Source organism: Loxodonta africana, chromosome 18, assembly GCF_030014295.1.
Source record: "Loxodonta africana isolate mLoxAfr1 chromosome 18, mLoxAfr1.hap2, whole genome shotgun sequence".
NCBI lineage: Eukaryota > Metazoa > Chordata > Mammalia > Proboscidea > Elephantidae > Loxodonta > Loxodonta africana.
The window spans coordinates 3063499-3135587 of NC_087359.1; the positions used below are offsets into that span (position 1 = coordinate 3063499).

Genomic DNA, 72089 nt, shown 5'->3' on the forward strand with positions numbered 1-72089 from the left:
CATCAACGGATGAATGGATAAATAAATTATGGTATAGTCACACAATGGAATACTACGCATCGATAAAGAACAGTGAGGAATCTGTGAAACATTTCGTAACATGGAGGAACCTGGAAGGCATTATGCTGAGTGAAATTAGTTGCAAAAGGACAAATATTGTATAAGACCACTATTATAAGAACTTGAGAAATAGTTTAAACTGAGAAGAAAACATTCTTTTGTGGTTAGCAGGTGGGGAGGGAAGGAGAGTGGGAGATGGGTATTCACTAATTAGATAGTAGATAAGAACTACTTTAGGTGAAGAGAAAGACAGTACACAATACAGGGGAGGTCAGCACAATTGGACTAAAGCAAAAGCAAAGAAGTTTCCTGAATAAACTGAGTGCTTCGAAGGCCAGCGTAGCAGGGGCAGGGGTCTGGGGACCATGGTTTCAGGGACATCTAAGTCAATTGGCATAATAAAATCTATTAACAAAACATTCTGCATCCCACTTTGAAGAGTGGTGTCTGGGGTCTTAAACGCTAGCAAGCAGCCATCTAAGATGCATCAATTGGTCCCAACCCACCTGGGTCAAAGGAGAATGAAGAACACCAAGGATACAAGGCGAATACAAGCCCAAGAGACAGAAAGGGCCACATAAACCAGAGACTACATCATCCTGAGACCAGAAGAACTAGATGGTGCCTGGCCACAACCGATGACTTCCCTGACAGGGAACACAACAGAGAACCCCTGAGGGAGCAGGAGAGCAGTGGGATGCAGACCCCAAATTCTCATATGACCAGTCTAATGGTCTGACTGAGACTGGAAGGACCCCAGTGGTCATGGCCCCCAGACCTTCTGTTGGCCCAGGACAGGAACCATTCCCAAAGGCAACTCTTCAGACATGGATTGGACTAGACAATGGGTTGGAGAGGGATGCTGGTGAGGAGTGAGCTTCTTGGATCAGGTGGACACTTGAGACTATGTTGGCATCTCCTGCCTGGAGGGGAGATGAGAGGGTGGAGGGCGTTTGAAGCTGGCGAAAAGGACACGAGAAGAGAGAGTGGAGGGAGAGAGCAGGCTGTCTCATTAGGGGGAGAGTAATTGGGAGTGTGTAGCAAAGTGTATATGGGTTTTTGTGTGAGAGACTGACACTTAAAGCACAATAAAAATTAAAAAAAAACAAACTGAGAATTAGAAGAAATAAAAAATTCCTAGAATGAAAACACAACATACCAAAACCTTGGGACACAGCAAAAGCAGTGCTCAGAAGATAGTGAATAATATCTTAAGCACTGAGGGGAAATAACTCTCCAACTAGAATTCCAAAACCATCTATTCATCTCAGCTAGGGATATAATTAAGACATTATCAAACTAGCAAAGACTGAGAGTTAACTATTTACAGTTTTTCACTCTGAAAACTACAAAGGACGTATTTCAGGAAAAAGGAAATTCGGCCCTGAGCAATGAGTGAGGTGCAAGGAGTTAAGGAAACCAAACATAATGATCATTTTGCAGAAAATATAAACATGCACTGACTGAATAAAGCAAATACAATCCTAAGGACTGATTTGGGAATATAAAAACTGAAACACACATACTAAACAACTACAGGTACACGTGAAAAAAGTGATTGGAATTAAAGTGTTCTGATATCCTAGTATCATTCAAAAAAGAAGTAGCAATATTGGTTAATATTATATACGTTTAAGTCAGGTGTTTATGACCAGCAAGTGTGGGGTTTTTCTCTTCTGTTAAGTCCCCAATAACTTTGCTCTCAGCTAAATTTGTACAGGTCACTAAGACTGACAGGGAAAGAAAATATCTGATGGCCTGGGTTGTCTGCGTCCTCAACCGGTATATTAGTGGGAAGAGGTAGCCTAGAGGCTTAATATACTCCCTGATTCCTATTTCCCTGGTTGTAGTCAGAATTTAAATAACCCAGCATTGATGGTCATTAATTTCTTTCAGAGCAGTCAACACAAGATACAAACAAGACAAAGTATTTTCACAAAACATTTGAGGGGTAAAGAAGAGTACATACTTGCATGGGTCCATGCGCGCTCACACACACACACACACACACACACACACACAATTGCTGGCTCAGCCACTTTGTGAACAATTATGAACATAAGCTTCAATTTCATTGCTCACATATCATTGCTTAGTTGGAGGAGGTAGTGAAAACCATTGCATGTTGTACTGTAAATCTTCTACTTGCCCCTCCATGGCCTCTGTCCCAGGAGTTTGGTTTGTACGATCTCATCAGCAGCTCATGCCATCTGGCTTCTGCTTGGGTTCAGACAAGGATCCAGCAGGAGATGAGAGGCAGGGAGGATAGTGAGGTCAGTTTACTTATTCCTTCAGTTTCCTCCATGCTCACAGTGTCCCTTTGCCAAAGGTGACTGACTCCTTCCCTCTGGGTTCTAGTAACTGCTCTCCTCATTTTTTCAGGCTAGGGGTGATTATAGTTCAAGAGCTACTGAATTCTGTACTATTACTTGTGGTTCTTTTACAACTTAACCAAAAACAACAACAAAAAAGGCAAACCCATTGCTGTTGAGTCTATTCCAACTTAAAGTAACCCTGTAGCACAGAGTAGAGCTATCCCATAAGGTTTCCAAGGCTATAAATCTTTATGGAAGCAGACTGCCACGTCTTTCTCCTGCAAAGCAACTGTTGGTTTCAAACCACTGATCTTCTGGTCAGTAGCTGAGTGCTTAACCACTGCACCACTAGGCTCCTTGCTTGTACAACTACACTTTTGTAAATAGCCCCTTTGTAAACAAACTCCTTCAAAAGTTTCCTGTTCTTAGCCTGTCTTAGATTTCCTGTTGGCATCCTGCTTAATACAGTAACTGGCACTGGAAGCTGCACTCCACTTTCAGTATTAAAATCTGTATTAGTTTCCCCTTGCTGCTATAACACAGTACCATTACTTTAGTGGCTTACACAATGCAAATTTATTCTCTTACAGTTCTGAAGGTCAGAAGTCTATAAAGTCAATGTGACAACAGGTTGTGTTCCTTTCTGAAGACTCTAGAGGAAATTACATTTCCTTGCCTTTTTTAGCTTCTAGAGGCTGCCTGCATTTCTTGGCTCATGGCCCCTCCTTTACATCATTCCAATTTTTGCTTCCTTGTCCCAACTCCTGCTACTGACTCTGGCCCTTCTGCCTCATAAGGATTTTGTGATTACATCGAGCCCACCTAGGTAATATTCCCATCTCGAGATCTTTAGTTTATCTCTAATTCACTCACATCTACAAACTATCTTCAGGAAACATCTGGATTTATATTTGATTGAATAACTGGGGATGATAATTTACATGTAAAACTGACCATCATATAGCCCAAGGAAACAGACCCTAAAAACTAGAAACTGGAATTGAGTGGGACTTGGTCGTATATTTGAGGAGTACGGGAAAAAAGTTTCTTACCAGGCAGAAATGCTACACAGGTAATCCACAATGTACTGCAGCATCACAATTACTCACATTGTCCCTCTAGGTAGCATTATGAGATATGCAGGTAGAGGGAAGGGTACCAGGATGCCAAGTCTCTGTGGCATTCAGGGATTGTGGAAAAGACAGTAATAATAAGAATCGTGAGCCATATGGCTTCTCCTGGCAGCCACCGAGAGCATAGCAGGGAAAAAGAGAAATCAAAAAACACAAACAAAAATGCAAATTTAAACATGAAGAGCAATATAAGCATAATATTAAGAGCGTGCACGAAGAATGAAAAAGCGCTCCATGGTAGTAGCTTTGAATGGGTTCCCTCGATACCTCGTCACAGAGTAGCTAGGACTAAGGCCCAAGCCCAGGATTTGACTGCAATGTTAGCAGGTACAGCACAAGCAAATCTGTGACCCCTCCAGGTCTCTTATGCAGAAATAAAGATTCTGTTTTGGAAGAATCGGGACCCTGAGTCATAGGATGGTGACATTTGGGCAGAAATGGATGAAACTGAAGAATTGATCTTCCAAATTCTCTGAAACTCACTCTCCCTCCTCCCCTACCTCATTCTGAAGACATATAAGCCTTTCAATGGCTACACCTGTAAAAGTTACTTTACAAACTAGTGCTGGTTCTTCTCAGAACACATTCCACTAATTCTCATTGCTACCAGGCCCTCAAATATTCTAGATGGAGAGGAATAAGGCCTGCTCCAGAAACAGATAGTTTATGTGCCAATGGAGTTAAAAGATTGCCAAACTTATTGACAGAGACATGGGAGCAAATGTGAAAGTGGATTCTGAGGATGTTAGACCAAAGAGGATGGAATATAAGACTCACTCTGTCTGAATGCATTGACATGCATTGACATGGGTATGATCATCTTGTGAGTGGTGATGGCCTGTATAATAAAAAAAAAGGAGGTCAAAATGTCAGAACATCACTGGAAAGCTGAATAGAAAGAGATCTGAAGTCTTTGTTAAATGTCTATTTTATATTATCCCACTGGGGCAACCTGTAGCCTCCACTGAATAGGGCCTCAAAGAAACTCTGTTCACCAAGGCAGTGTGAAATGCATCACTGAAGGCTGCACTAGCATCGTTAAAGAGTTCTCTGGTGGCTCACGACTGAAGGCAGAGACAATGGTGGGGATGCTGCAATGGGATTAAGTTCTTGGTCTCGATGGGAATAATGAGATTCTACCATGCTTTGTCATTAGAGAAAAGTTTGGGAAAATTACCTGGTCTATGAATGAGTCAACATGTTATATGGGCTTAACCTTGAAGTGGTTGGGCTCAGTCAATGGCGAGCAGGTTTATACCACCTTGAGCGCCAATCTTTGGGGACATTCTAGGTATCTAAAATCATATACTCATCAGTCAACAGCTTAGAACTTCTCACTCCATACACATTTAACCCACTTTACCTCTTCTTACTTTAGACAACACACTTACAACCATTTTGTGTGTATTTCTTGGCCCCAGCCAGAGTCCTTGGAATGAAAGATCCCATCGTCCAAGGACCCCTGAAAATCCTTGCCCATGCCTGATCCAATAAAATATCTGAGGTCAAGAGACATGTATCCACGACACTCCACATGACTTCATAGATGCTTCCAGATACAACATAGCCTTCCACCAGAAAGCCCCAAAGGAAACCTGGTTCTATGCAGCTTAAAAGGAGGCAGCCAGCTCCACGTACCGCCTTTAAGCAATGAATCCCGCTCAGTGTCGCTCCTTCACACCTCAGCATGCCTGATCTAACCCGTTGCCATCTCCTATACATAAAAAGAAAAAAAAAATCCCATTGCCATCGAGTCGACTCTAACTATAGCAACCCTATAGGACAGAGTAGAACTGCCCCATAATGTTTCCACAGAGCAGTTGCAGGAGTTGAACTGCCGACCTTTTGGTTAGCAGCTATAGCACTTAGCCACTACACCACCAGGGTTTCCTATAAAACCCTGTGGCCATGGAGTCGATTCCGACTCATAGCGACATTATAGAGACCCTATGGGACAGCATAGAACTGCCCCACAGAGTTTCCAAGAAGCGCCTGGTGAATTCAAACTGCCGACCTTTTGGTCAGTAGCAGCAGCACTTAACCACAAAGCCACCAGGGTTTTTGGGTTTCCTATACATAAAAAAAAATCTTATTAAACATCTTAACAAAACCTCTTCACATCACCTCCGTTCTCTCTTTACTTTCCCAACTATAATACCAAGCTTATACTTCCATTACATACTAGACCCATGCCTACGATTTGCTGTATGCTTTTGCTTTTTTGCTTTTTCTGGTTATGATTTTGACTTTTCTTTTTTTTTTTTTTCTCTAACTCATCTTCTCTGGGCAGATTCATGAGCTTTTCTTCCATTTGGACCTGCCCTACAGACACCAGCACCCACGCCCCATTCAGTGAATGGTGCACACCCACAGGGCTCATTTAGATCCCATTGGAAGGGTCCAGACTACTTGAGACAATCAAATGTAGTCCAAAGAATGTCAGACTTAGAAAACCTGGGATCTCAACTCTGTTGTTATATTTGTAAATTGAGGAATTTATTAAAAATCTCTTAGCATTAGTCTCTTTGTCTTTAAAGACGGACTGAACACTGATAATATCTAGCTCATAGAGTTCTTAGGAAATTAAATAAAATAACATGAGAAAGTGTTTAGTCTAATATTTTGCACATGTAATACATTAAAAAATGAATTGCTATTGTCTGTGCTTTAAGGGGGGCCCTGGTGGCAAGCAGAAACAGCTTGGCTGTTAACCAAAAAGTTGGCAGTTTAAATCCACCAGCTGCTCCTTGGAAACCCTATGAGGCAGTACTACTCTGTCCCGTAGGGTTACTATGAGTTGGGATTGACTCAATGGCAACTTTTTTTTTTTTTAATGCTTCGAGGAGCCCTGCGGGTGCAATGCTGAAGAGCTCGGCTGCTAACTGAAAGGTTGGTGGTTTGAACCCACCAAACACTCTGCAGGAGAAAGACCTGGCCATCTACACCCATACATAGTACAGCCTAGGAAATCCCATGGGGCAGTTCTACTCTGTCACACAGAGTTGCTGTGAGTCAGAATCGACTCGGCGGCACATAACATGCTTTAGTAAACATACAAAATCATTTTCATTAGAATATAGGTCAGAAATTTTTTTAATTGATTTTTTCCTATTTTGAGTCATTTCACAAATGCTTTGAAGCTGCTGAATTAAAATTCTAACTTTTGAAACTGCTACATTAATAATAATGAGAGAACTCTGAGTGATAACAGAGGAAAGGTTTAATTTTTTACGGCAAACCAGGTACATTCCATGAATCACTTCAGACCCTTTTGCACACTGATGATAAATGGAGATGCAATGGAGTTAATAAAATAAGCAGAACACAGTTTCTACCTTCTTGCCCCTCTTACAGCTTCTCTCCTTGGTACTTAAGTCAAGCAAATGGATTAAAGAGACTTTCAATATTTCACAGAAGAGAGAAGTTTTGACAGAGGGAGAGGAAATGACAGGGGGCTAGAAATGTACAACCTCTAGAATGCAAAACAGAGAAAGCTGGAAGCTAAAAAATATTATTTTCCTGTCTGGCTACCTTGGGGAAAAAATAGATACCTATCAGGAAGTTGGAAACCCTGGTGGCGTAGTGATTAAGAGCTATGGCTGCTAACCAAAAGGTCAGCAGTTCGAATCCACCAGGTGCTCCTTGGAAACCCTATGGGGCAGTTCTACTCTGTCCTATAGGTTCGAACCTCCCACCTTTTCTTTAGCAGCCTAGTGCTTAACCATTGTGCTACCAGGGCCGCTCTGAGTAGGAATCCACTCAGTGGAAGTGAGTGTGTTTTCAGGAAGTCTGTGAAAAAGAGTCATTTTACATAACAGCCTTTCCCCAGACTTGTCAACTCAACAAAATAATTGGTTTTCCGTAAATTTAACTTCAACTTGTTTAAATAGTTTAGGAATGTCTAGTTTCCCAGATTCTTCTTTATTATCCATTACATTGACACAAATTAGTGTGACTCAATTACAATTTACTACCAAAAGTCAGGTTGAAAACAAATGAGGAATTTTGAAAGAATAAAGGAAAATTTTTGCAGACTGAAAGAATATTCTAGAGACATGATTAGCATTGAAAGCACCAGCATCTATTTGATTATTCAACAAATGTGTATTGTATTATAGGCCAGGTAATATTCTAGGATTTCCTATTCATAGTGACCCTGTAGGACAGAATAGAACTGCCTCACAGGGTTTGCTAGAGTGAAATCTTTGTGGAAGCCAGCGTCCAGGTCTTTTCTCCTGCGGAATGGCTGTTGGGTTCGAACTGCCCACTTTATGGTTAGCTGCTTAACAATGGGTGCCACCAGGTTTGGAATTAATTCAACAGCACACAACAGCAATAGTTCTAGGATTTGGGACACAGCAGTGAACAAGCTGTAGAAATGCCTGCACTAATCAATCTTAACCTTGTGGCAGACTCCCTGAGGGATCCCTCGACACCATTTCTCACAAAAAAAGCATGGCAGACACTTTCAGTAGTACCAGTTTCTCATTAGTACCAGTTTCATCATCTAGGGTCATGCCCCAAGACCATAACAGCAATTCATGTTTTCAAACTTTTCCTTCAAAAAACTGATCATGTGAATGGAGGAGGAACAATTCAGAAAAGGAGGGTGGAAATGGTTATAAAACTTGAAGAAGGCAATCAATGTCACTGAAATGTACATGTAGAGATTGAATTGGTGTATGTTCTGCTGTGTGTGTATTCTCAACAATAACAACAAAAAATAATAAAATAAATTATTTTAAGAAATAAAAAAGTGAATGCAGCTCTTGGGTGGTTTCTTCAGCCCTCTTTTCTGGAATTCTTTGCCAGTCCATTGGATGGGCTGATTGGAGGTTGCTTCCCAGGAATACCTCACTCTTTGGTGTCAGCATGTGCTCCAACCTGGGCCAATCAGATTCTCCAAGAATTTCAGCTTTTGAGCGGAAAAACATAGAAAACGGCCATTTTAAGAGCTGCGTCATATTAATAGCAGAGCTCTGAAGGACAGTTTCACAAATTTTTACTTTTAAGGTCCCAGGAACTAAAGTCAAAAGTTGAACCCACGATAAATTAGCTTTTTCTTTCTTAGTCTAAATCAAGCTGTTTCTGTTCTTTGGAACCTAGGCAATTTTTACAGCCTCTGTAAATTTTTTTTTATATTTGCAGAATATTGTTATAAAATAAGAAAAATTAAACATTTACTTGTGTGAAATATTTCCTGTGAAAACTATCAATTGTTTTATTTGTTTGCCCATTAAAATCCACTAAAAAAAAAAAATCACTAGTAGGCAGAAAAGTTTTCAGCTGAATTTTCTTCCATCTATGAAAACTTATGCTTAATTTTAAATGGAGAACTAATCCTATTTCAATCGAACAGAATATTCATTATTGTATATTTGTAGAAGTAAGGGACATAAACTTAATACTGAAGAGTTTGAGCCTTATTTAGCTTCCTTTTAAAATAGAAAAATCTAAGGCTTTGTAATGAGAGGCTCTACATACCCAATACTGTGTAAAGTGGTTTGCATGCCTTATGAATTAAGATTATTATTCCACTCACAGATGGGAAAGCTGATGTCTAGAGAGAACAATTAGGCTGTTCACTATTATCTACCTGGGAAGTTGCAGAACATTACCTTTATTAGCCAATGCTCTTAACCACTGCCACACACTGCCTCCTTACAGCTACTCAAATGTGCTTATACACCAATCATTTACCTGAAAAATCCTGACACATCCCTAAAGTGGCTAGAAAGACCACATTATAATGAAATATAATGTTGTTGGTATCATATTGATTAAACTAAAACAGGATAAAATAATGAAAAATGCAGAAAAAATCAAATCAATACTCAGAATGATTGTGTTGGGCAAGGGAATAACACATAATTTTCCTTGGCTTTCCATTTTTCAGATGATTCTGAAATTTATTTAAATTATTTTAATAATGAAGACTTAAAACTAAGTTTTAAAACAAACAAATCTATAGAAATGTCCCTAGATTTTAGGAATGGACAAAAAATATGTATATGTTGATCTGTAATAGATATTAAGAGAAAATACTTTAAAGTATTCAAATTAATTTTCAAGGTTTTGTAGTCTTTTTGCTATTAGTTCTTTATTCTCATTTTTTTTTCTTATTTTGTTGACGAGTACTTAATATATTGACAGAAAACTTATGGAGTCCAAGAAATAAGAGGAGCTGGAAGAAGTCTTCCCAGAAGAGGGGGAAACCTACCCTACTACAGGTATGATGAAATCCTCGGGTTGTGCAAACAACTAACACTGACACACTCAGCTGCTAACCAAAATGTTGGAGGTTCAAGTCCACTCAGAGGCACCGCCGAAGAAAGGCTTGGCAGTCTACTTCCGAAAAATCATCCATTGAAAATCCTACGGAGCACAGTTCTACTCTGACACACATGGGGTCGCCACAAGTCAGAATCAACTGCTTGGCAACTGGTTTATAGGAAAGATAAGCCAAGGACAGGAAAAGGGGCAGAGTGCCCACCACACTCTAAATTCATGAAGAAAAATCAAGAAAAGTTCATTATGATTAAATTAATTTTTAAAGGTAAGCCTCTAATGAGTTCTAAAGGAAATTTGTCCTTTTAGTGTGCTTTAGGTGAAAGTTCAGAGCTCAAGTTAATTTCTCATACAAAAATTTATACACACGTTGTTATGTGACATTATGTGCAATCTGTACAATGTGACAGCACACTGCCCCTTTTCATGTGGGTTTCTTGTGTTCATTCAATCAGTCCTGTCCCTTTCTGCCTTCTCATCCTGCCTCCAAACAGGATCTGCCAATTTGGTCTTGCGTATCTGATTGAACTAAGAAACACATTCCTTACGAGTATTATTTTTTGTTTTATAGTCCTGTCTAATCTTTGTCTGAAGGCTGAGCTTCGGGAACGGTTTCAGTTCTGGGTTAACAGAGCATCTGGGACCATAGTTTTGGAGGTTCCTCCAGCCTCTGTCAGACCATTAAGTCTGATCTTTTTATGTTAATTTGAGTTCTGCTCCACACTTTTCTCCCTCTCCATCAGGGGCTCTCTGTTGCATTCCTTTTCAGGGTGGTCATTGGTGGTAGCCGGGCACCATCTAGTGCTTCTGGTCTCAGGCTGATGGAGTCTCTGGTGTATGTGGACCGTTGTATCTCTTGTGCTAACATTTTCCTTGTGTCTTTGGTGTTCTTCATTCTCCTTTGCTCCAAGTGGGTTGGGACAAATTGGTGCATCTTAGGTGGCCCCTAGAAAGCTTTCAAGACTCTAGACACCACTCCAAAGAGGGATGCAGAACATTTTCTTAATAAACTTTGTTATGCCAGTTGACCTAGATGTCCCCCAAATCTATGGTCCCCAGGCCCCAGCACCAGCTACCATGTCCTTCAAATGTTTGGATGTGTTCAGGAAACTTCTTAGCTTTTGCTTTGGTCCACTTGTGCCAACTTCCCCCATATTGTGTGTTGTCCTTCCCGTCACTGAAGATGATCCTTGTCTACTATCTAGTGAATTCCCTTCCCTCTCCCTCCCCACCCTCTCCCTCCCTGCCCACCCTTGTAACCATCAATAGTAATTTCTTCTGTGTTTAAACCTTTTCTTGAGTTCTTATAATAGTGGTCTCATACACTATTTGTCCTTTTGCAACTGATGAATTTCACTCAGCATAATGCCCTCCAGATTCATCCATGTTTTAAGGATTCATCATTGTTCTTTATCGTTGTGCAGTACTCCATTGTGTGAATATATCATAATTTGTTTATCAGTTCATCTGTTGATGGGCACCAAGGTTGTTTCCATCTCTTTGCTATTGTGCACAGTGCTGCAATGAACATGGGTGTGCATATATCTCTTATTCATGTGATGGCTCTTGTTTCTCTAGGATATATTCCAAGGAGTGGGATTGTTGGGTCATATAGTACTTCTTTTTCTAGAGTTTTAAGGAAATGGAAAATCATTTTCCAAAGTGATTGTACCATTATACATTCCCACCAGCAGTGCATAAGTGTTCCAGTCTGTCTACAACATCTCCAGAATTTATTATTTTGTGTTTTTTTTAATTAATGCCAGCCTTCTTGGGATGAGATGGTATCTCCTTGTAGATTTAATTTGCATTTCTCTAATGGCTAATGATTGTGAGCGTTTCCTCACGTATCTGTTAGCTTCCTGAATGTCTTCTTTGGTGAAGTGTCTGCTCATATAGTTTGCCCATTTTTAAATTGGGTTATTTGCCTTTTTGTTGTTGAAGTGTTGCAGTACCTTGTAGGTACTGCATGTCTCTAAGTACGTCTCTAAGTACTTTATCTTCTTGGGAGCTATTGTAAATGGTATTGATTTGGTGATTTCCTCTTTGAAGTTTTCTTTATTGGTGTAGAGGAATCCAACTGATTTTTGTATGTTTATCTTGTATCCTGATACTTTGCTGAAATCTTCTACTAGTTCCAGTAGTTTTCTGGTGGATTCTTTAGGGTTTTCTGTGTATAAGATCGTATTATCCATGAATAGGGATACTTTTAGTTCTTCCTTATCAATTTTGGATGCCATTTATTTCTTTTTCTTGACTTATTTCTCTGGCTAGGACCTCCAGCACAATATTGAGCAAGAGTGGTTATAAAAGTCATCCTTGTCTTGTTCCTGTTCTCAAGGGGATCCTTTCAGTCTTTCTCCATTTAGGATGATGTTGGCTGTTGGCTTTGTATAAATGTCATTTATTACGTCAAGGAATTTCCCTTCTGTTTCTACTTTGCTGAGAGTTTTTATCAGGAATAGGTGTTAGGCTTTGTCACATACCTTTTCTGCATCAGTTAATAAGATCACTGTAGTTCTGATCTTTTGTTTTATTTATGTGATGGATTGCATTGATTGTTTTTCTAATTTTGAACTATCCCTGCATACCTGGTATGAATCACACTTGGTCTTGATGAATTTTTTTATATGTTGTTGAATTCTATTGGCTGGAATTTTGTTGAGGATTTTCGCATCTGTGTTCATGAGGAATATAAGTCTGTAATTTTCCTTTTTTTTTTTTTTTTTTTGGTGTCTTTACTTGGCTTTGGTATCAGGGTTGTGCAGAACTATTCCATCCTTTTCTATGCCCTGAAATATCTTTAGTAATACTTGTGTTAACTCTTCTCTGAAAATTTGGTAGAATTCTCCAATGAAGCTGTCAGGGCCAGGGCTTTTTGCTATTGTTGTTAGGAGTGTTTTTTATTACCTCTTTAATGTCTTTTGTTATAGGTTTATTTTGTTTTTATACCTCAGTTTGTGTTTGTCTAAGTAGGTAGTGTGTTTCTAGAAATTTGTCCATTTCTTCTAGGTTTTCAAATTTGTTGGAGTACAGTTTTTCATAGTATTCTGTTACGATCCTTTTAATTTCAGTTGGGCCTGTTGTGCTATCGCCCATCTTATTTCTTATTTGGGTTATTTGCTTCCTCTCCTGTTTTCTTTTGTCAGTTTGTCCAGTGGTTTCTCAATTTTGTTGATCTTTTCCAAGAACAAACTTTTGGTATTGTTGGCTCTTTCAATTGTTTTTCTATTCTCTATTTCATTTATTTCTGCTCTGATATTTATTATCTCCTTTCCTCTGGTGCTCGAGGACTTCTTTTGCTGCTCTCTATTTGTTTGAGTTTTAGGGTTAATGTTTTGATTTTTGCCCTTTCTTCTTTTTGGATGTGTGCATTTATTGCTATAAACTGACCTTTGAGCACTGCTTTTGCTGTGTCTCAAAAGTTCTAGTCAGATGTGCTTTCATTCTCCTTTGATTCTATGAATTTCTTTATTCTTTCCTTGATTTCTTCTATAACCCAGTAGTTTTTGAGCCAGGTGTAGTTCAATTTCCATGTATTTGATTTTTTTTTTTCTTGCTGTTTCTGTTATTGATTTCTACTTTTATGGAAATATTTATGGAAATATTACAAAGCATCAGAAAATACGCTTTGTAATATTTTGAAGTTTTGAATTCTGTTAAGGCTTGCTTTGTGGCCTAATATGTGGCCTATTCTGGAGAATGTTCCATGGGTGTTGGCAAAGAAAGTATACTTGGCTGCTGTTGGGTGGAGTGTTCTATATATGTCTATAAGATCAAGTTGGGTGATTGTGGCATTTAGATCTTCCATGTCATTACTGATCTTCTTTCTAGACGTTCTGTTCTATTTCTCTTTTCAATACTGTTAAAGTATGTTTTATGTATTTGGAGCCCTGTCATTGGGTGTGTATATGTTTATTATGGTTATGTCCTCCTGGTGTATTGACCCTTTAATCATTATATGGTGTCCTTCCTTCTCCTTTGTGGTGGATTTTTCTTTAAAGTCTATTTTGTCAGAGATTAATATTACCACTCCTGCTCTTTTTGATTGTTGTTTGCTTGATATATTTCTTTCCATCCTTTGAGTTTTAGTTTGTTTATGTCTTTGAGTCTAAGATGTGTCTCTTATAGGCAGCATATAGATGGATCTTTTTTTTTTTTTAAATCCGTTCTGTCACTCTCTGTCCCTTTATTGGTGCATTTACTCCATTTACATTCAGTGTAATTATTGATAGGTATGAGTTTAAAAAAAAATGAGTTTAGTGCTGTCATTTTGATGTATTTTTTTTTATGACATTGACTGTTCCTTTGTTCCATCTAATTTTCTTTAGGTGTTTTCTTTTCATCTTTTTCATTATTGTTGATTTTGTGTTTGCTGAGTCTTTAAGTTTTTCTTCTTTTTTTTTGTTTTAATGGGTAGATTTGTTAGTTTCCTTTGTGGTTACCTTAAAATTTACCTCTGTTTTTCTAAGTTTAAACCAGCCTTTTATTTCTTGATATCCCCTTAACTTCCTCTCCATATGGAAGTTCTATGACTACGCTATTCGATCCCTCTTTTTGCTTCAATGTTGTCATCATTTACATATTGACATCTCTATTTCCCTATTTTCAGTCTTTTAGCTTTGACTTATTTTTGCGACTTCACTATCTGGGTTGATTGTCTGCTTGTCCTGTCCTGCATGCTAGCCTTGGGTTGTTGTCTGATATTGTTGGTTCCCTAATCGGCAGGACTCCCTTTAATATTTCTTGTAATTTTAGTTTGTGTTTTACAAATTCCCTTAACTTCTGTTTATCTGAAAATGCCCTTATTTCGCCAGCATATTTGAGAGGCTGTTCTGCTGGATATATAATTCTTAGCTGGTAATTTTTTTCCTTCAAGGCTTTATATATGTCATCCCATTGCCTTCTTGCCTGCATGATTTCTGCTGAGTAGTCAGACCTTAGTCTTATTGATTCTCCTTTGTAGGTGACTTTCCGTTTATCCCTAGCTGCCCTTAAGGTTCTATCTGTATCTTTGGTTTTGATAAGTTTTATTATAATATGGTGACTTTCTTTTGGGATCTTTCCTGTGTTGGGTTCAATGAGCTTCTTGGATAGATATCTTCTTGTCCTTCATGATATCAGGGAAGTTTTCTGCCTACAAATCTTCAGCAATTCTTTCTGTATTTTCTGTTATCCCCCCAGTATGGTACTCCAATCACTAATAGGTTTTCCCTCCTGGTAGTGTACCACATAATTCTTAGAGTGTCCTCATTTCTTTAAATTCTTTTATCTGATTTTTCCTTAAATAAATTTGTGTCAAGAGTTTTATCTTCAGTCTCACTAATTCTGACTTTCATTGCCTCAATTCTGCTCCTATGACCTTTTATTGAGTTGTCTGACTCTGAAATTTTTGTTAATTTTTTTACTTGATAACTTGTTGCCTTTCTGTGGTTCCTGGCAGCCCGTCAAATTTGTCTCTCTGTTCTTGTATTGTTTTCCTGAATTCCACTATTGCTTTGTCTGTGTGTTCCTTGGCTTGGTCTGAATTTTGCCTGATCTCCTTCCTGATCTCTTGAAGAGCTCTGTATATTAATCTCTTGAATTCTAACTCCAATAACTTGAAGACCTTATCTTCCTCCAGAAGGTTCCCTGGTTCTTTGCTTTGGTCACTTGTTGGAGCCATCTTGACCTGCTTCTATACGTGATTTGATATTGACTATTGTCTCCAAGTCATCAATAACTTATTATATTTATTTATTGTGTGTTTGCTTACTGTGTCCTAGCTTTTTGTTTTGTTTCGATATGCCCGAGTAGGCTGGGCATGTGAGCTATTTTGGTTATTGATGTCTTTGAAGCTCTCACATCCTGTCACCAGATGGCTAGAGTAGCTACTAGGTGTTCGATCTCAGGAGTCTGTTCACTTCTCTTGTGCAGATTCAGCTCAGGTGTTCAGGTCTTCAGTCACCGAGTGTGTATTGTAGACTCTCACCTATAATCCTAGACAGAAAGGGCTACACAGAGATGTTCAGAGCAGGCACAGGTATCTGGCTGCAGTACCAGCCTATGTGCTGAGCAAAGAAGGGGGCTGATGGCTACCCCTGAGTGCCTAGGTAGAAGGCATTTCCCTGTCCCCTAGAGCTTGTATGTGGGTGGGTTTTGCAGCCAGACGTTCGGCACCCAGTGCTGTTGGCTGAAAGAGCCGGGAGGCACCACTTATTCTCGGACCCCTTTCATGGGTGGCTAGAGGAAGGGGTGATATCAGCAGCCCTCGGGCCCCTGGTGTGGGTGATTGAGGACCCTGCTTAATGGGCAAGGTGGTGTCAAATGTCATAAATCTGCAACTCGCCTTTGGCTACTGCAGTTGACAATATGCTTCAGGTATATGCCCTGTTGTTCTATGCTAATGAGGGCCTACATTGTTGAGTCAGCCCCCACAGTTCTAGGCAGGTGTGAAGGACATTGGAAGTCCATGGACCCCTTATGCCAGTGCCTAGGCAAAGGGGCATTGCCTGCTCTGAGTTCCTGGCTTAGGGGGTGTGGTGATTTTTTAAAACCATAAGACTGGTTTGGGCATGGATAGTCCTGAGTTCCTGGCTGTGGGAGCTTGACAGTAATGAGGGCCTGCAGTGTTGAATCAGCTCACACAGGTCTAGGCAGGGGTGAAGGATGTTACAAGTCTGTGGACCTCTTATACCAGTGCCTGGCAAAAGGGCAGTGCCTGCCCCGAGTTCCTGGCTTAGTGGGCTTGGTGATTTTTTGAAGCTGTGATATTGGTTTGGGTGCAGATCATTCTGAGTTCCCAGATTAGGGGGCTTGGCTTTTTGTTGTTGTTTGTTTGTTTTTAAAGCTGTAAGACTTGTTTGGGATCAGGTAGCCCTTAGTTCCTGCACACAGGGTGTGACATTTGTGGAATATTGCTGGACTGGTGTCAGAGCAGAGCAGGGATGGTGGTGGGTGAGGAGAAAATGGCACTTTTCTGCTGCAAAAGTCCTGCAGGGTTATTTTGACCTCACACAGTAGGTTAGACACTTTCACAGGTCCAGTATCACTTCCTCCAGGCTCCGGAGGCTTATGCAGACTCTCTGCCACCCAGTCTCTCCTGACATGGTAAAACATGGCCCAAATGCTGTTGCTTGTATCAGCCCAATTGCGCTGGTTAACTTAGCTTGCAGGGTACAGGCTACCTCATGACTGGCACTACTTTGCTGCTTCTGAACTGTCTCTCCCTCCCCCTGCTGCTCAGTCCAACTCCTCATCTTTGTTTTGATGATCAGGGCTCCTAGATTTTCATATATAACTGATTCACTTGTTTTTTCAGGTCTTTGTTGTAAGACAGACCACAGGAAGTGTCTAACTATTCTTGGCCCCACCTCTGGAATTTTACTTTTTTTTCTAAAGTGGAATGTTTATTTATTGACCAAAACATACAACTTTTAGAAGCTATGCTCAGATGTCTGGAACTTCCTGTCCAATGTCCTCTTTGGAAATGCCTTTATCTGCCAATTCCTTGTGGGGAGTCTGACTCAGCAGTACTGACAGCTCTGGCCATGCAGGAATGTTGTGCTTCCGCTGATGTGTATTTTACATGAGGAGGCTATTTAGGTTTTCCAAAAGATCTTTTTTGGTATAGACAGCCATTTGGAACAAATCATATTAGTTGTTTTTTTCCAAAGGAAAATGACAGTTTCAGAGCTACTTCATTCACCCATTCTTTGCATGTTGCTTTCAGTATAAAATTGACAATAACTGTAGAGTTTTCAAAAGCCAAGTTCATCTTTCAGCTTTCAGCACATAGTTAACGGGGAGAAAAGGATTTGTAACAAGCGTACAACCAACTATAATTATGTAAAAACCAAACCCATTGCCATCGAGTCGATTTTGACTTATAGCAACCCTATAGGACAGAGTAGAACTGCTCCATAGAATTTCCAAGGAGCATCTGGTGAATTCAAACTGCTGAACTTTTTTTTTTTTTTGTTAGCAGCCATAGCTCTTACTCACTACACCGCCAGGGTTTCTGTAGTTATATAAAGTTGTTGGTTTTTCCCTGATCCGATGCCATACTTACACAGTCTAATTGAAATGAATTGTGCAAGCAATGGAGCCATGGGGAGGGATACAAACTAGGGCCCAGTGAGAAAATCATGGCAATATTTTAGGGAAAAGATGATGAAGCCTCATCTGAGGCAATGATGGTAGATGTAATGCATACTACATGTGAAGCGTGGTATTCCCTATATTTATTTAACATATATGGCGCTATGTTTAATATGTTCTGCCACTTTTCTGAGCACTTTGCCATTAACTGTTTTATTTCTCTGTGGGGTAGGTACCGTTTTTTATCCCCAGCTGATGAAGAAAAGAAGGCACAGAGGTTGGTAACTCACTCAAGATCATACAACTAGTCTATTACTTATTCAGAAGACTTCATTGGCACCTACCATATGGTAAACACAAGTTAATTTTTTGATTCATTGAAAAACATTTATTGATCATGTATTGTGTGCCAGATACTACGGTTCTACATATCTGACTAATTTTTTTAGTGATAACAATCATTAAAACTAAGTGTTGAAGTAAACCAAACTTTAAAACAAATTTTTGAATTGCTTTGACATGGAGCTATATAACATTTTTCAAAAAATAATCATGTATGTCAAATATTGCTTTCCCTTAAAAAGTATTGTTATTAATAAGAATATTTTAACAATATCAAAAAGGTTTTGAGAACTTTAATTAAAATATATAAAATTATTATTTTTAAAAGCTTTTTAGATTTCTACATTTTATATATGTTTATATACGTGTGCATTTTAAACATGTATAACATAAAATTTATATATCATACATGCATTCATGTACATTTATACATATATAATACATGCAAATACAGCTTTATAAATACATAATGCACATATGCCAGGACTTCGTCCTCAAGTACTTTTTAGTAATGGTGCGCATGAACAGAAATGTTGGGAGACCACAGCCACAGGCAATGAAGAGCCAAGTAACTCTCTCAGACCAGCAATGGAGGATACAGTCCTGTGGGAGGGTGGTATGCAAACAAGAGCTGAGGAAAATCAGACACCACAGTAATATTTTAGGGAGCGATAATGGGAGCCTCTTCTAAGGTAATACTGGTAGGTGTAAAGAGGAGGCACTAGACTGATGCTAAGGATACAGGCTCTCCAGGTTTGGGAGACTGATTTGATATGGGTATTGAGGGAGCACAATCTAGGAGGGCTCCAGATCTCTGGCCTGGGAGAGCAGTGATGCTCTGCATGGAGGTGAGCACATGGGAGGTAAGCTCAGGGGTAACATGGTAGTTTTGGTGTAAGCTCACAGACCCTGCACCCCTGAGTCTACTCTTCAAGGAACCCAGGAGGAGGCTTGAGGCAGAGAAACCCACCTCAGCAGTCCTCTTGCCCCAGACACCATCATACTACAAAACAGTCTAAAAGGATTCATAATCCTGCAGCCAATTTCTAACACATTAGTGTGCTGGACCCACGTCTTGGAGAGCTCTGAAGAAACGATGCAACAACCAGAATTTAAGCAACGCAAAAACTCAAGGAAAGAGAGGAGCCAGCAAAGAAGTCTGAAGAAACAGAAGGAGCCCCAGGATTGTGTGCCTTTCACAGAAGAGAGGAGAGAGAACTGCGTCAGAGTTGAACTTGTGCCAGAGATATCTCAGCAGTGGTGAGTTCAGACTTGAGCATTCTAGATTATTCTTTCAAGGTACTTGACTGTGAGTGGGAAACAAGACCCTGAGAGGGTAGGTGACCAGGGAGTATAATACCATGTGAATTGAATGGATGGACAGGTAGACTGAAGAAAATGTGGGAATTTGTAGGAGATGCCATATAGGTGTTGGAGATATGAGGTTGGTGGGAGGTGACACCTTAGAATCAGAATGGGAGCTTATGCCATCAGGCTATACTACTTTCTATATTACCCCATTGCTACACCTCCCTGCTTTTACTCATTTCCCATCATCTTTGTCACTCTCCTATAGACTTTCCCACACCCTAAGTCCTGCCATCATTACAGGAGTCCTTAGTGTCCAATGACCTAACCAAAATCGCCCCTGAGTACTGATTTCCTGGTGTGTTTGCTTTTAGACAGCTTTGCTTCTGCTCTATTCCCTGTGTCTATCTCCTAAACCTGGTCATCACATTGAAACACCCCACCTCTGCAATCTTAAAATCATACATTCAATATGCTGAAATTCCTGCCACTCCACCTTCAGTCACACTAAAGAAACTTTCAAGTCAAAATGTAAGTCAGGTGTCATATGGCAAAAAACAGCAGTTCAGGAGCCAAATAGCTCAAAAGTTTTTTATTTGGCTGGGACAGTATTAAATGTTTTCTAGTTAAATGTCAACATTTAGAAATTGAGGTATTTCACGTAAATATTTATATTCTAGTTTTCCTAGAAAAATCTAAATACAGACTGCACTTTTCTTTAAGAATGATACAATTTTTATTTTCCATGGATTTTAAACATACTTTTGCTACACAGTTTATGTATTTTATGAGATTATACTTTTTCATTCATATGAAGTTCAATCTTATACGATTTTAAGGTGATATGTTTGGTAGTGTGTCTATAATCTTTTAAAAGTTTAGTACAGTATATGAGGTAAAATCAACATTACATTAGAAATTGTTTACTCCTCTGCACTACTTTTGCAGTGAGGCTCAAATGGCAAATACACTATCAAATGACATTTACTATCAAAAATAGATGTTCATTTGAGTTAACTATGAAAAACATAAGCCACTGTAAACTTGCCACAGTGGCACATTTACCATTTTAGACATTCAACACTATAGAAATCTCTGGACGATTACACTCAAACTCCTTTTTACTGCCAAGTGTGGCACTTCTAAGAAATTTCTAGAAAACAATCACAATCACTGTTGTTTTGGGGGAAGATTATAAGCCTATACATAAGAGATTGAATTTAAATAAAATGTGAACATACAGTATATTATAGTGACAGATCATTTTTCCACTTGGAAAGGCCAAGTTTATTGGTTTCTTTCCTTAACAAAGGTTACTGTTTTTTCAACAACATGGACTATTTGACGTAAAACAATTACAATACATGCCCATTCTAGTATAGGATAAATTCTTCAGAGATCTTCAAAGAATAAATGTAAGTTCCTTTTTTCAAGACTGACAGAAGTGCTTAGTAATCACTAAAACGCTAACCTCAGCAACTAAAAATTAGTGATTCACTATTCTAAAATTCAAATAATAAATTAAAAAAGCTAGTTACGAGTGTTTTACACGTAACAGATATGATAAGAGAAGAATTTAGATAGTTTCATTACAAACTGTATATTGCTGGCTGTCATTGACATCTAGGCAAGATGTACAATGTGGTACTTGACAAAATCCAATCTGATCATCCAATAACTCACAAATGCGAACTCACAAAACATTAATGAATTATGCAATTGCAAAGTGCTCTAATGCAACATTAACCACATGCAATCAACAACTTGGAACAGACATTACATTAAACATTAGTTTTTCAAGAAAGAAAGCAGTTTGAAGTTTACTGGTGTGAATTAATTTTGTCTTCAGATTTGGTGACCGCAACAAAAAGGTTAAGTTTGATTATGAATTCTGATGGTGATGGCAGTAGTTATGGGAAAAGCAGCAAAACTTATGGGAGCTCTTCAAAATTAGCCCATAGCAGACAGAGGGAGTGTGTGTGTTATACACACGCACACACGTTTTATACACTTGGCATGTGTAGCTGTTATATATGCTGCTGTGTGTGTATGTGTACGCCCTTATACACATACATGTAGCTCAAAGTGCCACAAACAGAAGCCAAATTAAATAGCTTGGAAATTCAAAAATGACTTTAATTGTTCCTTTTAAAAAAGGAACTATCTAGAGGCAGAGCCGAGATGGCAGAATAGAGATACTTCTGGTGAGCCCTCTTGACAACAAAGACCTGAACAAACAAGTGAAACTAGTACATTTATGACAAGCTAGGAGACCTGAGCATCAAAGACAAGCTTAGAAAATGAACTTAGGGGCCGGGGGAGGAAGAGACAGTTCAGAAGCGGAGAGGAGTTACTGGACCCGAATTGTGGGGTGCTCTCAGGCACCATTCCCAGAGCCGTGGTGCTGGACTGGTACTAGCCTTCAGCCACATTTTCCTCAGGGAGAAGCAGCCAGCCACACAGCCTACTCACACCTCTGGAACCTGAGAAGAACAGCGCTCTCTGCGAAACCTAAGTACTTGCGTATATTTTAACACGCCCTCCAAACCCCAAGAAGGCTTCAGTGGCTGAATTCCCTGGGCCTGAGATAGGCACTGTTGAGTGCCTAGAGCCATCCTCCTGGCCTTGGGGAAGGAAAAAAAAATGCACTTAGGGGAAAAGATAATTTGCCAGCTCCATTAACTGGGGGAGCTCAGGATAGAAGCGGCTCCTGTACAGGCATAAACGGTCTGTGGACTTTGAGCACCGTTCCCCTCTGCATGGAACGATGTGGGACTATTTCAGAATAGGCCCTTGTTGGCAGACTCCAACCATTTCAGTTGTGCGGTGGAGACATGGGTGTTTGATATCTGACATTGCTTTGCCTATTAAACAAGATTCTCACCTACCCACATCAGGGGTCTAAGGACTGGTAGCTCCACTCAGGTCACCCAGCCACTCACAACAGAGATCCAAGGATAACTGGTACCTCCCACTCCTTACAACCAAAAACATTCAGTGCCCATGGTCCATCTGGAGAACCCACCCACCTACATGCTCTGGGGAACAGGGACGTGCTTTCCTCAGAGACACTCGGGGGTCGGTTCTCAACCCCCTGCCTTGTTCAGAGTGTGACCCCCTGCTGCAATCAGATACCAGTATATACACCAATAACCCCTGCCCCTCTAAGATTGTAGGACAGAGCCTGTACCACATACTTGATGATCAGCTACCTGGACACCTGAGCTGAATTCATAGAAGAAAAGTGAATGGACTCCTAGACTGATATGCCTGATAACACCTCTAGCCATCTGGGAATAGGAGGTCACAGCTCCAAAGGCGAAAATAATCAAGCTAGCTCACTCAAGAAACCCATAAGGCCATATCAAAACAAAACAAAGCAAGAAGCTACAACACAGTAAGCAAACATAAACTAATACAATAACATGTAGATGGCTTGGAGACAACAGTCAATATCAAGTCACATAAAGAAACAGACCATGATCACCTCAACAAGCTCTCAAAACAAAGAATCCAGGGATCTTCTACATGAAAGTACATTCCTCGAATTACCAGATGCAGAATACAAAAGTTTAGTATACAGAACCCTTCAAGACATCAGGAAGAAAATGAGGCAATATACAGAACAAGCCAAGGAACACACAGATAAAGCAATTGAAGAAATTAGAAAGATTATTCAGGAACATAACGAAAAATTTAACGAGCTGGAAAAATCCATAGACAGACAGCAATCAGAAATTCAGAAGATTAACAATAAAATTACAGAAGTAGACAACTCAATAGAAAGTCAGAGGAGCAGAATTGAGCAAGTAGAAGCCAGAATTTCTGAACTTGAAGGTAAATCACTTGGCACTAATATATTTGAAGAAAAATCAGATAAAAGAATTTTAAAAGAAATGAAGAAAACTTAAGAATCATGTGGGACTCTGTCAAGAGAAATAACCTGCAAGTGATTGGAGTACCAGAACAGGGAGGGATAACAGAAAATACAGAGAGAATTCTTGAAGACTTGTTGGCAGAAAACTTCCCTGATATTGTGAAAAGATAAGAAGATATCTATCCAAGATGCTCATTGAACTCCACATAAGGTAGATGTTAAAAGAAAGTCACCAAGACATATTATAATCAAACTTGCCAAAATCAAAGATAAAGAGAGAATTATAAGAGCAGCTAGGGATAAAAGAAAAGTCACCAACAAAGGACAGCCAATAAGAATAAGCTCAGATTACTTGGCAGAAACCGTGCAGGCAAGAAGGCAATGGGATGACTTATTTAAAAGATTGAAGGAAAAAAATTGCCAGCAAAAATGTCTCTTAAATATGAAGGTGAAATTAAGACACTTCCAGATAAACAGAAGTTGAGGGAATTCGTAAAAACCAAACCAAAACTACAAGAAATACTAAAGGGAGTTCTTTCATTAGAAAATCAATAATATCAGGTATCAAGCCAAGACTAGAATACTGGGCAGAGCAATCAGACATCAACCCAGACAGGGAAACCAAAAAAACAAAGCAGGGTTTAAAAAAAAAAAAAAGCTCAAAACAGGGTAACAGCAATGTTATTATATAAAAGAAGACAACTTTAAAATATTAATATTAAATATTATTAAATTAAATTATTAAATATTAAAAACGGCTAGAAATGTAATCATAGACCTTCCATACGGAGAGGAAGATACAGCGATAGGAGGAAATAAAAGTTAGGTTTAAATTTAGAAAAATAGGGGTAAATAATACAGTAAACACAGAGGAGACAAACTATCCTACTCATCAAAAAAAAATAGAAGAAAAAAATACAGACTCAGCAGAAACAAAATCAACAAGAATGAATATGAGGAAAGGACAATATATAAAGATAATCTACTCAGCACATAAAATTAAGTGGGAAAAAGAAACTGTCAACAACACACAAAAAAAGACATGAAAATGATACCACTAAATTCATACCTATCCAAAATTACGCTGAATGTGTACGGACTACATGCACCAATAAAGAGATAGAGAGTGGCAGGATGGATTAAAAAACATGATCCATCTATATGCTGCCTACAAGAGACACACCTTAAACTTAGAGACACAAACAAACTAAAACTCAAAGGATGGAAAAAAATAACAATCAAAAAAGAGCATGAGTAGCAATATTAATTTCTGACAAAATAGACTTTAAAGTTAAATCCATCAGAAAGGATAAGGGAGGACACTATATAATGATTAAAGGGACAATACACCAAGAAGATATAACCATATTAAATATTTATGCATGCAATGACAGGGCTGCAAGATACATAAAACAAACTCTATCGGCATTGAAAAGTGAGATAGACAGCTCCACAATAATAGTAGGAGACTTCAACACACCACTTTCGGTCAAGGACAGGACATCCAGAAAGAAGCTCAATAAAGGCACAGAAGATCTAAATGCCACAATCAACCAACCTGACTTCACAGGCACGTACAGGTGATGAAAACGGATGTAATGGCTAGTACAGACACACGTCTGTCTTCATGGTACCTACACAAATGGCAAAACATGGAAAAAAACAGTGTGCTACTGTTTTTTTTTACTGTCTATGTATTACCAAGCAACTTGTGGTTTGTCTACTCTTCAAAAGGATGAGCTTTTACTATTGTTCATTGTAGTTTTCATATTTTTTTTATTGTTGTTTTTAAATGAAACTTGTTGAATGTGTCAGGGCATTTTGTTACATTCTAAACATAGCCTACAGTCCACCCATCCATTCTTCTACAGCACACATCCCCCCTGGCCAAGAGCAATTGCCATCCTTTCTATATAAGACAGGAATACCATACGTTCTAACTTCAAAAAGTCAAAAATTGTCTCAGGAACCTAGTTATCAGTTCAGAAAAAAATGTTTATGTAAACATCCAAAAAAAAAACCAACCCCCCTGCATACATATATATTAATCATATTTCATTATCATAACCTCTGGGATAAAATATATTTCATTCAAAGACAAATGGCACAGATTTTTCATATTTCAGTTTTAATAAAATTTACATTTCAAATTAATGCAAACAATGACAACAAAATCCTGAGGTACATGTATTTAAATATCATTAAATAAGACTTATAAAAGTATACTTATTAGATAATTATTAGACCAAAGTTTCACTAAAAATAATATACAAAAAAAATCATTTCTCATTGGCATTCTCAGATATAATTTGCATAATTAAATGTTTAACTCATATACACATGGAATATTAGCCATGTAATAAAATTATTATATCTAGCAAAAATAAAGTAGAAAAGCACAATTTTTAAAATTCTAGTTGCAATATGGAGATTTAAAATTTCTTTTTTAATTACAAATTACTATATCCACAAAGACAAACCAGGACCAAATCCAATCCATGATAGGATACAGATAATTAGTTCTGTCATAGAGATAAGTCTCTTGTTTTACTCATCTTATTACACCATAGAATTAGGAGTTTCATCTCTTTTGACATTTGGTATGATTCCAGGCACTATTTTCTTCAAATTAGGTTTACATTCTTGAGAAATGTCTATGGGAGAGAAATATAATTTACAATTTAGTTTTTAACACACTTAAAAATATGCGTAGATTTAACAGTTATATTTTAATTTATTTTGCTTAATGATTCTGTGGACACTTAATTGGCAGTCTAATTCTTATAATATAGATGAAAATGGGGGTCAGTATTTTTAAAGACTATAAAGCTTTATGATAACACTTTAAAGCTTTATAATAACACTTTAAAGCTTTATAATATTAAGATATACCAAATAAATAAATTTGGTATTACCTAAATTATTCATAAGCTAATCTTAAAGTTTACTAATATGTAACATCTTGATTCTAATATCTTAATGAATAAACAATTCAAAACAGATATTATCACAGATAAGTCCTGTAGAAGAAATTGCTAAAACTTTAAGCTGTACAGTGTTAAAGGGCATATTTATCAGCCCTGTCTTCTATCGATCTAGTCCCAGAAGTATGTAAGTGTGCATATAATTTTAAATTATAATAAAGCACTTTTGGGGGGAAACTTTTCCAGGTGTTATGTTGTTTTGAAACTTAATGCAGACTTACTGTTTACTTAAAATACACCAAAACAAAGAAAGAGATAAATAAAAAACACACTGCATTGACTCATTTGAAGCTCTATTATGAAGACTGAACGAAGCAATGCATGTAAGGTACTTGGTAAATGTGTTTCTATTTTTAAAATATGGCTTGATCTAGTTCACTTCAACATACAAATACATTTTTTGGTTTCTTCATGTTTTACACTACTCAAAAATTTTGAGATAGGTTGAGAAGTAATTGGTTCAGGTGTCTTGCCACTGAACACTGAAAAGCTCTACCTTATTTTCATGATCTAAAAAAATGGAATTTTTAATTTATCAACTATAAATATGCAAATTTTATAGCACTAATTATCATTAATTTATAATAATAGCTTTTTAAATAAGAATTGCAACAACAATAAACCAGTTGCCATCAAGTCAACTCTAACTCATGGACACCCCCTGAGTGTCATATAGAACTGTGCTCCACAGGGTTTTCAGTGGCTGATTTTTCAGACGTAGATTGGCAGGCCTTTCTTCCAAGGCGGCTCTGAGCGGCAATTTAAATTTTTTAAGCCTCCACCGTTTTGGTTAGCAGCCAAGCATGTTAATCACGTGGGACTCCAGCAACAATAACAGGTCAGGATTATCTCAGTAATTTTCACAGTGTACCTGTGAGATAGGATAAGTAAATCTCCATGCAGTTATTTTGGGACAGAGTTATGTTGGCCAGTTTAAGATATTCAAGAATACTTCTAGACTACAGTGACTCCACAACATTTATTTCCACCCTAATAACTCCAGCAGTGAGGATTTCCTTAAAGGGATTTGTCCGTGGTACTGAAATGCTGTCCAAACTATTACGTCATCACTAGGAAAGTTCTTTGCAAAGAAGTGAATATCTTTCAGTCCTTTGTGTAGATTATATTTTTGCAAATAAATATTGTAACTTACATTAAGTTTATTTATGATTCTACAAATACTTCATTGCACTAGGGTTCCTAGGGTATTTTAACCAGAATGGAAACACTGACTTAACATTTCGCCCTGGCAAAAGTCACAGGCTAGAGCAGATGATGGTTACATATTCACTACATTTTTTATTCTTTGTTTTTTCTTCTACTCTTTCAATACCTTCTCTCTGCTCCTTACCTAAGATTGCATGAAACAAAGTTTTAGGACTCGTTTCACTTTTATTATATGGTTAAGAAAAGGTAGACCTATAATTTGTTCACCTGATGTCTCTCTGGAAACTCTGGTGGCATAATGTGTAAGTGCTACGGCTGCTAACCAAAAGGTCAGCAGTTCAAATCCACCTGGTGCTCCTTGGAAACTCTATGGGGCAGTCCTATTCTGTTCTATACGGTCACTATGAGTCGGAATCGACACAAAGGCAATGGGTTTGGTTTTTTTGGTTCATGTCTCTCTGCATAGTGTTTCTGCATAACAATAAAATAATACTAAATGCTGAAATAGTTAAAAACTACTCAGGGCTGCCAAGGTTGCCAAACAACTGTTTATCTTACTTAATTCAATCACTATTGAGGGCATGTTTAATTAATTCAATAAAACCCATCTATGCAGTGGGGGGATGCATTTAGATCAAGCTTTAATACTAAGTAAAAAATCCACAGGTTAAGTTCACTAGGTATTGTGAATAGCATCTTCCTTACTTTTTATGTCGGCCCCAGTTTCTTAAGAAAGTTAGGATATTAAACAAAATAGGAGAAAAAAGGCATACTCACAGGTCACATTTTCTACGTCTGAGTACACAGTGGACTCACTGCTAATCTTGTCAGCAATCTGGCACACCTTTTGTAGTCTAGGGAAAGCATTTAAAGGAAAAGGTAATTTATGTAAATAGCTACTATAATTGTGGGGAAAATCATGTTAATTGTGGTCATTAATTCATAATAACAAGAGCTATATCTTAATTAGCCCCAAATATATCAGGTGCTTAAGGTGATTTTCTCATTAATTTTCCTAATAGCACAATGGGGTAGGTGCTAGGGAAGCACCAGCCTCAGAGTGTTGAGACTCGTACGGTAAGTAAGCAGCTGGAGCCCCAAGCCTGTGCTACTAGGGAGCCATTTTGACTTGATTTCAATGTGGTTTGTTTTCCCCATTCATTAAACACAAGTTGTTTTGAAAAAGCTTAACAAATTTGACTTTTCTTTTTGGATAAAACTAAATATTCCCTTAGTTGACCAAACTTGTTAAAAAGAAAACAAAATACATGTCTTTAAAAAAGAAAGTTTAGATTTAGAAAATAACTTCAAACTGCTGCTTTACCACACATAGTAATGACTTGTGCATTTTTAAATGACAACATTTAAATATCAGATTTGGAATTACGATTAACTTTAGTAATTTAAGTATCCAGAAAAATTCATTAGGGCATCCTTTAAAACACATGGTATTGTTATTCTGAAAAATCCAGCACTCATCACATAAATGATGCAGTATAAAAATAATTTCTTTAAAATAACTTATGAGTAAACTTTTGACTTGTTTTTCATAGTCGTCTTTTTTTTTTTTTAATTTTATATGAGAGAGCACCTTACTTCTGCCAAGGAATTTAAAAAATGACAAAAGGTTCATCCTGACAAACATTTTGGTCCTTAATGAAATCTGGCTATTTTCAGATTTGGATATATTCCCGATCAGAATGTGGTTTCATTCCTTATAGTTCCAAAGGCACACATAGACCTTAAGTCCTGTCAGTGTTATAAATAGCATCTCATACAGTGTTTAGTCTATTACTTCCTACCACAGAACTTGAAGCTTAAAATTGCATGCATTTATTGTTGGACAAAGATTTAAAATAAAATTTAAAAAGTCTGCCCCAAGCTACTTACAAGCTGGCATTGAACAATCCCTGGTATTATAATAGAGTCGATGGAAATGTTTGCTACATTCGGCTGAAAATGTGACTGGCCCTATTGGACAGGAAAAGAATGCCTATTTTAAACACAAGATTGTTTTACAAACAAATTCGCTAGCACTTTATGGATGGACATAATATAACTGTAGTTATATACACTCTTCCATGCCCTTAAAAGAACTTGCCTGTGAGGTCTTCTCCCAACCCAGACACTGTAGGAGGGAGTGAACTGTAATCTCTATATAATAATAAAAACCTAAATTCACTCTCCACACCTCACCTAATGGAATCTTCCATTTCAGAACTCTTTAGAAGAGTTAAGAGGGAGAAGCTCTAGACAGAAAAAAATCTCAATAGAGAGTAAATCAAATGGATGAGAAGAATAAAAAAATCCTCATTTCTACTTTCTGTTCCTCAGTTTTCAAAGGAATTAATGTTTATATGCACAGACATTTATTCTGTTGTCAAAGTATAGCAATTTGTGTCCTTTTAGTGTCAAGGACTACTCTGGAGTGGAAGGGGCCTGGAAGTTCCCCTCTTCTAGCTGTTTAATTCCAAGGAAGGCCCCACCTCAACTTCCATCTTCACATCTGGATTCTGCTTTTTATGGAAGTAGCAGGAGTAGGAGACCACAGCTATGCTGCCACCAGAGCACTTGGCAACACTCAGCACCACAGGGTCCCTACACATCCGTGCCACGGGGTCCTCAGTTTGATTCTCCTACATTCCACAAGTCTTGAAGTTAAGTAACAAATGTGGCCCTTGGCTTTGATTAAGTGGGAAACTCACATCTTTCCCAGATTATACTCCTAAGATGTAAAACAGTAAAAGGTACCAGGGAGGATTTGGAAGAGAGAGACATGGCAACGTAAATGTGGTGGTGCAGGGTTAAAAATATCCCAGTGATTTTCTAGAGCTTGGGGCATAGAATGATGTGCAAATGATTCACAAAGGGGAGATGAAAAACAAAACAGTGCTGTGAAAGACCATTCCATCCACACTCAAGATGTGGTATATGAACGTCTACCTCTCCCCTGTTCAAAGCACTTCTATTACCACATTGGCTGTGATCAATAAATTCCTTAGCATACCACACATATCAATTCACTGTGTGATTTTAACCTACTTTTCCAGACATATTTTTGCCGAGCAGCCACACCCAGCCCTACCTATACTGCCATACACTCCATCCACGTCATATTACCTGTCCCTCCCAAAACCATACCATGTGCATTCATACCTGGCTCAAAAGATTCTTTTTCACCAACATATCTCTCTCATCCTGTGAACACCTTTTTCATGCCCTAAAATCCAAGTTAATATCATGTCTTATCCAAGACTTACCTGGTAGCTCATGGCAAAATTATTTACTTAATTTGTATCCTTAAAACTTTGTTTATACACCTATTATTTATCAAGATCTTTATGGGTAGTGTTAGTATTTGTCCATCTCCCTGAATGAACTGTGAGTTTCTTATGGACATTTATGTCTGTATTCCTAGTGCCTACCAGAGTAATTTCCATGTAATCCTTTTATTTAATTGAATTACTGGTATATTATATGCTTACCTGTGAAATGCTTTATGAATTTGTCCTTTAAGTTCAAATCTCTTGGGAATATTTCTAAAAAGAAAAAAATCTTTAGAACTTAGTAAATGCATTTCTACCATTTAAAAATATATATGTATATATACATATATGTGTGTACAAAAAAAGAGAAAAAAACTGCCAAAACAATGAACAAATCTCTCTTGGAAGAAGTACAGTCAGAACAACTCTTAGAAGCAAGGATGGCAAGATTATGTCTCACATACTTTGGACATGTTATCAGGAGGATAGTCCCTCAAGAAGGACATCATGCTTGGTAAAGTAGAGAGAAAAAGAGGAAGACCCTCAATGAGATGGATTGACACAGTGGCTGCAACAACAGTTGTGAGGATGGCACAAGACCAGGTAGTGTTTCATTCTGTTGTACATAGGGTTAATATGATTCAGAATCGACTCACTGGCACCTAACGACAACAACAATGTATGTACAGGTATACATGTGCTTATAAATATGCTGTAATTATAAGCACTGAACACATGAATTCTTGGTAATTTGTACACTATTCCCAACTCTGTACTGCAACCCTGACCAGGCTCTGGGGCTCCAGAATGCCAACAGAGCTAACAGTTTGCTCTGTGGCTCTGGAATACCTACAGATTCTCACAAATAGCATAGTCAGAACGGGACTTTAGAGTTCCCCACTGCCTCATACCTGTTTCTGCCCGATACTCCCCAATCTCAATAATGGCATCACTATTTACCCTTTGCTCATGTCAAAAATCAAGAATGATGCTTGACTTCTTTCTTCCCTCACCACTACACCCAATTCATCAGTTACTTTTGTATAGTCCACCTCCATAGAATTACCCCAATCCCATGCTTATATTAATACAAGTTTAGTCAAACTACCCTACTTTTTTTTTTTTTACTATACTTTGGCAGCAGCCTGAAAACTGGTCTCCTCCTTCCTATAATGCATTCTTGCCAAAGCAGCCAGAGCAAACAAACTAAAACGTACTTCAGATCATGATATTCTGTGCACATAGAATATAATAAAAAATCTAACTGCATCTCAGACTTCACCTTGCACTCATTAAAATATACCATCCAGAAAATGTATTTTTCAAAACCATTTTGGGAGCATACACAAATTATGAAAACCATTTAGGAGCACAAGAAAACAAATTTTAGTACTTGAGCCTCAATGTTTGTTGGCAAAATTCTTAACCCATTACACTCTTTGACTTATAATTGTGTTATTATAGGTTGACTTCTAGGTATGTCAAATATAACACAAATCCAACAGGGAAGTGAACGTTTGTCATCCTCCCCATAGTATACCTGAGCCACCACATTGCCTGTGTGACAGGCTGGGAAGACTGAGCCTTGGGATTGGAGAGGTGGAATTCTCACTGCGCTTTGCATCCTGGAAGCTGAAGAGGTTGTGTGGTATGTGAGGTACCTCTTGTCTGTAGGCAGCTCACCTCTGAGCTCACCTCATTATGGTAAGGAGGGGGCCCCCAGGATAGGCTGACCTAGCCCCCCTATTTGACCATGAACACCTGTACTTTGTAAACACCTAAAACTAGTCCAGAAAAATAAAGCAGCAGTGAACACAAAACTATTTCTTTATATAAATATTTTGTGCTGTCTTCAATAATATTCCAACCTGAACATGGGTCTTTCCCCATAACTCAGAAAACAGTCACGACTACATTTGAAACCAACCATAGCATAGCACTTGGCTTCCGCAGTGTCAAGATTCCATGTGACAAGACCCCCTGTGGCAAGGTGGCCCTGCTGGCCCTTTCTGAGGGGTGGGCACACGCATGTGCTACGGTCAAAGCATCTTTAAAGACTTTATACGTTATTCCATTTCCAATAGCATTTTAGGCCATAATTTTAATCTGTAAAATTTAACACAATGATGACACTAAAGTTTGTAAAGAATTACGTATTTTAAATATTTTATCCCCTCTTCTACTCCCCCATAAGACATTTCATAACTTGTATAAAAGCAATAATCATATCTGTTTAGCATTACAGGGACTGTTTCTACTACAACACTGTGGGCTTCTTGAGGACAGGGACAATGTCTTGTTCATCTGGTATAATGGGCAAAGTGTTCAACTGAGCTTTTCTGGCAAATGTTCAAGGAATTGGAAACTAAAAATATAACCCATGTCATGGATTGAAATGTGCCCCCCCAAAATACATGTGTCAATTTGGCTAGGCCATGATTCCAGTATTGTGTGATTGGCCACCATTTTGCCATCTGACGTAATTTTCCTATGTGTTGTAAATCCTGTCTCTATGATGCTGATGAGATGGGATTAGCAGGAGTTATATTAATGAGGCAGGACTCAATCTACCAAATTGGATTGTGTCTTGAGCCAACCTCTTTTGAGATATAGAAGAGAGAAGCAAGCAGAGAGGCAGGGGGACCTCATACCGCCAGGAAAAAAGAGCCAGGAGAATAGCGTGTTCTTTGGATGCCGAGTCCCTGCACTGAGAAGCTCCTCAGTCTTCGTGACAAGGACCTCCCTCCAGGGCCAACAAAGAAAGAAAGACTTCCACTGAAGCTGACACCCTGATTTGGACTTCTAGCCTACTAGACTGTGAGAGAATAAATTTCTCTTTGTTAAAGCTATTCACTTGTGGGCAGCACTAGATGACTAAGACAATCCCTCAAATAAATTATTTACCTTTAAAATGGAAACAATCATTGCCTCAATTGGGTTCAATATAGGCCACCAAAAAACCATGCTTTTATTACATTTTAATTTCAAAGAATAAACATCACATAGGAATATAAGACAGTGTAACACTTATTTAACTGAGACAGAGAATTCAGGGAGTAGAAAAGTGATGTTTGACACCTGAAGTGATAAGTAAGAGATAACTAGGCAAGAAGCAATGGGAACACCACCCCAGACAGAAAATAAATAAATAAACATACATACTACACCCCCATACACACACACACACACACACACACACACCCATTCCTCACTTACTGACATGGTTAGGTTCCAAAAACCGTGTCATTATGTGAAAATTGGTGTTACACAAAAATGGAGAATGACCACATCAGACCATAAATGGAGGATGACTACATCATTACATATCTGGCCAATTACATCATTACATAACCGCCGAACCACTGAGAATCATGACCCAGCCAAACTGACACATAACCTTAACTATCACAGCCAGCATTACTCTTGCCTTGCACCTTGGCGTCGATTACCACCAGATATATGTCAGATGGTGGATTTTTTCTATTGTCATAAATGCAAAATGTTGGATAACGAGATAGTTGGTAAGTGAGGAGTATGTATATGTACACACACACACACACACACACACACACACACACAGAAACTCTGGTGGGATGGTGGTTAAGAACTATGGCTGCTAACCAAAAGGTCAGCAGTTCAAATCCACCAGGTGCTCCTTGGAAACCCTATGGGAAGAACTACTCAAAATTGGCTTGACAGCAATGGATTTTTTTTTTTTTGGTACATACACACACACACGCACACACCATATTTCTACACAAGTAACCTCCATCTTCCGTGTGTATTTGCCAGCCATGCCCTCCTCCCATGAGATTTTTTTCGTGTGCACTATGCTAATTTTTTACAGCAACATGTAGAAGAGGACTGGTAGGGTGCCTTGTGGGGGGAGGGCGCAACCGGCAAACAAATGTAAAAAGTGTATGTTATCTGAGTAAAAATATGGTATATATATATATATATTTGTTGTTAGGTGCTGTTGAGTCAGTTCTGACTCATAGCCACCCTATGTAAAACAGAACAAAACATACATATGTGTGTGTGTATGTATATATATACATGTATATATATATGTGTATATATATATATACATACACATATATATATACATGTATATATATATGTGTATGTATATATATATATATACATACACATATATGGAAAACCTGGTGGTGTAATGATTAAGAGCTACGGCTGCTATCTAAAAGGTCAGCAGTTCAAATCCACCAGACCCTCCTTGGAAACCCTATGAGGCAGTTCTACTCTGTTCTATAGGGTCGCTATGAGTCAGAATTGATTCGACAGCAATGGGTTTTATATATATATATTCACACATATCCCTGAAAACAAAAATCCTCACAACTGGACCAATAAGCAACATCATGATAAATGGAGAAAATATTAAAGTTGTTAAGGATTTCATTTTACTTAGATCTACAATCGACGTCCATGGAAGCAGCAGTTAAGAAATCAAATGATGTATTACATTGAGCAAATATGCTACAAAAGACCTCTTTAAAGTGTTAAAAAAGCAAAAATGTCACTTTGAGGACTAAAGTATGTATGTATGCAGAGACATTTATTCTGTTGTCAAAGTATAGCAATTTGTGTCTTTTTAGTGTCAAGAACTACTCTGGAGTGGAAGGGGCCTGAATATTTCCCTTATCTAGCTCTATAATTCCAAGGAAGTCCCCACCTCAACTTCCATCCTCACATCTAGACTCTGCTTTTTATGGAAGTAGCAGGAGTAGGAGACCACAGCTATGCTGCCACCAGAGCACTTGGCAACACTCAACATTACGGGATCCCTACACACCCATGCCAGGATGCTCCTTAGAAGGGAGGATGGAGAGAGGCTTCGTCTCACATACTTTGGACATGTTATCAGGAGGAACCAGTCCCTGGAGAAGGACATGATGCTTGGTAGAGGGTCAATGAGATGGATTGACACAGTGGCTGCAACAATGGGCTCAAACATAGCAATGATCATTAGGATGGTGCAGGATTAGGCAGTGTTTTGTTCTGTTGTACACAGGGTCACTATGACAAGGAATAGTCTCAGTGGCAGCAACATACGGCCTAGAAGGGAGAAGAACTACAGTGTGTTCAAGTACCTGAGAAATTTCCAGGTGGCTAAAGGAGAGAGATGGTGAAGGAGAGTGGCATAGATGGGGCTGCAGACATAGCTGGGTTGAACTCACAAGAGCCTCATAGGCCTTCATGAATTTTACACTTAATTCTACAAGTAATGAGAAGCCAAAGGATTTTAGGCAAGAGAATAACATAGTCAAAATTCATTTTTAAAGATCATTATGCCTAACTTATGGAGGGGCACAAACAGATGCAGAGAGACAATAAAAAGTTTTACAGAGAAGTAACTATATTTCTACTGAATAGCGTGGGCCTATGCAGCAGTTATGAGGCATTGGTGGTTCAGTGGTAGAATTTTCACCTTTGATACAGAAGACCCAGGTTTAATTCCCTGCCAGTGCACCTCATGGGCAGCCACCACCCATCTGTGAGTGGAGGTTTGCATGTTGCTATAAGGCTAAAAAGGTTTCAGTAGAGCTTCCAGGCTCTGATGGAAAGGCCTGGTGATCTACTTCTGAAAATCAGCCATTTAAAACCCTATGAATCACAATGGTCTAAACTAATCATGAGGACATCACAAGACCAGGCAGTATTTCATTCCATTCTGCAGCAGCTAACAACAACAACCTGACAACAACAACCATGTTCAGGGGTTGGCAAACTATGGTCCAGAAGCCAAATCCAGTCTTAAGCCTATTTTTGCACATAAATTTGTTTTGGGACACAGCCACACACATTTGTTTACATACTGTCTACGGCTGTTTTTGAGCTACAGTGACCAAGTTGAGCAGTTGTAAGTCCTTTCTCATATCTTACATACAGAATATGTACAGATGTGTTGTGCCTTAAAGAAAGGCAATATAGGGAAATCTTAATTGTTTTCACAATAATTTATCCAAAAGTAGGGGTAGGGCCAAGATGGCAGAGTAGTCAGGTGCTTCCTGTGGTCCCTATTACAGCAAAGACCAAAAAAAAAAAAAACAAGTGAATCAATTATATATGACAATCTAGGAGCCCTGAACATCAGAGGCAAAGTTGAAGAATTGGACTGAGTGGTGGGGGGAGGGAGAGACAGTTCAAAAGTAGCGAGGAGTTGCTGGGGCTGACCCAGCAGGAACCAGCACCCCACGGGCTGATTCGCTGGTGCAAGCACAATGAAACAAGCAGCGGTGTTTGGGACACATTTTCCACTTCAGGAGAGAATGAGCAGCAGACAGTCCACTCATGCCTCCAGAATCAGCGAAAAACAGTGTGCAATTGGCAAGAGATAAGTACTTGCATCTAATATACTGCACAGAGCAAAAAACACCCCTTTGGAAAAAATTTGCTCCCATTTACCTGACTCCTCCCCATTCTTCACCAGATCCCAAGTCGGCTTCAGTGATGGCTGCTTTCCCTGGGCCAGAAGTAGGACCTGCCATGCACCCCGAGCCATTCTCCTGGCCTCAGAGAAGGAACAAATTAACAAACAGGGGGAAAAAATAATCTGCTAGCTCCTCTAGGCCAGGAACTCAGGGCAGAAACAGCTCCTTTGCCTAGGCACAGGCATAAGGGGTCCATGGACTTTGAATGCCTTTCACCCGTCCATAGACCTGTGTGGGCCCATTTCAACAGCATAGGCCCTCATTAGCACAGTACAACAGGGTATATACCTGAAGTCTAACTTCAACTGTTTCAGGTGTATGGTGGAGAGGCAGATCTGTGACATTTGACACCATTCTGCCTATTAAGCAGGGTCCTCACCTACCCACATCAGGGGCCTGAGGACTGGTGGCTCCACCCATGCCACCTAGCCACCTACAAGAGGGGTCCAAGGATAAATGGTATCCATCAGTTCTTACAGCCAACAGCATTGGGTGCCCGTAGTCCAGCTGCAAAACCTATGTGTTCTAGGGAACAGTGATACACTTTCATCATACACTCTCAGGGGTGGTTGTCAGCCCCCTGCCTTCCTTGGGACATGACCCCCTACTGCTGCCAGATATCTGTGCCCACACCAATCACCCCTGCTCCTCTAAGACCGTAGGTGAGAGTCTGCATCACCACTTAGTGACCAACTACCCGGACACCTGATCTGAATCCGTACAAGAAAAGCAAATGGACTCCTGGGCTCATATACCTAGTAGCAGCTCTAACCACCTGGTGACTGGACATTAGAGCTTCAAAGGCACCAATAATTAAACTAGCTCACTCCAGCAGCCTATTTGGGTATATCAAAACAAGAAGCTAGGGTATGGTAAGCAAACGTAAAATAAATAAATACAATAACTTATGGATGGCTTGGAGACAACAGTCAATATCAAATCTCATAAAGAGGCAGACCATGATGGCTTCAACAAGCTCCCAGGACAAATAATCAAGAAATCTTCCAGATAACGAGAACTTCCTGGAGTTACCAGAGGTAGAATACAAAAGATTACTATACAGAACTCTTCAAGAGATCAGGAAGGTGATCAGGCAAAACAAGAACAAGCCAAGCAGCACACAGACAAAGCACTAGAGGAACGTAAGAAGATTAGAGAAGAGCATAATAACAAATTTAATAGGTGCAAGAATCCATAGACAGACAGCAAACAGAAACCCAGAAGATTAACAATAAAATTTCAGAATTAGACAACTCAATAGAAAGTCCTAAGAGCAGAATTGAGGCAATGGAAGTCAGAATTAGTGAGAGTGAAGATAAAGCACTTGGCACCAATATATTTGAGGAAGAATCAGATATAAGCATTTTAAAAAGGGAAGAAACTCTAAAAATTACATGGGCCTGTAGAGGAATAACCAATGAGTGATTGGAACACAAGAACAGGGGGGATAACAGAAAATACAGAGAGAACTGCTGAAGATTTGTTGGCAGAAAACTTCCCTGATATCATGAAAGATGAGAAGACATATATCCAAGATGCTCATTATTAAACCCCAAGCAAGGTAGAGTCCAAAAGAAAGTCACCAAGACATTATAATCAAACTTGCCAAAACCAAAGATTTTAAAGAGAGAATTTTAAGAGCAGCTAGGGATAAATGAAAAGTCACCTACAAAGCAGAGTCAATAAGACTAAGTTCAGACAGCAGAAACCATGCAGGCAAGGAGACAATGGGATGACATATAGAAAGACTTGAAGGAAAAAAAACGCCAGCCAAGAATTATATATCCAGCAAAACCGTCTCTCAGATACGAAGGTGAAATTAAGACATTTCCAGATAAACAGAAGTTTAAGGAATTTGCAAAAACCAAAACAAAATTACTAGAAATACTAAAGGGAGTCATCCAGTTAGAAAATCAATAACTTCAGATAACAACTCAAGACTAGAACACAGGACAGAGCAACCTGATTATCAATCCAGATAGATAAATTGCAAAAATAAATCAAAGCTAAAACGCTCAAAACAGGGAAACAGAGACATCAATATGTAAAAGATAACAACATTAAAACAAAAAAAAAGAGATAAAAGATTGGTTTAAACCTAGAAAAACAGGGGTAAGTAAGGTAACCACAAAGGGGGTAAATAAAGTAACCACAAAGGAAACTAACAACCCTACACATCAAAATAAACAAGAAAAACATAAAGACTCAGCAAATACAAAAGCAACAACAAATAAAAGGAAAAGAAAATATGTGAAGAAAAACAACTCAGCATAGAAAAATTCAGTGGAAAAAAGAAACTCTCAACAACACACAAAAAAAAGACATCAAAATGATAGCACTAAATTCATAATACCTATCCATAATTACACTGAATGTAAATGGACTAAATGCACCAATAAAGAGACAGAGAGTGGCAGAGTAGATTAAAAAACATGATCTGTCTATATGCTGCCTGCAAATATATCAAGCAAACAAAAGCATTTTAAATAATGAGTTACCCAAGAATATTTAAAATATGACTTACAAAATTTCAATGTGTGCCTAACTTTTACATAAATAAATTTAATATAATGTTAAATAATACCTTGTGAAAGAAATCAGTCAATTTGGCCAATACAAGTGGTAAAGACTCACCTGCAAAGAATATCCTTACTAAAAAAACTTCTGAAAATATAAAATATTTTTTAAAAACTACTTATTCCAGGTTATTTATATTGTTTAAAATTGGTGTCATGATATCATTTAAAAATTGTTCTGATAATCTAAATAGCTTTTGAAAAAAAATTATTGTCATTCCAAATTATTACTTAATTAATTCTTCTCCCTCCCACAAACTGGAAACCCTGGTGGCGTAGTGTTTAAGTGCTACGGCTGCTAACCAAGAGGTCAGCAGTTTGAATCCACCACGCGCTCCTTGGAAACTCTATGTGGCAGTTCTACTCTGTCCTATAGGGTCTCTATGAGTTGGAATCGACTCAAAGGCAATGGGTTTGGTTTGGGTTTTTCCCACAAACTGCTTCAACAATCAAATTCACATCCTAAATTAAAAGGTGAATGTTTTGGAAGATCTCAACTGCTCTCAAGAGTGGCAGGATTCTTTTTTTAGTACATTTTTTATTTTAGAGCATTTTTATATTTACCAAAAAAAATTGTGACAATACTACAGAAAGTTCCCATACACCTTGTGCCTGGTTTCCCTAATTATTATTTTATATTAGTGGGGTACATTTGTTATAATTAATGAACAAATATTGATACATTGTTATTAGCTAAAACCCATACTTATTTCCCTAGTTTTTACCTAATATCCCTTTTCTGTTCCAGGATTCCATGCAGAATACCACATCATCTTTAGGTGTCACATTTCCTTAGGCCCCTCTTGGCTGTGATGGCTTCTCAGACTTTACTTCTTTTTCCTGACTAACAGGTTTGAGGGGTACTGGTCAGGTGTTTTGTAGAATGTCCCTCAACTGAAGTTTGTCAGACTTTTTTTCTCACAAGTAGACTGGAGTTACAGGTTTTTAGAAGGAAACACACCATTTTCATCACATTAGATCAAAGGTGCATATTATCAACATGACATGTTACTGTTGATGTTGACCTCAATCACCTGGTTGAGGTGTTCATCATGTTTCTCCACAGTAAAATTACTCTCTTGTACCCCCTCTCCATGCTGTCCTCTTTGGTGGTTGTCACTGTGTTTAGCCCACACTTAAAGAGCGAGGAGTTATGCTCCACCTTCTTGAGTGGGGAGTATCTACATAAATTACTTGGAAATCTTCTGCATGAGAGATTTGTCTCTTCTCCCCCATTTATCTATTCACTCAATCATTTATTTATATCAGTATGGACTCACGGATATTTCTTCTATACTTTGGGTTATAATCCAATACTACTTTATTTATTTTGTTACTCAAAGTGTTTCAGCTTTGGCCATTGGTAGCTCTTTCACTTGGCTCCTATGTTCCTTTGACATAACCCCATCATTGTGGATTTTTGTCATTGTTGTTGTTATTATTACTGTTTTGTCTCTTTAGCACGTCCTTACTCTGACACTACAAGATGCTCCAGGTTCATCTGATATATTTCTTGTCCCAGTCCTAGAATTATCCATTTTTCTCAGAAGCTGTAGTTCCTTCTATTAGAGCATGATGTTTGAACCCAAGATCTGAGCACTAGGCATGCTCATTGCTACTGGGGTGTGGTTGCTTCTAGGCTCCCTCAGCTGACAGAGTGAGGAAATATATGTGTATATGAGTGACATGATTTGTATTAAACCCAGTGTTTGAATTCTAAAATAGTACTGTGGCTTTATGGAATGTATCTTTGGAATGTACAGTATCTCTAATATGTCACTGCTGATATTACAAAGGTCACATGCAAACTGTTTTGAATGATCTGAGCTCAAATATAGTCATATTGAATCACACTGTGTATTCATGGAGCACTGAATCCTCTCCTAAAAACTCAGTCACACTTTGCCTTCTCAACCAAATGAAAATTCTATGTCAGACCAGGCACAGAATGCCTCAGGTTTCCTCTTCTATAAATTGAGGCAGATGAATTAAGTACTCTCTAAGCTCATTTCCAAGTTCTGTGTTATAAAATGTTATGACAAAATTCTAACATTATATTGTATGTTTGCCAAAGAACAAAATATTAAATGAGTCCAGAGAACCTGAAAAAATGTAAAATTATGGTGCAAAATAGATTTCTTTCTGGTTTTCAACTACAGGTCAATTCAGGCTTAGGTTAAACTTCAGCTATTCCATTTGTAGATAGATTTCATGAAAACGATTTATTCAGTTTTTGTTTTAAAGCAGTTAATTCCTTATCCAGATTTTAAATTACCATTTTCACAGACACTAAAAAAGACAAGATCTTTATTAAAAAAAAAATGGTAACAGAAAACATTTTAAGAACGAGTAAACATACAGCATTCTACACTGTGATAAGATTTCATGTGCAGTCTGTCATTGAGAATGACAACCAAATGACAGTAGACTAAGACTGGCAGAAAATGAAAGATCCAACTCTATTGATGTTCTTACTGGATTAGGCAGCTACAGGCCTTATCATCTATCTGAGCCACTGGAAAACCCCATAGGGCTGTTAATCCAGTTGTAAATTCACACTATCCTAGAAGCACAGTCCTTGAGAAGCAAAAGTTTGCCTTTACTGAGACCAGAAATAAAGAACAAAGAGCTAGGTGAAGACAGAAGCACGGTTTCACTTAAGGAAAGATGGAGTCTGAGATTTCCGCAGTAAAGACATTCAGCATGGAGTGGATATATGAGTTTAAAGAACAAGAAAGAGAATAGGGAAGGAGATAAATATTTTGGAATCAGTGGCACAAAAGTTTAAGTGCTTGACTAGTCAAAGGTTGGCAGTTCAAACTCACCAGAGGCACCTCAGAAGACAGGCCTGGTGATCTGCTTCCAAAAGGTCACAGCCTTGAAAATCCTATGGAGCAGTTTTATTCTACACACATGGGGTCACCATGAGTCAGAATTGATGCAACCGCCACTAACAACAACAACAACAGCATAGAGGCAATAGTAAAACTAGAAAGCACATAGAAATATGCAAGAGAACACTTAGAATGAAAAACATCCATGGACCAAGAATGAACCCTGGGGTAGATAACATTAAAAGTGGCAGAAGCAGAGGTGTTCAGGGAGAGAAGGAATGGTTAGAGATGTGGGAGAACAACGTAAAAACAATTGTGGTGATACGGGATTACCTGAAAGGACAGGGAGAGGTCAGTAAGGAGTGGTCAACAGCAGCAAAGCATCCAGAAGCCAAGTCAGAGAAAGAGGATGGGTGAGTACAGGGAGAAGCTGCAGCAGAGGCGACACCCCCTGCAGAGACGGATGCTAGAGGCCTGGAGCACAGGCAAAAGAGGTGAAGGAGTTTGGATTGTGTCCCGTGGGTGTTGGTAGACACTGGAAGAAATGGTGACCTAATCCCATCTGTTTTATATCATCTGGCAACAATGTGGAAAATGATTACAAGAAAGTTTATATCACTCCTTGTAATCTTCTGGAACAATTTTAAACTTTTTCCAAATACGTTGCTTCCTGTATGAGGCAAAGGAGTTTTGTGCACAGTAAGAGCTTTCCAGTATATTTCAAACTGCCCTACCATCAACATTACTGTGTAATTACTGCCAAATGATCTTATCTTGAAATTTTATCAAACTAATTTTAAATATTTAATTAGATATTAAAATAGAATAAGCACTCACAGTAAAGATTTTTCCTAAGAACCAATATAAATGGGTTTAGAAGACTTGATTGATAAAGATAACAAATAGTGTTTCAGAGTAGAACTGTGCTCCATAGGGTTTTCAATGACTGATGTTTCAAAAGTAGATCACCAGGGCTTTCCTGCAGGTGCCTCTGGGTGGACTCGAACCTCCAATCTTTCAATTTGCACCACCCAGGGACTTAGTAGTCTATAGGGCATTAAAAATCGAGCAATCCTGGGTCCCCCACTTACAGGGCTTACAATCAGACAAATATAATATCAACCTTATGTGAGGTAAACATGATGAACGCTCTAAGAAAAACAGAAAAATGCTGTTTCTACACAAAGGCGAAAAAAGTCATATCAATTACTGAATGAGAGAACTTTATTCAAAAGACTAACAGTAATTCCAAGTAAACCACATTTTATTGACAGTTTAATGTTATTAATACATAAAACACATTTTTCAAACATGATATTTAAATAGTTTAGCTAGCATCTCCTGGCTGTGTACGTTTATAGATATAAAACTAGAACTAGAGGTATAACAAATGCTTAAGTCCAAACAAAACCAGTCTCCAGGATAGCCACCTTCCACTTCTATATTATCTCTATAGCAGCAGATCCAGGAAGGAGATGCTAAGACACCAAGCCCCAATTGTATGTCCTTCTCCTACACTGCAACAAAGAGCTTAGCAATCCGCTTTTAAACACCTTAGAGTTCATTTCCAGCAATGCAACTGAAGGTCAAAGAAAAAAATCAACATGGAAAAGGAATTTAGAAAATCCTACCTTCCATTGCCAATACTTGATTGAAAATTAGTCTCCTAGGATTCTGACATTCCAGAGACACGGATATAGGATCTTTCTTTGAAAATGTGTTCAGTTAACCAGGTCATATGAAGCAGAGTGAATCCTAGTCCCTTCTGTGTGATGTCATATAAAAGGGAGAACATACAGGTAGACAGACACACAAGAGGACAGGCACCACGTGAAGCTGCATCTACAAACCAAGGAAGGCAGAGATGCCTGGGGTGACCAGAAACTGGAAGAGACCAGGAAGGCTCTCCCTAGAGCAGACAGATAGAATATGGCCCTACTGACACCCTGAATTCAAACTCCTCACCTCCAGAACTGCGAGACAATACATTTCTGTTCTTTACAGCCACCCACTTTGTGCTCTTTTGTTATGGTGCCCTAGGAAGCCAAGACAGCAAGCAACAGTATATGATTCTGTAAGCTTTCTGAACAGAATTTCTCTGCTTAGCAGCTAGACAAAGGTGCTCCTGCAAACAGGCAACAATCACCACCCAGAAACCCTATGAATAGACAAAGCTTCAATCAGGTAAGTCAGCCTGGGCTACTCATAGTGCGTGTATGTGATCATACAGCCGGCGACCGTGTCTCACGTGTGATAGCACTTGTGAGGTGATAGCCAAATATACTTGGTGGGAACTCATATATAAACTTTCCATCTTGACATTGTCCCAGGCTAAGGGTTTTCATTAAACAGAGTTTCAAGAAACTCTGCAAAGAAAAGATTTTTTTAAAAATACTAATCTGTACTCTCCTTGGTGATATGCAAAGTATCAAAACATTATTTTTATTATTCATGTGGAAGAAATTATTACTCACTAGATATGACTGGCTATGCGGGCAGACATAACAGCAATAGAGAGAATCTGGGTTGTACAAACAAAATTCCATTATTGCACAAGTCCCAGTAATATTCAATTATATCAGGGTTCTTTTTTTTTATGTTTTCTCAGAACTGTGGAATATTTGCAAAGTGCATTTAAAATTCAGATATTCATGAACAAGGAAATAACTGCAAAGACATCACAAAGAGGCCATAGAAGGGTTGATAAAATTTCAACAGGCAATTTCAATAGACACATTCCAGAAGTCCGAGAGGCCCCTGCTCAGATCTTCTATTCTCATGTCCTTTTTGCTCCATTATGCATGTACCAGTTTCCATTCACAACCTCACATGTCCCTGAGGTGAAAGGGTGATGAGCCACCGTTTCTCCCTATGTTAATAAAGTACAGGAACAAAAAAATGAGACCTTCGCAAATAGCTATAGAGCAATGGACTTTGAGGGTGACCACAGATTACATTCAGTCAGGCTGGACTTTTTTTTTTTTTTTAAACTTTGGATTCTTGCCACTTCCAACTTTTTCATAAAACAGCCTGTTCACTCCCCTATAACTCATTTCTGTAAGTTTTTGCTATCTTTTAACCAAAGAAAAAAGATGTTAAATGAAACAGAAGGTCTGAATTAATGCGTTACCACAAATGTTTCTGTAGTTCGAGACTTCCTTCTACTTCTTTTACATTCCAAAGCGACGTTTTCATTCTCTGAGATAAATACCTGAGCTAATTGTAAGCGAATTTGTATCATCAGCATGGCACCATCATCCTCCCCCATGCTGTGGCCCCACCAGCAAGCCTGCGTGTCCTGCGGTCCACACTGATGATCTGGCCTGGGAAGCCCTGCCCCCATCCCTGACACTCAGAGCTGTCCTAGGTGGGCTACCCGGGAGGAGCCCCGCTGCCTTCTGCTGTCCCCTTGTTGCTGCCCTCCTCACTGGGCCATGATGTCTTGCTCACTGAGGCTTACCTGTGTTTGCTGACCCCCCTTCCCCCTCTGTACCCCTGGGATGTATGCTTCCAAGCACAGACACCTAGCTGTCTGCTTCTCTAGGAAATCCTGAGCCCAGCACGTGACAATTGGCCCACAATAGGTATTTAACAAAAGTTTTTGAGTAAATAGTATATGTATGTTTATATCATGATTCGAAAAAAAAAAAAATACTAGGAAATCCCTGTTTGCATTCTTAGAAGTGAGAGCTGAGGCACAAGTGGTCATAAGAGCTGCAGGATAATAAGACCTGCCAGGCCTTCCATGCTGCTTCCTGGCCCCAGGCTTCGTCCCTCATATGCCAGGTGTGTGCTGCAGGCCTGGCTCCTGGAGAGGGCCCTCTGCTCCCACTTTGGCCTTGCAGCCGTATCTTGCTCTAGTGTTTGTGCAGACATAGAGAATTGGCTTCTCCTGTCCACACCCTTCCTTCTCTGCTCCTGTGTCCCTCACACTCCCATGCCAACAGCCCAGCTGCCTCTCAGACCTGCTTTTGCTGAGGCCACAGGACCTCTCTGCCTTGTGAGGGAGTGTCTATGATTCTCTACATTGGCTACATTTTCTCCCCCTTCCCCCACTTCCTTCCTCCCACTTCCCTTGGGCATCTAAGTTGCCAGCAACCTAGAGAGCAGAGCTGACCTCCCAGCCATTGGAAACAGTTTTGACTCTGCTAAACTGACTTAGGAAGCATACTGTTAACAACCCAAAGCTGCCTGCTTCAAGTTCAAATGTTAATTCACAAAACCCTGTGGCCAGCTTGAATGGGGAAGGGAAGGAACCACTACTTAGTGGATGCAGGGCTCTAAGTCTATGATTTTTGTTTAATTTTCACAATTGGAAACCCTGGTGGTATAGTGGTTAAGTGCTACGGCTGCTAACTAAGAGGTCGGCAGTTCAAATCCACCAAGCACTCCTTGGAAACTCTATGGGGCAATTCTTCTCTGTCCTATAGGGTCGCTATGAGTCACAATCGACTCAATGGCAGCGGGTTTTTGGGGAGATACAGAAGAAGGTGCTGACAGATAAGGGATGTAACTTGCCTAATAACTCCCCGGGTTGGGACTCCAAACTAGCTCTTTCTGCTGCTCCAGCAGCCTTCCTCCAAAGAAACCTCAACACGTGGGAAACTGAGCTTGTCTTTGGTTTCTTTAAGAGCCCTGGTAGCCCAGCGGTCAAAGTGCTCGGCTGCCAACCGGAAGGTCAGTAGTTGGAACCCACCAGCCGCTCTGTGGGAGAAAGATGTGGCAGTCTGCTTTTGTAAAGATTTATAGTCTTGGCTATGGGGCAGTTCTATTCTGTTCTGTAGGGTGGCTATGAGTCAGAATCCACTGAACTGCAGAGGGTTTGGTTTGGAGTTTTTTTTTTTTTTTTTCTTTATGAGATGGAGGTTTTAGTTGACTTTGAAGTCTCAACAATTGTAAATCGAATACACCCATTACGTCTTCTCATGAGATCCTGGAATCTGCTGCGCAATTAGGCTTTCAAAAGGACCCGCTGAGCCAGGCACTGAGGCCGGCCCAGCATGCTGGGTCTTACCTGCGCTGCGGACCGCGCGGAGAGCCGGGGTGGCCCGAGCCTGCCGGCGCAGCAAGAGCGCAGGGCCGGCGCCGGCGGTCTCTGCTGCCGCTGGCCGGACAGGCGACGGCTTCGGCTCCTCGTCTGCCACACTCGCTGCCCTGCGCCCCCAGGACGCTGAGTGGGCGCCAGTCAGGGACAGGGACAGGGCCAGAGGCAACAGGAGGAGCACGGGCAGCAGCGGGCGGCCGTGAGCTGGGGGCATGGTCCGCGGCCTGCCGAGAGGGCGATACAAGCGGCTGGTCGGCGCTGAGGCCAAGACCAGGGCCAGTGGCAACGGCCCGCAGTCCGAGTCATGAGTGTCCTCCCGAAGGAGAAGCCCTCCCGAAGTCCCGCGCCCTGGCCTGGAGACCCGAAGGGCATTGGGGTTTGGACCCAACAGGGTATAGCCCTGTGTGCCCTGAAAGGGGGTAGCGGAGTACGCCGGGGCGCAAGCGAGGAGTGCAGGGCGCAGGAAATGCCTAACCCGGGTCCAGGGATTGCGGCGCACAGCCCCTACGGGCATCTCCAGGGCCACAGCGGCTCACTTGCCGCCCAGGACCTCAGAAGGTCAGCGCCAGGCTCCATGGCCCACACGAGTCTCTGGCTCGGCCTGATGTTGGTGGCTCCCCTCGAAGCCCTTCCCCGAGCTTTTGGAAGCTGTGGCTAGTGCGTCCCCGTCGCGGTTCTTTTTTGCCCGCGGCGGGCGCCAGCCCCCGTTACCGATCCATCACGGCGCCCTTTCCGCCCCCATCCCCGTCTAGGGCCATCGCGCCTGTCTCTCCACGCGCCGCGTCCCCGCCGGGCTGGGTGAATAACCGGAGCTACCTTTGGGTTTCACCGAAGAAAGCAGCGCCGGGACTCCGAGCGGTCCCCACAGGCGATCAGTTGGAAAGTAACCTTCTCCGGTTGAAACGCCTCGCTGGGCTTGGGCGACGCTGCAGGTCCGGGTTCCGCCGCCGGCCCCCACCCCTGTGGCAGCCCGGGAGGAGCGCGAGGAGAGTTTGCGGGAGGGGGCGGTTGCAAAAGTTCAAAGCAGATGAGGTCATGTTCCCTGCAGCCTGATGACTGTCTTAGTTATCTAGTGCTGCTATAACAGAAATACCACAAGTGACTTTAACAAACAGATTTATTCTCTCACGGTCTACAAAGCTGGACGTCCGAATTCAGGGTGCCAGCTCCGAGGGAAGGTTTCTCTCCGTGTCAGCTCCGGTGGAAGGTTCCTGCCATCAATCTTTCCGTGATCTCAGAGCTTCTCAGAGCAGGAACCCGGGGTCCCAAGGACGTGCTCGCTCCCGGCTCTCCTTTCTTGGTGGTATGAGGTCCCCACATCTTTCTCTGCTTGCTTATTTTATATCTCAAAAGAGATTAAGACACAATCTTGTAACTTGTAGTCCTGCCTCATTAACACAACTGCCTCTAATCCTAATTAACATCATAGAGGTAGGATTTACAAAACACAGGAAAATGAAGTATAGGGTCAGCGAAAAAGCGGAAGACCCTCAACGAGATGGACTGACACAGTGGCTGCAACAATTGTGATTGTAAGGATGGCCCAGGACTGGCCAGGGTTTCCTTCCGTTGTACAAAGGGCCGCTATGAGTTGGAACCAACTCAAATGGCACATGCCAACAACAGGAAAATCATATCACATGACAAAATGGTGAACACTCACACAATCCTGGGAATCGCTGCCTAGCCAAGTTAACAGATAATGGGGGGGGGGGGGCACAATTCAAACTATAACAGCGCAGACGCTGGTTCCCGGGGTTTGTCTGAGCAGCCGCTGGTTTGAGTACTTCTCCGTGTGCAATGGATAAGGTTGCCAACACGCCCGAGCACCATGGCAGGGCTTTTTTAAGTCTAGAAGCTTCTCTATCAAACTTTAGTCGGTGCTAATGAAAGGAAAACGAGATTATATCCACTGGTTCTGACTAAAATAAATTAAATGACCATCTCTGATCAAACTGAGCTCTGCAAAGGTATCATGGTTTTCAGGCATCTTCTTCTTTATTTACAGAATTGAGAAAGTCTGTAATTGCTTGCTAACCGGTTGAATGCTGAGATGCAGAGTGGAAGGAGGAGGTAGGACTAAGCACAGGGACTAGAAGGCCCAATTACTCACCAGGCATGTGCAAAGTTAAATTGCTCTGCAAAGTCACAAATTCTGAAAAATACCCCCATCTCCTTCAAATGGTTTTTCCAGGCTTGGAATCTCCAAACTGCCTGAGAAACCAGGGAAACCAAGCAAGTCTCGCAGAAGCGCTATGAAATCATGGCTTTGATGGAAACTTTTTTTTTTCTATTTATTTATTGTACTTTAGATGAAGGTTTACAGGACAAACTAGTTTCTCATCAGTCAGTACACACGATGTTCTATGACATTGGTTAACAACCCCACAACATGTCGACACTCTCCCTTCTCAACCCTGGGTTCCCCATTACCAGCTTACTTGTTCTCTCCAATCTTCCAGTCCCTGCCCCAGGGCTGGTACATCCCTTCAGTCTTGCTTTGATCCACGGGCCTGTTCAGTCTTTGGCTGAAGGGGGAACCCCAGGAGTGACCTCATTACTGAGTTGAAAGGGTGTCCAGAAGCCATAGTCTCAGGGTTTCTCCAGTCTGTTAGGCTAGCAAGTCTGGTCTTTCTTTTTGAGTTGGAGTTTTCTGTATTTTTCTCCAGCTCTTTCTGGGACCCTCTTTTGTGATCCCTGTCAGAGCAGTCAGCGGTGGTAGCCGGGCACCATCTCGTTGTTCTGGACTCAGTCTGGTGGAGGCTATGGTAGATGTGGTCCTTTAGTCCTTTGAACTAATCTTTCCCTTGTGTCTTTAGTTTTCTTTATTCTTCCTTGCTCCTGAAGGGGTGAGACCAGTGGAGTATCCTAGAAGGCTGCTCATAGGCTTCTAAGACCCCCAGATGCTACTCACCAAAGTAGAATGTAGAACATATTCTTTATAAACTATGTTATGCCAGTTGAGCTAGATATTCCCTGAGATCATGGTCTCCACAGCCCTCAGCCCAGCAATTTGGTCCTTCAGGGAGTTTGGATGTGTCTATGGAGCTACCATGACCTTGCCTTGTATAGTTTGTGCTGGTTTCCCCAGTATTGTATGCTGTCTTACCCTTTACCAAAGTTTCCACTTATCTATTGTCTATTAAGTATTTTTCAATCCCCACCTGTCCCCTCCCTTGTAACCATCAAAGATTGTTTCTTTTTGTATATAAACCTTTTCATGAGTATTTACAGTAGTGGTCTTATACAATATTTGTCCTTTTGTGATTGGCTTATTTTAGTCAGTGTAATGTCCTCCAGATTCACCCATGTTATGAGATGTTTCACAGATTCATTGTTGTTCTTTAGTGTTATGTAATACTCCATTGTGTGTATGTACCACAGTTTGTTCATCAATTCATCTGTTGATGGGCATCTAGGTTGTTTCCATCTTTTTGCTGTTGTGAACAATGCTGCAATGAACATAGGTGTGAATATGTCTGTCCATCTGACAACTCTTATTTCTCTAGGATATATTCCTAGGAGTGGGATTGCTGGATCACCATATCATTTTCCAAAATGGCTGTATCATTTTGCATTCCCACCAGCAGCGCGTAAGAGTTCCAATCTTCCCGCAGCCTCTCCAACATTTGTTATTTCCTGTTTTATTGATTTGTGCCAGTAATGCTGGGGCGAGATGGTATCTCACTGTGGTTTTGATTTGCATTTCTCTAATGGCTAGAGATCGTGAGCATTTCCTCATGTGTCTGTTGACCCCTTGAATGTCTTCTTTGGTGAAGTGTCTGTTCATTTCCTTTGTCCCTTTTTTAGTTGGGTTATTTGTCTTTTTGTTGTAGAAGTGTTGGATTTTCCTGTAGATTTTAGAGATTAGACCTTTGTCTGATTTGTAATAGCCAAAAAATTTTTCCTAATCTGTAGGTTCTCTTTTTACTCTTTTGGTGAAGTCTTTTGATGAGCATTAAGTGTTTAATATTTAGAAGATCCCAGTTACCTAGCTTTCCTCTGGAGCTTGTGTGTTGTTGGTTTTGGTTTGTATCCTGTTAATGCCATGTATTAGGACCTCTAGGGTAGATCCTATTTTTTCTTTTATAAACTTCGTGGCTTTGGGCTTTATATTTAGGTCTTTGATCCATTTTGAGCTAGTTTTTGTGTATGGTGTGAGGTATGGGTCCTGTTTCATTTTTTTGCAGATGGACATCCAGTTTTGCCAGCACCATTTGTTAAAAAGACTGTCTTTTCCCCATTTGGTGGGCTTTGGGCCCTTGACGCAGATCAGGTGACCATAGGTGGACGAATTTACATCTGGATTCTCAATTTTGTTCTATTGGTCAATGTACCTGTCATTGTACCAGTACGAGGCTGTTTTGACTACCATAGCTGTATAGTAGGCTCTGAGGTCTGGTAGTGCGAGGCCTCCTACTTTATTCTTCTTCTTCAATAGTGCTTTACTCATTCAGGGCTTCTTTCCTTTCCATAGAAAGTTAGTGACGTTTTTCCACCTCTTTAAAGAATGTTGGTATTTGGATTGGTATTGCATTATATTTGTAAATTGCTTTCGGTAGAATTGTGATTTTCACAATGTGGAGTCTACCTATCCATGAGCATGGTATATTTTTCTATTTATGTAGATCTTTTTTGGTTTCTTGTAGTAGTGCTTCGTAGTTTTCTTTATACAGGTCTTTTACATTCCTAGTGAGATTTATTCCCAAGTATTTAATTTTTTAGGAGCTATTACAAATGGTATTGTTTTCCTGATTTCTTTTTCATCATTCTCTTTATTGGTGTACCGGAATCCAGCTGATTTTTATTTGTTGATCTTATATCTTGCTACTCTGCTGAATCTTTCTATTAGTTCCAGTAGTTTTCTCATGGAGTCTTTTGGGTTTTCTGTGTATAGTATATCATCTACAAATAGGGAGAGTTTAACTTCTTCATTACCAATTTGGATGCCCTTTATTTCTGTTCCCTGTCTTATTGCTCTAGCTAGGACTTCCAACAGAATGTTAAATAGGAGTGGTGATAAAGGTCATCCTTGTCTTGTTCCTGTTCTCAAGGGGAATATTTTCAGCTTCTCTCCTTTAAGAATGATGTTGGCTGTTGGTTTTGCATATATGTCCTTTATTACGTTGAGAAATCATCTTCTATACCTATTTTATTGCACGTTTTTTTAATCAGGAAAGAGTGTTGGACTTTATCTAATTCCTTTTCTGTATCAATTGAGATGATCATGTGATTCTTTTCTTTCTTTTTATTTATGTGGTGGATTACGTTGATTGGTTTTCTAGTGTTGAACCATCTTTGCATACCTGGTATGAATCCTACTTGGTCATGGTGTTTTATTTTTTTGATATGTTGCTGAATCCTATTGGCTAGAATTTTGTTGAGAATTTTTGCATCTATATTCATGAGATATTGGTCTGTAGTTTTCTTTTTTTATGGTGTCTTTGCCTGGTTTTGTTATCAAGGTTATGCCACCTTCATGGAATGAATTCAGAAGTATCACTTCCTTTTCTATGTTCTGAAATAGTTTGAGTAGTACTGGTGTAAGCTCTTCTCTGAATGTTTCATAGATTTCTCCAGTAAAACCGTTGGGCCAGGGCTTTTTTGTTGTTGTTGTTGGGAGTTTTTTTTGTTGTTGTTGTTACCTTTTCAATCTCTTCTCTTGTTATGGGTCTGTTCAGATTTTCAACATCATTTTGTGTTAGTTTGGGTAGGTAGTGTGTCTCTAGAAATTGGTCCATTTCCTCTAGGTTTTCAAATTTGTTGGAGTATAATTTTTCATAATACTCTGTTATGATCCTTTTTATTTCAGTTGGGTCTGTTGTAATGTCCCCCATTTCATTTCTTAATTGTTTTTCTTTTGTCAGTTTGGCCAGTGGTTTGTCGATTTTGTTGATCCTTTCAAAGAACCAACTTTTGGTTTTGTTGATTCTTTCTATTGTTTTTCTATTCTCTATTTCATTTATTTCTGCTCTGATCTTCATTATTTCCTTTTTTCCGGTGGCTGTGGGCTTCTTTTGCTGTTCTCTTTCTATTTGTTCAAGTTGTATAGTTAATGTTTTGATTTTGTCCCTTCTTTTTAGATGTGCACATCTAATGCTATAAACTGATCTCTGCAGACTGCCTTTACTGTGTCTCAAAGGTTTTGGTATGATGTGTTTTCTTTCTTGTTTGATTCTAGGAATTTTTTTTTTCCATGTCTGATTTCTTCTATTACCCAGTGGTTTTTAAAAACCAAAAACCCATTGCTGTTGAGTCAATTCCAACTCATAGCAACCCTACAGGACAGAGTAGAACTGCCCCACAGAGTTTCCAAGGATCACCTGGTGGATTTGAACTGCCAACCCTTTGGTTAGCAGCCATAGCACTTAGCCACTATGCCACCAGGGTTTCCAGTGGTTTTTAAGCAGGGTGTTACTCAGTTTCCATGTAATTGATTTTTTTTTTCCTTACTCCTCCTGTTGTTAATTTCTACTGTGATAGCATTGTGGTCACAGAAGATACTTTGTATTATCTCAGTCTTTTGGATTTTGTTGAGGGTTGCTCTATGGCCTGAGATGTGTTCTATTCTGGACAATGTTCCATGTGCATTGGAAAAGAATGTGTACTTTGCAGCTGTTGGGTGCAGTGTTCCATATATGTCTACGAGGTCAAGTTGGCTGATTGTGCTGTTTAGCTCTTCTGTATCTTTTCTGAGTTTCTTTCTAGATGTTCTGTCCTTTCATGAGAGTGGTGTGTTGAAGTCTCCTACTATTATTGTGGAACTGTCAATTTCTCTTTTAGGTGCTGTTAGGGTTTGTTTTACGTATTTTGGATGCCCATCATTGGGTGCGTAGATGTTTATTATGATTAAGCCTTCATAATGGATTGTCCCTTTAATCATTATATAGTGCCCTTCTTTGTCTTTTACGTTTTTTTTTTTTTAAGTCTATTTTATCTGAGATTAGTATTGCCACTTCTGCTCTTTTTTGGTACTTATTTGCTTGATATATTTTTTTTTTCCATTCTTTGATGTTTAATAAGTTTGTGTCTTTGTTTCTAAAGTGTGTCTCTTGTAGACAGCGTATTGATGGATCCTGTATTTTTATCCATTCCGTCACTCTGTGTCTCTTTTCGGGTGCATTAAAAAAAAAAAAAAAAAACAGTGCTGTCGAGTCCCCATTTATACTCAGTGTAATTATTGATAGGCGTGCATTTATTGCTGTCACTTTGTAGTGCTTTTTTTTTGTGGTGCTAACATTTTCTTTGTTCCTCTTACTCTCCTGCGCTGAGTTCCTTTTGTTTGTGGATTTCTTTTTCATGTCTTTTGTTTTTATTGAGACTTTATTTTGACGAGTAGATTTGTTAACTTTCTTTGTGGCTACCTTGAAAATTTACCCTTATCTTCCTAAGTTTGAACCAGTCTATTATTACTTGGTATCACCTTGCCTGCCTCTCCATTAAAAAGTTCTATGTCTACACTGTTTATTCCCTCTTTTATTGTTCTGACATTGTTGTCATTTACAGATTAACCTCTCTGGTTCTCTCCTGGAAACCCTGGTGGCATAGTGGTTAAGTGCTACGGCTGCTAACCAGAGGGTCGGCAGTACGAATCCACGAGGCTCTCCTTGGAAACTCTATGGGGCAGTTCTACTCTGTCCTATAGGGTTGCTATGAGTCGGAATCGACTCGACAGCACTGGGTTTGGTTTTTTGATTTTTTTTTTTTTTTTTTGGTTTTCTCTTGCAATTCTTTTGGTTTTGTATAGTCCTTGAGAGTTCATTTCCTGGGTTGATATGTGTCTGGTATAAGCTTGCATCCTAGGTTCAGGCTGTTCTCTGATTTTGTTTGTTCTCAGACAGAACTCCCTTTAATAATTCTTGTAAATTTGGTTTGGTTTTATGTATTCCCTTAATTTCTGTTTATCTGAAAATGTCCTAATTTCACTATTATATTTGAATGAAAGTTTTGTAGGATATATTATTCATGGTTGGCAATGTTTTTCTTTCAAAGTTTTATATATATATATCATCCCATTGCCTTCTTGTCTGCATGGTTTCTGCCAAATAATCAGAGCTTAGTTTTATTGTTTCTCCACTGTATGTGACTGTTTATTTTTCTCAAGCTGCTCACAGGATTTTTTCTTTATCTTTGGTTTTAGCTAGTGTGATTCTGATATGCCTTGGTGTTTTTCTTTTGAGGTCTATCCTATATGGGGTTCATTGAGCTACTTGAATGGTCAGCTTTTCCTTATTCATGATGTTAGGGAAGTTTTCTGTCAGCAAGTCTTCAATGATCCTGTTTGTGTTTTCTGCTTTTTCTCCCTGTTCTGGAACTCCAATCACTCAAAAATTTTTGCTTTTGATTGTTTCCCACGTAATTCTCAGGGTTTCCTCATTTTTCTTTGTTTTCTTTTTTTCTGATTTTTCCTCAGAGTTGTATCCAAGGGTTTGTCTTCAGTTTCACTGATCCTCTTGTTCATCATTTCAAACCTGCTCCTCAGTCCTTCTATGATACTGTCCATTTTTGAAATCTTGTTGTTTATCTTTTGGATTTCTAATAGTTGTTTTTGTATGATTTCTAGTTGTGAATTTATTTTGGCATTTTGTTCCTGTATTGTTTCCCTGAATTATTCCTTTTTTTTTTTTTTGGTCTGTATTTTCCATGAATTTGCCTTTTCCATGAATTTGTCTAGTTTTTCCTCATTTCTGCCTGCTTTTTGCTTCAACTCTTGGATAGCTCTGCATATTAGAGATTTTTTGAATTCCTTGTCAGGTAGTTCTAGTACCTTTTCTTCTACTGGAAAGTCATCTGGTGTTTTATTTTTGATGACTACTGGAATCATCCTCTCCTTTTTTTAAATATGTTTTGATATTGTCTGCTGTCTTCGGGACATCAGTAGTTATTTTCTCTGTTTCGTGATTATAGATATGTTGTTTCATTCTGGTTTTTTGTTTTATTTGGTTATGTCTGAGCAGGCAGGTTGTGCATTCCTTGTTTGCTTGTCTGTAGTCTCAATACTTTTCACCTCCTTGTCAATGTGTAGGAGCCAGTCTCTCAGCTATGGTGAAGCAAGACAGGTGCAGCGGAAAGGGAGAGGCTGGGATGGGTTGTTTGTGGCACATACTAGGGCTGACAGTGCAGGCTGAGAATCAGTGCCAGGCAGGTTCCAGTAGGCTGTGCCTGTGCTGCTTGAAGGTGTGATGTTCAGCACACTGTGTGGGTAGGCAGGAAAGAAGGGGGAGGTTGTGATGTATGGAGCTAGTGTGGGTATGGGAAAGAGAAGAGAGAAACGTGAGCCAAAAATAAACAAAGCAAAAAAAACACCCCCCATCCAAAAAAAGAGTACAATGCAAACTTGTAGTTTGAGTGGAGAGTTGACAACCCAAGAAATGGGGAGAAACAAAAAGGAGAAAAAAAAAAAACTAGATAAAAAGTTGGAAAAGAAAAAAGTAGAAAAGGGAAGCCCCAGGGGTCCCACCAGTGTAGCCATGAAGACCAGGAAGGTCTCCCAGGTTGTGTGATATAGCCTGGCTAGAAGTGGTATAGTTGTCACACAGCACCAGGTATTCAGGAGACTGGAGAAGAAGGTAGGTATAGACAGATGAGAACTGAGAAATGAAGAAAGACAGAAAGGAAAAGAGAAAAAAAAAGAAAAGAAATGCCCCCAGGGATCCTGCCTACATCGTTGTGCAGATTGGGGGTGTGGCTCTTAGGCCGTGTAGTGCAGCCTGGCTAGAAGGGGCTCCAATGTATGAAAAGAGAAAGAAAACAAACAAACAAAACAAAACAAAGCAAAACAAGCAAAAAAAAAAACCTCAGGGATCCCACCAGCATGGTGTTGTGGGCCTGGGGAATGGATCCCCAGTCGTGTGGAACTTCAAACCCTTTCAAGAAGAAACAAAGATGGCACACAGAGCCAGGTGTTCAAGAGAAAGGAGGGGGAGGTGGTGGGAGGCATGGATGAAACCAAAAGAGACGGAAAGAATCTACCTCACCTCAGGGATCCAGCCAATGTAAATGGGGCACATTCAAGCAGTCCAGGGCAGAAGCAGTTGCCTCCTGGCCAAGAGACAGCAGCTGGTGGGAAGCAGAGAAGGCCGCAGGAGAGGGGAAGAAAGGTAAGGGTTAGGAAAGCATATGTTGCTCGTTACCAGCTGCTCTGTCTCCTTCTGGGAACTTCTTGAAGCTGCTTTCCCATACTCCCTGATCTGCGATGTGGGTGGGATGAATCGAAACAGCATGAATGCTGCACTTCCTGGCTGGCTCCCTGTCAGCCATTCTCTGACAGGAGTCCAAGGTGGCGAATCCGTGCTGCGTTAGCTGATGAGGAACCTCGGCAACTATCTTTCCTTGCTCTCAGTCCTCTGTCAGTTTCTTACTCCATTCGGTGTTTGGCTGAGTTCTTTATCCCTTCATTTGACACTTCGGGTTCCAAGAATGGCATTTGTCTCTGTTTTACTTAGTTTTTCAGGTCTTTGCTGTGGAGGGACAGCATGGTGCTTCTACCTATGGTGCCATATTGGCTGGAAGTCTGATGGAAACTCTTTTGAGGAAGCTGGATGGCACTCTGAATCACTTTACTATGAAAGAAATGTCAGAATCTGGTACTTCCAGAGCAAACATCATGGCATATGAGCATGGCTTCCACCATCCAAAAACCAAACCCGTTGCTGTCAAGTCATTTCCATTCTGACTCATAGGAGGACAGAAAAACTGTGTTAGCAAAATTGATTTAAAGTGTTTCTGAAGGCCCTGGTTATGTGGAATAAACTCTCTCACAGTTTTAGTCAAGTAAAGTAAGAAAACATTAGAAGTCCATGGGCATTACTGAACACTCCAAAATTAAAGTTTAATTAGAAATATAGTAAGTTAGGGACTGCTCTAATGAGCAAAGGTGAAGATGCAGAGTGTGAAAGTGACACAGGAAAGAAAAGAAAGAAGGTAAAGCCCGTTGGAAGCTGGATGGTTTCCACTTAAAGTGAGAGAAAGTTAACAACCTAATGAATTTCTCGGAGCTGACAATTTGGGCTCAACTTTTTTCTTAGCATTTGGGCATATAAACTTGCGCAAGTCATTTTGTCTCAATTTTCTCTCCTGCATGGTGAGGAATTGAACTTTAGTGCTTCTTAGACTGCAGCATACAGAAGAAACACATGGGGTGTGTGAATAAAACAGATTCCAACACCCCCCAGAGATTCCAGTCCCACTAGGAGGAAGTGTGCATCTGCTTTCTGGAGTATTCTTGGTAGTCCTGCAGCACATACTTCAGTGGGGTCCCTCAAACCCACTTTTACTCATTTAACAAAAATTACTTAAGTTTATTATTTGAATGCAAATCATAGACCAGGCACAGTGGAAGACACTGGAGCTACAAGGTGGCTAAGACAGACAAGGTCTTTGGGTAATATCTCACTTCAGAGGCCTTGTTTACCAACAGGATGGTTTTATCATGAACTTTTTGCTTCTTGCTTCTTTGTTATTCTTTGTTTATCCATGAATACCTCTTCCTACTGCATCAACTAAATGCTACTTGCCCTGTTGTTGATGTTAGGTGCCACCAGGTTGGTTCTGACTCATAGAGATGCTATGCACAGCAGATCAAAATGTTTCCCTGTCCTGTCAATTATTGCTGTGCTTGAACCCATTGTTGAAGCCACGGTGTCAATCCATCTCGTTGAAGGTCTTCCTCTTTTTTGCGGATCCTCTACTTTACCAAGCATGACATCCCTCTCCAGGGACTGATCCCTCCTGCTGATCCCTACTTGCCCTACCTCTTGCTAATTAGTTCAGAGATAATTTGAGTGTTTTTGTAGATCTATCGTAATAACACTTGTTAACCTTTTATTTATGTAAAAGGAAGGATTATCTCTTTAAAAATTTGCCAATAAATTGAACAGATTAAGTTCCTCTAAATATTTGACACCAAACAATTCTGTTAAATCCTTCAAATTACAATCAAAATTTTAATATACTTAATTTTTGGAAACATTTAAAAAGCAGACATAATTTTAAAAGGCACAAGTTTTGCAAAACCCCTTTCCACACTTCCCCAAAACTATGGATGATATAAGCTTGGTTCTTTTTTTATCATCTCTATACATATATTTAAACCTGTTGCTGTTGAGTCCGTCCTGACTCAGCAACCCTATAGGACAGAGTAAAATTGCCCCATAGGGTTTCCAAGGAGTGGCTGATGGATTTGAACTGCTGACCTTTTGGTTAGCTCTATTTGGAGCCTTGGTGACACAGTGGTTAAGAGTTCAGGCTGCTAACCAAAATGTTGACACCAGCCACTCCTTGGAAATCCTATGGGGCAGTTCTACTCTGTCGTATAGGGTCACTATGAGTTGGAATCAACTCAACAGCAATGGATTTGGCTTTTGGTCTTATACATGTGTTACTGGTGATTGGAATGTGAAAGTTGGAAACAAAGAAGAAGGATCAGTAGTTGGAAAATATGGCCTTGGTGATAGAAACAATGCCAGAGATCAAATGATAGAATTTTGCAAGACCAACGACTTCTTCATTGCAAATACCTTCTTTAACCAATATAAATGGCGACTATATACATGGACCTCGCCAGATGGAACACAGAAATTAAATTGACTACATCTGTGGAAAGAGACAATGTAAAAGCTCAATATCATCAGTAAGAACAAGGCCAGGGCTGACTGTGGAACAGACCATCAACTGCTCATATGCAAGTTCAAGCTGAAACTGAAGAAAATCAGAGCAAGTCCACGAGACCCAAAATATGACCTTGAGTATATCCCACCTGAATTTAGAGGCCATCTGAAGAATAGATTTGATGCATTGAACACTAGTGACCGAAGACCAGACGAGTTGTGGAATGGCATCAAGGACATCATCCGTGAAGAAAGCAGGAGATCACTGACAAGACAGGAAAGAAAGAAAAGACCAAGATGGATGTCAGAGGAGACTCTGAAACTGGCTCTTGAGTTTCGAGCAGCTAAAGCAAAAGGAAGAATTGACGAAGTAAAAGAACTGGACAGAAGATTTCAAAGGGCCTCTTGAGAAGACAAAGTAGAGTATTATAATGAGATGTGCAAAGAGCTGGAGATGGAAAACCAAAAGGGAAGAACACACTCGGCGTTCCTCAAGCTGAAAGAACTGAAGAAAAAATTCAAGCCTTGAGTTGCAATAGTGAAGGATTCTATGGGGAAAATATTAAACGATGCAGGAAGCATCAAAAGAAGATGGAAGGAATACACAGAGTCATTATACCAGAAAGAATGAGTCAATATTCAACGATTTCAAGAGGTGGCATATGATCAGGAACTGATGGTACTGAAGGAAGAAGTCCAAGCCGCTCTGAAGGCATTGGCGAAAAACAAGGCTCCAGGAATTGATGGAATATCAATTGAGATGTTTCAACAAACAGATGCAGCGCTGGAGGTGCTCACTCGTCTATGCCAGGAAATATGGAAGACAGCTTCCTGGCCAACTGACTGGAAGAGATCCATATTTATGCCTATTCCCAAGAAAGGTGATCCAACCGAATGTGGAAATTATAGAACAATATCATTAATATCACACACAAGCAAAATTCTGCTGAAGATCATTCAAAAACGGCTGCAGCAGTATATCGACAGGAAACTGCCAGAAATTCAGGCTGGTTTCAGAAGAGAATGTGGAACCAGGGATGTCATTGCTGATGTCAGATGGATCCTGGCTGATTGCAGGGAATACCAGAAGGATGTTTACCTGTGTTTTATTGACTATGCAAAGGCATTCGACTGTGTGGATCATGACAAACTATGGATAACACTGCGAAGAATGGGAATTCCAGAACACTTAATTGTGCTCATGAGGAAACTTTACATAGATCAAGAGGCAGTTGTTTGGACAGAACAAGGGGATACTGATTGGTTTAAAGTCAGGAAAGATTGTGCATCAGGGTTGTATTCTTTCACCATACCTATTTAACCTGTATGCTGAACAAATAATATGAGAAGCTGGACTATATGAAGAAGAACGGGGCATCAGGATTGGAGAAAGACTCATTAACAACCTGCGTTATGCAGATGACACAACCTTGCTTGCTGAAAGTGAAGAGCACTTGAAGCACTTCCTAATGAAGATCAAAGACCACAGCCTTCAATATGGATTACACCTCAACGTAAAACAAAAATCCTTATAACTGGACCAATGAGCAACATTATGATAAACGGAAAAAAGATTGAAGTTGTCAAGGATTTCATTTTACTTGGATCCACAATCAACAGCTTTGGAAGCAGCAGTCAAGAAATCAAAAGGTGCATTGCATTGGGCAAATCTGCTGCGATGGACATCTTCAAAGTGTTGAAAAGCAAAGATGTCACCCTGAAGACTAAGGTGCGTGTGACCCAAGCCATGGTATTTTCAGTCGCATCACATGCATGTGAAAGCTGGACAATGAATACAGAAGACCAAAGAAGAGTTGATGCCTTTGAATTGTGGTGTTGGCGAAGAATATTGAATTTACCATGGACTGCCAAAAGAAGGAACAAATCTGTCTTGGAAGAAGTGTGGCCAGAATGCTCCTCAGAAGCAAGGATGGCGAGACTGCATCTTACATACTTTGGACATGTTGTCAGGAGGGATCAGTCCCCAGAGAAGAACATCATGCTTGGCAGAGTACAAGGTCAGCGGAAAAGACGAAGACCCTCAACAATCCTCACTGTGGGTTGACACAGTGGCTGCAACAATGAGCTCAAGCATAACAACGATTGTAAGGATGGTGCAGGACCGGGCAGTGTTTCGTTCTGTTGTGCATAGAGTCACTAGGACTCGGAACCAACTCGACAGCACCTAACAACAACAACAACAGCACATGTATTTATAACTTCTTGGATAATAAGATTATTTTCGTGCCCAAGGTGAACAGAATTCCCATTTCAAGTCAGCTGAGATTATCAATTCAGTTTATCTGTTAAAAATTCAAGCCCTTGGTGCAGTAATGAATTTGGGAAACAGGTCAGGGTAGTGAACAGAACCTGGGTTAACTTTCAAGATGATTAAACCATGTCATTGAGTTTATCAAACTAATACCCTTCATATCATGATAAAACCCTCCAATCTCATATCTGTCTAGAATTTGGTTAACTCTTACCTTTTTATCTTTTTGACTATAACCTCTTATATAACTTTTGTAATAATTTCTTTTGTTTTTCTCCTGCTTATATTAAGGGAATTTTGCACACATGCACACTACAGGTTGCAATATTGTTACATAATATTTTATACTCTGATTTGACTTAACTTCACTCAGTACACCATAGTTTGGATTAAGCAATATACAGCATTTTCTGTAAACATGATTGGAAAATCACATGTGCTTTTCCTTTATTATACCACATAATTTTTCGCTTCAGAGTAACATTAAGAATTTACAATAATTCTCACAAAATTGTGATTTCTTTTTGCTTCTCAAACAACACACTGTGGTCAGCAGGAACCCCCTAATGGTGTATCCTTTCTCTCTGGCAGTCCACAAACAGCTGTGAAAGTGCCATTGCTGTCTGGCACCCACACAGGCTTCCAAGCCCATCCTGATTTTCCTGGCTGCCTCCTGTCAGGGACAGACATTGAACCAGCTGCTGACAAGGGGGATTCTGGTGGAGATGAACACGAAACTGTTCCACATGAGGAAGTATGGCAGGAGGGTGACACCTCTGCAGGACATCAAAGACAGAAGTTGTAAAGGTCTTGAGTCCATGTGGTCATTTCTAGTAACTCCAACTTTACTAAGCCCTTTCTTAAAATTAATTTTCAACTATGTTTTTAATTTTCCCTCCTTTAGCCACCAGCTTTCTCTCTCTTCAGAGATGTCATTGTGAATGTACATATATGATTCCTGATATATATATATATATATGATTCATACAATTATGTAGTACAGCAAAAAGAAAAAAACCAATGAGCTCATTTATAACAAATAAGTAAATAATAGGCACGTGTGGAGTAGAGAATTTTGCCATAAAGCAATCTTGCCATGTTCACTGTGCCAATTGTGCAAACCAGTCCAGGGAGGCCAAGATTAACCCATCTCTGGTGCCAAATTGTGTGGTGGATAACGTGCACCATTCCGCACACGTTGTTTGGAAATCTTGACTTCCCTCTCCTAGCCAGTTCAGACCTCAGCTGCCCATGCAGCCTTCTATCTCATCCCTAGCCACTTGAGGCTAGGTCGTCTTATCCCTAGTCAATGTACCACATGACTGCCTGCACTTCAGACCAGCTGATCCCAAACTTTAGGGTTTTCCTCTGACTTCTCTGGGTCCTGGTCTTAAACTCAGGCGTTCACTTGCCTCCTTCCACTTTAGACTAGCCAGTCCCACTATTCCCTTAGGTCTCATAATTCACTGAACTGACTCACACAGCTCATGGAAACACCAAATCTGTGATAACAACTTTAATATAACAGGGAATGATAATACTATAAACAGAGAAATGCATGGAGCAAGGTCTAGAAGGGGTTTCTGCACAGAGCCTCAATGTCTCAAGGGGACCACTTACCTTCCCAGTGATAGATGTTCACTCCTACCAACCAAGAAGCCTTTCAACCAAGAACTGCTCTGCACTTTGCTTGCTGGGGTGTGCTTCAGCTGCTCCTCTCAGCTGGCTCCTGGCTCCTCTCAGCCAGCTCCAGAGCAGCTCTTGGATGGCCCCAACTACTCTAGGTCAGCCCCAGTATAAGCCAGCATCACAACAGCTTCTGGTACAGAACTGCTTTGGGTAGCCCCTGCATGAGGTGCCCCAACTCTCAGGGTGTTACAGCTCTTGGGTGGGGTTTGGCGTTTACACTTTGCTGCCAACATACAGGTCTGCTTATTGTCTCTGCCACTTCTGGTACCATTGCAGCTGCTGCCTCCATCACCATCACAGCTCTAAGCATGTTACAGCTCTTTCACCCAATCCATAGAGGGTCTCAGCACATGTTCAGAGGACATGCTCCCCACCCAAGTTTCATCAGTCAGAAGGCCCTATCTGAGCCTCTGTGTTGTAAAGCTTTTATCAGTTACCAGGCAGGCACCTGCAGTCAGTCTGGGAAAACGGGGTCCTTCAGCCTTTTCACATAAAGGTAAACTACCGAGAAGACCTTCCCAGCCAATCCATGTAAATGTCAACTGCTGGGCAGGACACCTCAGGCAACCTGGGCAAAAGAAACAAACCCACAGTGGTCTCAGGAACCAGGACCAAAAGCCAAATTACATTTGGTAAGATGATGCCACACTGTGCCAGCATATTTATGGACCAAGTTATTTCCTACAATAAACTGGTTTTCTGACAACATAGAATTTTCACAAATGTGTTTCACAAGTTTTAAAAATTAACACAAACTTTGGGGTTAATAAGTGACATTAAGAATGGTTAAAAACATGATCCATGCTAAAACAACAGACAGCAAGAAAATTCTGTGTCTACACAGAATGTCATGAAAATACAGCAGAGAAACTGTTGTCCTCATTAGGTGCTGTCATGTATGTTCTGACTCATAGTGACCCTTTTTACAGCAGAAAGAAACACTGCCCAGTCCTGCACCATCCTCACAATCTTTGATATGTTTGAGCCCATCGTTGCAGCCACTGTGTCAGTCCATCTCATTGAGGGGTTCCCTCATTTTCACTGACACTCTACCTTACCAAGCATGATGTCCTTCTTCAGGGACTGGTTCCTCCTGATAATACGTCCAAAGTACATGAGATGAAGTCTCCCCAACCTCACTTCCAAGGAGCACTCTGGCTGTATTTCTTTTAAGACTGACTTGTTTGTTCTTCTGGCAGTCCACGGTATATTCAAAATCCTTCGAAACACCATAATTCAAAGGCATCAACTCCTCTTCGGCCCTCCTTATTCATTGCCCAGCCTTCACATGCATATGAGGCAATTGAAAATATCATGGCTTGGGTGAGCCTCACCTTAGTCCTCAGAGTGACATCTTTGCTTTTCAACACTTTAAAGTGGTCTTTTGCAGCAGGTTTGCCCAATGCAATGCATCCTTTGATTTCTTGGCTGCTGCTTCCATGGGTGCTGATTGCAGATCCAAGTAAAATGAAATCCTTGACAACACCAATCTTTTCTCTCTTTATCATGTTGTTGCTTATTGGTGCAGTTGTGAGGATCTTTGTTTTATATTGAGATATAATCCATACTGAAGACTTTAGTCTTTGATCTTTATCAGTAAGTGCTTCAAGTCCTCTTTGATTTCAGCAAGCAAGGTTGTGTTATCCGCATATCTCAGGCTGATAATGAGTCTTCCACCAACCCTGATGCCACATTCTTCTTCATATAGTCCAGCTTCTTGGATTATTTGCTCAGCATAGAGATTGAATAAGTAAGGTGAAAGGATACAACCTTTCTGGACATTAAGCCATGCAGTATCCCCTTGTTCTGTTCAAAAGACTGCCTCTTGGTCTATGTACAGGTTCCTCATGAGCACAATTAAGTGTTCTAGAATCCCCTTTCTTCATGATGTTATCCATAATTTGTTATGATCCACATAGTCAAATGCCTTTGAATTGTCAATAAAACACAGGTAAACATCTTTCTGGTATTTTCTTGTTTCAGTCAAAATCCATCTAACATCAGCAATGATATCCCTCTTTCCACGTCCTCTTCTGAATATGGCTTGAATTTCTGGCAGTTCCATGTTGATGTACTATAGCAACCACTTTTGAATTATCATCAGCAAAATTTTACTTGCTTGTCAATTAATGATATCGTTCGATAATTTCTGCATTCTGTTGGATAGTCTTTCTTTGGAATGGGTACGAATATGAATCTCTTCTAGTCACTTGGCCAGGTTGCTCTGTTCCAAATTTCTTGGCAAAGATGGGTAAGCACTTCCAGTGCTACATCCTTTAGTTGAAACATCTCAATTGGTATTCCGTCAATTCCTGCAGCCTTGTTTTTCGCCAGTGCCTTTAGTGCATCTTGGACTTCTTCCTTCAATACCATAGGTTCTTGATCATATGTTACCTCCTGAAATGGTTGAACATCGACCAGTTCTTTTTGGTACAGTGACCCTGTGTATTCCTTCCATCTCCTTTTGGTGCTTCCTGCGTCATTCAATATTTTGCCCATAGAATCCTTCAATATCTTAACTGGAGACTTGAATTTTTTCTTCAGTTCTTTCGGCTTCAGAAATGCTGAGCATGTTCTTCCCTTTTGGTTTTCTAACTCCAGGTCTTTGCGCATTTTGTCATAATGTTTTACTTTATCGTCTCAAGCTGTACTTTGAAATCTTCTGTTCAGCTCTTTTGCTTCACCATTTCTTCATTTTGCTTCAGCTACTCTACGTTGAAGAGCAAGTTTCAGAGTCTCTTCTGACATCCATTTTGATCTTTTCTTTCTTCCCTGTCTTTTTAATGACCTTTTGCTTTCTTCATGTATGATGTCCTTGATGTCATCCCACAACTCATCTGGTTTTTGGTCATTAGTGTCAATGAGTAAAATCTATTCTTGAGATGGTCTCCAAATTCAGGTGGGATATACTCAAGGTCATATTTTGGCTGTCATGGACTTGTTTTAATTTTCTTCAATTTCGACTTGAACTTGCATATGAGCAATTGATTGTCTGTTCCACAGTGGGCCACTGGCCTTGTTCTGACTGAGGATATTGAACTTCCCCATAGTCTCTTTCCACAGATGTAGTCAATTTCATTCCTGTGTTTTCCATCTGGTGAATTCCACATGTATAGGTCAACGTTCAAATCATTGAAAAAAGGTATTTGAAATGAGCAAGTCATTGGTCTTGCAAAATTCTATCACATATCTCTGGTGTAGTTTCTATCACCAGGGCCGTTTTTTTTCCGACTAGGGATCCTTCTTCTTTGTTACCAACTTCCACATTCCAGTCGCCAGTAATTATTAGTGCATCTTCGTCGCACGTTTGATCGATTTCAGACTGCACAAGTTGGTAACGTGATAAAAATCTCATCCTGGCCAAAACCAATTGTTTTGAAAATCTTCAACTTAGACTGATCAAAAAGGTAACATGGGTTTTTTTTGTTTAGTATGCTGAGTGGTAATTATTCTGTATTTCTTATCATTTTAGGAAAAAGAGAACATTCCATAATGCAGTATCTAAATGAAGAAAATACATTTAGGTCCAAGGGGATTAGGAACTTCCTTTCTTTCTGTGCAAGACTCCTTGTCAATTGTTCTCTTTTAATTAAGACCAGGTGAGATGAGAGTTGCACATGTTTCTACTTAGGTGACATATGCTTTCTGATTCCACACTCATGATCTTTGCCCAAGGACTCCCTAGAACAGCAGCCTGATGTATGGAAAAATACAAGTAATAGCAGTGTCAAATGGGAGACCTCAGAATGCCAGAGGGATTTTTAAAGATATTACTAAATTATATTGCTGTGCAATGAGTTACTCTTATATGACCTTTCTGGCCTTGGGTTTATAATTCTGCCAAATTTATTGACTGAGCCACAATCTTACAAGTGATTGGTTAGCCTATTATGCAAATAGGTTATATAAAACCATCTAATAGGATGAAGCAACCTTTTGGGAATTAGTCGAGTACAGGCATACCTTGGAGATACTGTGGGTATGGTTCCAGACCACTGCAATAAAGTGAATATAGCAATAAAATGAGTCATATGAATTTTTTCGTTCCCCAAAGCATGTAAAAGTTATCCTTAATACTATATTGTAATCTGTTAAGTGTGCAATAGTATTATGTCTAAAAAAGCAATGCACATACCTTAATTAAAAAATACTTTATTGTTAAAAAATGCTAACCATTATGTAATTCAGAGAGTCAATCTTTTTGCTGGTGGAGGATCTTGCCTCGATGTTGATGGCTGCTGACTGATCAGAGTGGTGATTGTTGAAGTTTGGGGTGTCTGTGGCAATTTCTTAAAATAAGACAAAGTAAGAAGTTAGCCACATCGACTGATTCTTCATTTCACAAAAGATTTCTCTGTAGCATGCAATGCTGTTTGATAGCATTTTACCCACAGAAGAACTACTTTCAAAACTGAAGTCAATTCTCTCAAACCCTGTTTAATCAACTAAGTTTATGTAATATTCTAAATCCTTTGCTTATCCATAAGATGTAATTCCTCATCTGTTAATGTTTTTTCATGAGATTGCAACAATTCAGTTATGTCTTCAGGTTCCACTTCTAGTTTTCTTGCTATTTCGACCACATCTGCAGTTACTTCCTCCACTGAAGTCTTGAACCCCTCAAAGTCATCCATGAAGGTTGGAATCAACTTCTTCCAAATTCTTGTTAATGTTGATATTTTGACCTCATCCCGTGATTCACAAATGTTCTTAACAGTATCTAGAATGTTGAATCCTTTCCCGAAGATTTTCAATTTACTTTGCCCAGATCCATCAGAGGAATCACTATCTATGATAGCTAAAGCCTTATGAAATGTATTTCTTGAATGATAAGACTTGAAAACAGAAATTACTCCTTGATCCATGGGCTGCAGAATGGATGTTGTGTTAGCAGGCATGAAAACAATATTAATCCCCTTGTGCATCTCCATCAGAGCTCTTGGTTGACAAGGTGTGTTGCCAATGAGCAGTAATATTTTGAAAGGAATCATTTTTCTGAGCAGTAGGTCTCAACAGTGGGCTTAGAATATTCAGTAAGCCATATTGTAAACAGATGAGCTGTCATCCAGGATTTCTTATTCCATTTGTATAGCATGGGCAGAGTAGATTTAGCATAATTCTTAAAGGGTCTAGGACTTTTGGAATGGTAAATGAGCACTGGCTTCAACTTAAAGTCATGAGCTGCATTAGCCCCTAACAAGAGAGGCAGTCGGTCCTTTGATACTGTGAAACCAGGCATTGACCTCTCCTCTCTAGCTATGAAATTCCCCAATGGCATCTTCTTCCAATATAATGCTGTTTTGTCTACATTGAAAATCTGTTGTCTATTGTAGCCGCCTTCATCAATTATCTCAGCTAGATCTTCTGGATAACGTGTTGCAGCTTCCACATCAGCACTTGCTACTTCACTTTGCATGTTTGTGTTATGGAGATGGTGTCTTTCCTTAAACCTGGTGAATCAACCTCTGCTGGCTTCAAACTTCTCTCCAGCAGCTTCCTCACCTCTCTCAGCCTTCATAGAATTAAAGAGAGTTAGGGCCTTGCTCTGCATTAGGCTTTGGCTTAAGGGAATGTTATGGCTAGTTTGATCTATCCAGGCTGCTAAAACTTTTTTCATATCAGCAATAGGGCTGTTTCACGCTCTTATCATTCATGTGTTCACTAGAGTAGCACTTTTAATTTTCTTCAAGGACTTTAGCTTTCCATTCACATTTTGGCTAACTGGCACAAGAAGTCTAGCTTTCAGTCTGTCTGTGCTTTCGACACACCTTCCTCACTGTGTTTAATAATTTCTAGCTTTTGATTTAAAGTGAGAGATATGTTATTCTTCCTTTCTCTTGAACATTTAGAGGCCATTGTAGGGTTATTAATTGGCCTAATTTGAATATTGTTGTGTCTCAGGGAATAGGGAGGCCTGAGGAGAGGGAGAGAAACAAGGGAACAGTTGGTCTTTGGAGCAATCAGAACACACACAACATTTCTATGAATTTCACTATTTTATGTGGGCACAGTTTGTGATGCCCCAAAACAATTACCATAGTAACATCAAAGATCACTAATTGTAGATCACCATAGCAGATATAATAATAATGAAAATGTTTAAAATATTGTGAGAATTACCAAAACATGACACAGAGACAAGAATTGAGCACATGCTATTAGAAAAATGGCACCAAAAGACTGTTCTATGCAGGGCTGCCACAAGCATTCAATTTGTAAAAAATGCAGTATTGCAAAGCTCAATAAAGCAAAGAGCAATAATACGAGGTATGCGTGTACCATACAAATTAAACAACTGTGGTTTACCAAGAGGATTGGTCAGTTAGTAGTCCTAACTGACCACGCCTTGAAATTTACAAGAAGTAGGCTTACATAGGGCCAATCCCAGAGACATTGAGGAGGACCTCACTACCATCAAGAAGAGCCTAGACTGGAATTTGTTCTTTGGACCTGCAGTCCCTGTGCTGAGATCCTTCTAGTCACAGGAAAGAAAGAGAGTTGTAACACTGAAGCCAGAGAGAGATGGCACAAGATGATGGCAACCACAGCAGGGGTGAGTGGCAGTGGTAGAAGTGACACGAATCAGGAGACAGGTGTAAGGTGACAGGAACCAGGTTTCCTGACCCAGGGAGTGAGAGAGAGAGCTGAGGGCCTTTGAGCAAGAGGCTTATTGTCAGAGTCGGGTGCCTCCAGGCACTTGTAAGTGGTTCCAAAGAGCTGTAACACTTGCCTGAGCAAGACATAAGCCAAGAGAAGGCCTGGCAACAGGCACAACCAAGAGAAGGCCCAGAAGTGATCATGGCTGAAAGAAGGTGTGCCTGAAGGTATGGCTGAGAGAAGGCATGCCTGCCTGTGGGCATGGCTGAGGAGAAGCTGAGAACTGTCTTGGTTGGAAGCAGTCCTGATTGAAGAACTCTATCCTGTCTCCTGAGTTTTATCTTGTTACTTCCAAATTGATCCTGATGTCAAGTTATAGCATATTAAAAAAAAAAAAAAAAGCCTATTACCTCCCTAATAAACTATATAATTGTGAGTATGGTCTGTAAATTCTGTGTGGCCATTGCAACAAATTATCAAACCGAGAAGAGACAGAAAGAGCACCATAGGGAGGATGGCTGTGTCAGAAATGGTGAAAAAGCTGACAGTGGAGGTATGTCTGACCTTCACATCATAGGAACCAGCTTTATGCTGATCCTGGTGATTCTTTTCCCTCCTCTTGAATTTAGATGACTCCTGACATTACATTACATATATCAAAACTAAAGACAGGAGGTGGAGCCAAGATGGCGGAATAGACAGACGCTTCCCTCAAGCCCTCTTTACAAGAAAGACCTGAAAAAACAAGTGAAACGAATATATTTGTGACAAGCTGGGAGCCCTGAGCATCAAAGGCAGGCTTAGACAACAAACTGAGGGGCAGAGGAAGAAAGAGACTCTTCAGAAGCAGAAAGGAGTTACCGGACCTGGGTCGCGGGGAGCCCTCGGGCACCATTCCCTGAGTGGCAGCGGCAGCGGCGGGCTGGCACTAGCGTTCAGCTGCAGTTTCCACAGGGAGAAGCAGCCAGCCACACAGCCCACTCACACCTCCGGAACCTGAGGAGAAGGGCGCTGTTGGCAAAAGCTAAGTACTTGCGCATATTTTACCGTGCCCCCCACCCGCAAACCAGCTTCAGTGGCTGAATCCCTAGGCCTGAGATAGACCCTGGTGAGCAGCTGGAGCCGTCCTCCTGGCCTTGGGGAAGGAAAAAATTTCCAACTGGGGGGCAAAGATAATTTGCTAGCTCCATTAACTGGG

General features: G+C 39.9%; 1 protein-coding gene across 3 annotated transcripts; it reads right to left on the bottom strand.

Annotated features, from left to right (window-relative positions):
• Positions 1–20520: 20520 nt before the first annotated feature.
• Positions 20521–48627, bottom strand: ALKAL1 (ALK and LTK ligand 1). 3 transcript variants are annotated; one of them, XM_010599548.3, is made up of 6 exons: positions 48542–48627; positions 47696–47949; positions 31039–31092; positions 29444–29524; positions 28331–28407; positions 20521–26056 (listed from the first exon to the last, which is right to left on the bottom strand). In XM_010599548.3, exons 2-5 carry the CDS (start codon positions 47937–47939, stop codon positions 28343–28345), a joined length of 444 nt encoding a protein of 147 aa, XP_010597850.1. In that variant the 5' UTR covers positions 47940–47949; positions 48542–48627; the 3' UTR covers positions 20521–26056; positions 28331–28342. The 3 variants fall into 3 exon arrangements, with proteins under 3 accessions (XP_010597850.1, XP_064126481.1, XP_010597851.1); XM_010599549.2 differs by lacking the exon at positions 20521–26056 and adding an exon at positions 26359–27257; XM_064270411.1 differs by lacking the exon at positions 29444–29524.
• Between the last annotated feature and the right edge of the window lie 23462 nt (positions 48628–72089).

Coding starts and splice junctions, on each gene's coding strand:
- ALKAL1 (XM_010599548.3), bottom strand. CDS start 47,939: ATGCCCCCAGCTCACGGCCGCCCGCTGCTGCCCGTGCTCCTCCTGTTG. Junction 31,093..47,695: donor CCGCGCGGTCCGCAGCGCAG/GTAAGACCCAGC, acceptor TTTTCTTTTTAG/AAATATTCCCAAGAGATTTG. Junction 28,408..29,443: donor GGATTGTTCAATGCCAGCTT/GTAAGTAGCTTG, acceptor TGCTTTCCCTAG/ACTACAAAAGGTGTGCCAGA.